This window comes from Oncorhynchus gorbuscha, linkage group LG16 (genome assembly GCF_021184085.1).
Source record: "Oncorhynchus gorbuscha isolate QuinsamMale2020 ecotype Even-year linkage group LG16, OgorEven_v1.0, whole genome shotgun sequence".
Lineage (NCBI taxonomy): Eukaryota > Metazoa > Chordata > Actinopteri > Salmoniformes > Salmonidae > Oncorhynchus > Oncorhynchus gorbuscha.
This window is the reverse complement of record NC_060188.1, coordinates 48,057,863-48,129,951: the sequence shown is the minus strand read 5'-3', so window position 1 is coordinate 48,129,951 and position 72,089 is coordinate 48,057,863. Positions and strand designations below refer to the sequence as shown.

Sequence of the window (72,089 nt, the reverse complement as noted above, 5' to 3'; positions counted from 1 at the left end):
TCTTATTTTCAATGACAGCCTATGAACAGTAGGTGTGCACGATTTGACATTGCATTCTGTTGTACTTACCGGCTCCGCATACTAGGTTTTCCAGTCCAAGAGACTGCCTGTTCAGGGGCAGAATGACATACCTTGTCAGCTAGGGGGTTTGAACTTGCAACCTTCCGGTTACTAGTCCAACGCTCTAACCACTAGGCTACACCACAGCCTGACCCAACTCTTTGAACTAACACACAGACTGACGCTTAGTGGTGGAGTCGACTCCAAAATAATAGATTCCTCGACTCCTTGCTCGTCGACTCCCCGTGTCAACTCCCATTTCTGGGTGTCAAGATTCGATTCCGTTAGGAATCATCTCCTCGACTCCTAAGATTCAGTATCTTTGCAACGGAGGAAACTTTTCCAAATGTTGCAGCTTTCACAGCAGACAAAAAGAGCCAGTGAGGGAGAGGGAGAGAACCCTTTGAATTGAATGTAGAGATGGGAGGGCCACAACCGGGCATAGCTACTCTTCATAGTGCCAATGAATTGAAATTGAACATGTGCAATAAAAATTATTTCCTATAGCTAATTTAATGACTTTAAACCCGGCTGGTTGTTGATGTCCTAGGTCAGGGCTCTCCAACCCTGTTCCTGTAGGATTTCGCTCCAACCCTAGTTGTAACTAACCTGATTCAGTTTATCAAACATCTAATTATTTAATCAGATGCGCTAGATTAGAGTTGGAGTGAAAACCTGCAGGAGTGTAGCTCTCCACAAAACAGGATTGGAGAGCCCTGTTCTAGGCAATGGATTGCAAAGCAGAATCCCCGCTAAACTTTTTGGAAATGGCAAGTTCACGTTCTCATCCATAATCACAGTCAACTGCAAATACGGTTCAGCGGCTCAAATCAGCATGATGTGGTGCATGTTACTAGGAAGGACGTCTACCATGGATGGATCGCTAAAATAATGATTATGATCACACTTCATCAATTTAAATAATATGGGGAGACCTATACATTGTGTAGCCTATTATCATCTAGACATGGCGTTGAAATATCTTCACGCTTGCAGTTTTGAAAAAACGAATCACGTGTGAATCGTCCTGTGGAATAACGCACATGCTTGGAAAATAATGACAAAACCTAGTAATACCTGTCCCAATAGGGCTATAACATGGCAAAGAATAGGCTTATCAGTGTAGAGTGTGCCACGTCATCCCATAGGATCGTTCAAGGCTGCACACAGCAGAAATATCACTGAGCAAGAGTCGAATCCCTTCGACGACCATCTTGGATTGTGCGGAAATCACTTTTGTAGTTAGAAACAAAATAGATAAGCATTCCTGAAACATTCTTTTGTTATCTGAGAAATTAAGATAATTGATTGCACCCAAATAGGCCATTTTAATGTATAAGATTCATATAATCTTTAATAAATATAGTTAACTTACATCGGCATTTAACACCATAGTACCCTCCAAGCTCGTCATCAAGTTCGAGAACCTGGGTCTCGACCCCGCCCTGTGCAACTGGGTACTGGACTTCCTGACGGGCCGCCCCCAGGTGGTGAGGGTAGGCAACAACATCTCCAACCCGCTGATCCTCAACACTGGGGCCCCACAAGGGTGCGTTCTGAGCCCTCTCCTGTACTCCCTGTTCACCCACGACTGCGTGGCCACGCACGCCTCCAACTCAATCATCAAGTTTGCGGACGACACAACAGTGGTAGGCTTGATTACCAACAACGACGAGACGGCCTACAGGGAGGAGGTGAGGGCCCTCGGAGTGTGGTGTCAGGAAAATAACCTCACACTCAACGTCAACAAAACTAAGGAGATGATTGTGGACTTCATGAAACAGCAGAGTGAACACCCCCCTATCCACATCGATGGACCAGTAGTGGAGAGGGTAGTAAGTTTTAAGTTCCTCGGCGTACACATCACAGACAAACTGAATTGGTCCACCCACACAGACAGCATCGTGAAGAAGGCGCAGCAGCGCCTCTTCAACCTCAGGAGGCTGAAGAAATTTGGCTTGTCACCAAAAGCACTCACAAACTTCTACAGATGCACAATCAAGAGCATCCTGGCGGGCTGTATCACCGCCTGGTACGGCAACTGCTCCACCCACAAACGTAAGGCTCTCCAGAGGGTAGTGAGGTCTGCACAACGCATCACCGGGGGCAAACTACCTGCCCTCCAGGACACCTACACCATCCGATGTTACAGGAAGGCCATAAAGATCATCAAGGACAACAACCACCCGAGCCACTGCCTGTTCACCCCGCTATCATCCAGAAGGCGAGGTCAGTACAGGTGCATCAAAGCTGGGACCGAGAGACTGAAAAACAGCTTCTATCTCAAGGCCGTCAGACTGTTAAACAGCCATCACTAACATTGAGTGGCTGCTGCCAACACACTGACTCAACTCCAGCCACTTTCATAATGGGAATTGATGGGAAATGATGTAAAATATATCACTAGCCACTTTAAACAATGCTACCTAATATAATGTTTACATACCCTACATTATTCATCTCATATGTATACGTATATACTGTACTCTATATCATCTACTGCATCTTTATGTAATACATGTATCACTAGCCACTTTAACTATGCCACTTTGTTTACATACTCATCTCATATATATATACTGTACTCGATACCAACTACTGCATCTTGCCTATACTGCTCTGTACCATCACTCATTCATATATCTTTATGTACATATTCTTTTTCCCCTTACACTTGTGTGTATAAGACAGTAGTTTTGGAATTGTTAGTTAGATTACTTGTTGGTTATTACTGCATTGTCGGAACTAGAAGCACAAGCATTTCGCTACACTCGCATTAACATCTGCTAACCATGTGTATGTGACAAATAAAATTTGATTTGATTTGGACCATAATTCTTCTAAACAAGGAGTAAGACATTAAGAATCCAATATAAATGGTCAAAGGCCACCCATGGACCCTCCACGCCAATCCCACCCCAACAACCAGTACACAGTATTAGTTCTTTGTCTAACAAGTAGTTTGGAGCTGCGTCTTGGAGTATTGCTTCTTTTAAAAAAAATGCATTTTACCTTTATTTAACCAGGTAGGCTAGTTGAGAACAAGTTCTCGTTTGCAACTGCGACCTGGCCAAGATAACGCATAGCAAGTCAACATATACAACAACAGAGTTACACATGGAATAAACAAAACATAGTCAATAATACAGTAGGAAAAAAAATCTAGATACAGTAGAGGTCGACCGATTATGATTTTTCAATGTGTAATGAACTTCGTCTGCTGTTAGAAGAGAGGCAGACCGAAATGCAGCGTGTAGGTTACTCATGACCTTTAATAAAGATAAAGCGGTACATGAAATAACGGAAGAAGAAAACAACAAACGAATGAAACTAATACAGCCTATCTGGTGACTAACACTAAGACAGGTACAATCACCCACGAAATGCAACGCGCACTCAGGCTGCCTAAATACGGTTCCCAATCCGAGACAACGAGAATCAGCTGACTCCAATTAGGAATCGCCTCAGGCAGCGAAGCCTAACTAGACACACCCCTACTAATACACACTCCTAATTAATACAAACCCCAATACGAAATACAACATATAAACCCATGTCACACCCTGGCCTACCCAAACATATAACAAAAACACAAGATACAATGACCAAGGCGTGACAGAACCCCCCCTAAGGTGCGGACTCCGGGACGCACCTCAAGAGCATAGGGAGGGTCCGGGTGGGCGTCTGTCCATGGTGGCGGTTCTGGCTCGGGACGTGGACCCCACTCCATAAATGTCCTAGTTCCTCCCCTTCGCGTCCTAGGATAATCCACCTTCTCCGCCGACCATGGCCTAATAGTCCTCACCCTGATCCCCACATAACTGAGGGGCAGCTCGGGACAGAGGGGCAGCTCGGGACAGAGGGGCAGCTCGGGACAGAGGGGCAACTCGGGACAGAGGGGCAACTCAGGATAGAGGGGCAACTCAGGATAGAGGGGCAACTCAGGACAGCGGGGCAGCTCAGGATAGAGGGGCAGCTCAGGATAGAGGGGCAACTCAGGATAGAGGGGCAACTCAGGATAGAGGGGCAACTCAGGATAGAGGGGCAACTCAGGACAGCGGGGCAGCCCGGGACCGAAGCAGCCCGGTACTGAGGGGAAGCCCGGTACTGAGGGGAAGCCCGGTACTGAGGGGAAGCCCGGTACTGAGGGGAAGCCCGGTACTGAGAGGAAGCTCGGTACTGAAAGGGAGCCCAGTACAGAGAGGGAGCCTAGTACTGAGAGGAAGCTCAGTACTGAGAGGAAGCTCAGGCAGGTAGTAGGCTCCGGTAAATCCTGGCTGGTTGGTGGACCTGGATGATTAAGGTTGTCTGGCCGATCTAGAAGATTTTGGTAGACTGGCACTTCTGGCGGATCCTGGCAGACTGGCACTTCTGGCGGATCCTGGCAGACTGGCACTTCTGGCGGATCCTGGCAGACTGGTGACGCTGGGCCGACTGGCGGCGCTGGGCAGACAGGAGACTCCGGCAGCGCAGGAGAGGAGAAAGGCTCTGGCTGCGCTGAACAGGCGAGGCGCACTGGACGCGCTGGGCCGACTGGGAGCACTGGTGGCGCTGGACAGACAGGAGACTCCGGCAGCGCAGGAGAGGAGAACAGCTCTGGTTGCGCTAAACAAGCGGGAGACTCCGATAGCGCAGGAGAAGAGAACAGCTCTGGTTGCGCTAAACAAGCGGGAGACTCCGGCAGCGCAGGAGGGGAGAAAAGCACTGGCTGTGCTGAACAGGCGATGCGCACTGGACGCGCTGGGCCGACTGGGAGCACTGGTGGCGCTGGACAGACAGGAGACTCCGGCAGCGCAGGAGAGGAGAACAGCTCTGGTTGCGCTAAACAAGCGGGAGACTCCGATAGCGCAGGAGAAGAGAACAGCTCTGGTTGCGCTAAACAAGCGGGAGACTCCGGCAGCGCAGGAGGGGAGAAAAGCACTGGCTGTGCTGAACAGGCGAGGCGCACTGGAGGCCTGGTGCGTGGTGCTGGAACTGGTGGTACTGGCGCGAGGACACGCACAGGAAGCCTGGTGCGGGGAGCTGCTACCGGAGGACTGGTGTGTAGAGGTGGCTCTGGATAGACCGGACCGTGCAGGCGCACTGGAGCTCTAGGGCACCAAGCCTGCCCAAGCTTCCCTGGCTCGATGCCCACTCTAGCCCGGCCAATAGGAAGAGCTGGTATGTGCCTCACCGGGCTATGCTCCCGCACTGAAAACACCGTGCGCTCCATAGCATAACACGGTGCCTGCCCGGTCTCTCTAGCCCAACGGTGAGCACATGGAGTATGCGCAGGTCTCCGACCTGGCATAACTATTCTCCCTTCTAGCTCCCCCCCAATAATTTTTTTGGGCTGTTTTTCCGGTTTCCTTGCCAACCGTGTTCCCTCGTATCGTCGGCTCCTATCTCCCGCTGCCTCTGCTCTCCTTAGTGCCTCCACCTGTTCCCATGGGAGGCGATCTCTTCCGGCCAATATCTCCTCCCAAGTGTAACAACCTTTACCATCCAATACGTCTTCCCATGTCCATTCTCCAAATAATTCATCCTCCCTTTGCTGCTGCTCCAGCTCTCGCTGCCTGTTTAAACCAGCGCCTCTCCGTTTTTCCGGTGTGTCTTTTTCGTTGATTCGATTCGCCTGTAGCCCTCTTCGCATTGCTGTAGGGAATCCCAGGCGGGCTCCTGCACACGCCCTGGGTCGGCCGCCCACCTGTCGATTTCTTCCCACGTAGTATAATCCATATTGTCCTCCTTCAGATCCTGCCAGTTCACACGCTGCTTGAACTTCGTCTGCTGTTAGAAGAGAGGCAGACCGAAATGCAGCGTGTAGGTTACTCATGACCTTTAATAAAGATAAAGCGGTACATGAAATAACGGAAGAAGAAAACAACAAACGAATGAAACTAATACAGCCTATCTGGTGACTAACACTAAGACAGGTACAATCACCCACGAAATACAACGCGCACTCAGGCTGCCTAAATACGGTTCCCAATCCGAGACAACGAGAATCAGCTGACTCCAATTAGGAATCGCCTCAGGCAGCCAAGCCTAACTAGACACCCCTACTAATACACACTCCTAATTAATACAAACCCCAATACGAAATACAACATATAAACCCATGTCACACCCTGGCCTACCCAAACATATAACAAAAACACAAGATACAATGACCAAGGCGTGACACAATGCCGATCCTGATTATTGGAAGATTTTTAAAAAGCAGATACCGATTAATCGTCCGATTAAAAAAAAATGTATTTGTAATAATGACAATTACAACAATACTGAATGAACACTTATTTTACCATATAATATAATACATCAATAAAATCAATTTAGCCTCAAATAAATAACGAAACATATTCAATTTGGTTTAAATAATGCAAAAACAGTGTTGGAGAAGAAAGTAAAAATGCAATGTGCCATGTAAAAAAGCTGACGTTTAAGTTCCTTGCTCAGAACATGAGAACATATGAAAGCTGGTGATTCCTTTTAACATGATTCTTCAATATTCCCAGGTAAGAAGATTTAGGTTGTAGTTATTATAGGAATTATAGGACTATTTCTCTCTATACCATTTGTATTTAATATACCTTTGACTATTGGATGTTCTTATAGGCACTTTAGTATTGCCAGTGTAACAGTATAGCTTCCGTCCCTCTCCTTCTCCCTACCTGGGCTCGAACCAGGAATACATCGACAACAGCCACCCTCGAAGCATCGTTACCCATCGCTCCACAAAAGCCGCGGACCTTGCAGAGCAAGGGGAACAACCACTCCAAGTCTGAGCGAGTGACGTCACCGATTTAAACGCTATTAGCGCGCACCCCGCTAACTAGCTAGCAATTTCACATCAGTTACACGAGCCTAATCTCAGGAGTTGATAGGCTTCAAGTCATAAACAGTGCAATGCTTGAAGCATTGTGAAAAGCTGCTGGCAAACGCACAAAAGTGCTGTTTGAATGAATGCTTACAGCCTGCTGCTGCCTACCATCGCTCAGTCAGACTGCTCTATCAAATATCAAATCATAGACTTAATTATAACATAATAACACACAGAAATACGAGCCTTTGGTCATTAATATGGTCGAATCCAGAAACTATCATTTCGAAAACAAAACATTTATTCTTTCAGTGAAATACGGAACCGTTCCGTATTTTATCTAACGGGTGGCATCCCTAAGTCTCAATATTTCTGTTACATTGTACAGCCTTCAATGTTATGTCATAATTATATACAATTTTGGCAAATTAATTACAGTATTTGTTAGGAATAAATGGACTTCACACAGTTCTCAACGAGCCAGGCGGCCCAAACTGCTGCATATACCCTGACTGCTTGCACGGAACGCAAGAGAAGTGACACAATTTCCCTAATTATAAGAAATTCATGTCAGCAGACAATATTAACTAAATATGCAGGCTTCAAAATATATACTTGTGTATTGATTTTAAAGAAAGGCATTGATGTTTATGGTTACATTCAATAGTCCGGTGGCCATTTGATTAATTGTTCAGCAGTCTAATGGCTTGGGGGTAGAAGCAGTTAAGGAGCCTTTTGACTTGGCACTCCGGTACCCCTTGCCGTGCGGTAGCAGAGAAAACAGTCCGACTTGGATGACTGGAGTCTGACAATTTTAATGCCTTTCCTCTGACACCGCCTATTACATAGGTCCTGGATGGCAGGAAGCTTGGTCCCAGTGATGCCGTATGCACTACCCTCTGTCATGACGTAGGATCATAGCCCCACTATGTCTCGCTCTCTCCCATTACAGGTTTATGATGGACGTAAATACCGGAACTCCTTTCCCCACTTTGCCAAAATGAAAGTTGAGAATTCCTTTGTTACCACAGAGAACGACTTTGCAGTACGGTAACCTCAAAAGGCTGAATAATGCAACAACATTTATGTATTCCAAACAGTTGAAATTGACCATGGGTATTTAAAGAACAATCCTGTCAAATGTGTTAATAATTTGTGACGCAACTAAAGATGGTAGGACAACATAACTGTTTCTCTTAATGTATATATTTCCCAGTTGTCAGGGTCACAACTCTAGGGGAACGTATATGATTAAATATGAAACTATTTGTGAGAAGATGAAATGTGATGTTAGTCTTCTAAATGAGAAAATATTTTTTAATGTAAAGTTTATCCAGTTAGTGGCCACGCCCCAGTGAACACAGACATTATACCCAAATGTCATGAAACACTCCTTTCCACAGAGTTAATAAAATTACTCATGACAAAATGTACATTTAGTCAAGAGAATGCAGGGACAAGGTCTCCACATTGGAATGGCTACCACTCCACAGACCAAGCAGACTAAGGCATGAGCCGGATGTTGCAAAATGGTTGAAACTACAACTCCAACAAAAGGACAAGACCAGAGAACGTGGATATCATCCCCACACTGAAATGGTTAAGAAATCTGCAAACTAAAGACCAATTACTCAGTCTGCAGCTGTTGAATTACTTTAGTCTGTTCTATGATCGAATGAGTTTACCAATGGTACTCTGAAAGACCCATTCACTATCGAGCGACCAAATTATTACTCTGAAAGACCCATTCACTATCGAACAACCAAATTATTACTCTGAAAGACCCATTCACTATCGAACAAACAAATTATTACTCTGAAAGACCCATTCACTATCGAACAACCAAATTATTACTCTGAAAGACCCATTCACTATCGAACAACCAAATTATTACTCTGAAAGACCCATTCACTATCGAACAAACAAATTATTACTCTGAAAGACCCATTCACTATCGAACAACCAAATTATTACTCTGAAAGACCCATTCACTATCGAACAACCAAATTATTACTCTGAAAGACCCATTCACTATCGAACAAACAAATTATTACTCTGAAAGACCCATTCACTATCGAACAACCAAATTATTACTCTGAAAGACCCATTCACTATCGAACAACCAAATTATTACTCTGAAAGACCCATTCACTATCGAACAACCAAATTATTACTCTGAAAGACCCATTCACTATCGAACAAACAAATTATTACTCTGAAAGACCCATTCACTATCGAACAAGCAAATTATTACTCTGAAAGACCCATTCACTATCGAACAACCAAATTATTACTCTGAAAGACCCATTTCACTATCGAACAACCAAATTATTACTCTGAAAGACCCATTCACTATCGAACAACCAAATTATTACTCTGAAAGACCCATTCACTATCGAACAACCAAATTATTACTCTGAAAGACCCATTCACTATTGAACAACCAAATTATTACACCTGACGCATTCATTATAACAAGCTACAACTAGGAAAGACTGATCTCTGGTCCAGAGACTTTCTGTCGACAATCTATCCAGCAGATGGACCAGGGACCACAGAGAGACAACAAAGGCATACACTCGGAAATATGTCACTTGCAATTTATATTCGAATGAGTGGCTGTGCATGTTCAAAGAATTAGCATTTCCACGAGTGTAGTCAACTGTATGTCCGTGGGTCCACTCTGAGTTTCCCGCCTTTGAGCTGTCCCCACCTTTTCTTTGTCTACCAAGCCCTCATATCGGTTTCGTCAACTAGGGACTTTTTTGTGTCATGTTAGTAACCTACTGTGTGTGTTTTATGTAATTCTATGATTTATTAGTTAGTTCGTGAATAAATAATTAAGCCAATTTGTATATCGCTGATTCATGATTTATATTAGGGTTTGTGCATAAATCCAAGGGTTTGCGACGTTCAGGAATGAGACTGATGAGGTAATACATTAATAGAAGACTGTAATCGATAAGATATGAACATATCTGAAGAGTTAATTCGGGAAAGAGACTCTTTAAACTCTATATATTCCTGTGGTGCCCCGACTTCCTAGTTAATTAACATTTACATTATTAGTTTAATCACATAAGGAATAAGAGAAAATGTATTTGATAATATAAGTCTTCATATTTAATGATAGACACATTACAACACTGTAGCACAATATCTGTAGCGCCTTAAGATCATACCAGGCGGCGATGCAACCGGTCAGGATGCTCGTGATGGTGCAGCTGTAGAACTTTGATTGAACCCATGCCAAATCTTTTCAGTCTCCTGACAGGGAAAAGGTTTTGTCGTGCCCTCTTCACGACTGTCTTGGTGTGTTTGGACCATGATAGCTCGTTGGTGATGTGGACACCAAGGAACTTGAACATCTCGACCCGCTCCACTACAGCCCTGTTGAGGTTAATGGGGGCCAGTACAGCCCGCTTTTTCCTGTGGTCCACGATCAGCTCCTTTGTCTTGCTCACATTGAGAGAGGTTGTTGTCCTGGCACCACATAGTTGAACCTGACTGTGAGAACGAACAGAGCCAGTCCCAAAATGCTCTTTTCCCCTCCCCCTTGGCCCTGACCCTTCAATGTTTGCAGATATTAAAGGTGGAAGCAATATGGTGTTTCACCACTACACTGCGCATACCCTCCAAACATGCAAATATCAAGGAATATTTATTTCTCTATATCAAGGGGAAGCCACTAAGTGGCATTTTAAGAAGATTCAACTAGATAAGTATAAACCCAGTAGCCATCAATAGGGTCAAACTGACAGAGAGAGATGAGGCACATGATAACAAGGGCTTCTTCCTGGCCCAAATAGAGCTGCCTTATGGGCTCCACCTGCTCCCACAACTGTACAGGACATAGAAATAGCCTCTCCCATAGCATGGGTAATAAGAATCTGCTCTATCAAACACCGATACTCACCCGATGAATGGTAGTTTGACTGAAGATCCATGCGCGACGCAAGTAAATTATCCATTGATGGCAATTGGAGACCTTCGCCAAAATGTGGAGATCTGAATGTCTCTAAAAAAATGAAGCAATTTATTGCTGGAGGACGACGACTCATAATACAGGAACAGAGAGAATGTAATGCCGTCAAACATATGGAAAGTATGCGTTTGATACCATTCCACTCAAACCACAAGTCCGTCTTCCCCAATTAAAGCGTCACCAACCTCCTGTGTTTCAGTCCCACTAAGGTGCCTCATTGTGTTGCGTGTGATTGCCCTCTGTTGGTCTTGGAGAGAACATTATCCTTTAATTTGCTTGGAATGTGGCAGCCTGGTCTCATACCAATTTGTGTGGTTTTTGTTGTTACTCTAGTAGATATCCGACTATAGAAGTTGGCTATAAAGCACAAACAGATCTGGTACCAGGCTAGGAACGTGGGAGGAAAGGAACATCAGTTTATTGAGATGAACCTTAAGTGGCATTCTCTCCATCTGCACTGATATGAAAAGACAGGCCAGGTAGAAACTATACAACAAATGGTGCCTGCCGGAAACTCTTTCACTTGTCCAGTTCTTTCTGATCAGTTAGACTAGAGATTAGAGTGTCGATGCACCCAGAGAGTGAAACAGAGACCAGGGGTGCATTCAATTAGGTCAGGGGTGGGAAAACTACAGCTCGGATCTAGCCGGCAAGCCCATTTAATACATGGGAGATTGGAGTGGGGGGGGTTTATTATTTTGGGACTTCAGGCCACACTTGAACCTCTAGAATTTCTACATACTTTCTATATAGTTTTAATGGACCTATATATTTTCAATTCAAATAACTGCCCTTTTTTTCTGGCCTGCAAATAGGTTTTGGCCCCCCCCAAAAAAATCGGTCACCAAAGAATATGTGCAGCCCTCCGTTTAATTTTATCATCCCGACGTGGGCTTCAAGCCAAAATAATTTCCCACCTCTGAGTTAGGTTTAACATTAGCTAATTGCTTGAAGGTTTGTACTGAATGGCATGTTTTCCCAAAACTGTGCACCGCGTTCATCAACAGCTTTTGAAGAATGTTTGCTCCCATTGGGTGGGTGTAGCCTGATCAAAATGGGTGTGAACATGTGCTTCATGAGCACACCACACACAATCACCCTCTGGGCCACCATTATCACACTGTTCTTCAGAATAGTTGTTCAGTACAGTGCCTTTTCCATAAAATTAAACGCTGAACGTTCTGTCGTACTGAACGCACCTCTGGGTGGTGTTCATTAGGACAACGTTCTGTCGTACTGAACGCACCTGTGGGTGGTGTTCATTGTGACAACGTTCTGTCGTACTGAACGCACCTCTGGGTGGTGTTCATTGGGACAACGTTCTGTCGTACTGAACGCACCTCTGGGTGGTGTTCATTGGGACAACGTTCTGTCGTACTGAACGCACCTCTGGGTGGTGTCCATTGGGACAACGTTCTGTCGTACTGAACGCACCTCTGGGTGGTGTTCATTGGGACAACGTTCTGTCGTACTGAACGCACCTCTGGGTGGTGTTCATTAGGACAACGTTCTGTCGTACTGAACGCACCTCTGGGTGGTGTTCATTGGGACAACGTTCTGTCGTACTGAACGCACCTCTGGGTGGTGTCCATTGTGACAACGTTCTGTCGTACTGAACGCACCTCTGGGTGGTGTCCATTGGGACAACGTTCTGTCGTACTGAACGCACCTCTGGGTGGTGTCCATTGGGACAACGTTCTGTCGTACTGAACGCACCTCTGGGTGGTGTTCATTGGGACAACGTTCTGTCGTACTGAACGCACCTCTGGGTGGTGTTCATTGGGACAACGTTCTGTCGTACTGAACGCACCTCTGGGTGGTGTTCATTGGGACACACCATAGCAAAACGGGAAACAAAAGTTATTCTTAGACAACTTCAGATTGAAACAGGGAGGTACTCTCTGTTTTCCGTGATTCCCTCTGAGAATTCTCTTTGATTTCGTGCCTACTGCAGTGTTCTCAGAAAATTGAGGCAGAGGCATGTACAGCAATTAACACAGATTCTGGTTTAAAAGGATTCATCAAATCAGTTTTATTTGTCTTTATGGGGTGTCTTTTACAAGTTGCAACAAAATAATTCCTCTCAATCAATGTTTAGGTTAGTTAAAGAGCCCATTCGTTTCTCAGATAAGAAATTCCTCAAAAAAGGGCACACAACAAAAAAAACTTCATATATATATATGTATATATCAAAATCAGATATATAAATATATATGAAAAAAATCAGATAATGTTATCAAAAATAACAGGAGGCAGGGAGTGTTGAAGGTAGTGAATAAGCTGCATTTAGTAAATTACACAGCCAAAAGGTGACATGAGGTGACAGACACTATTGTGAGGATGGAAGTCTGATTCGGGACAGAAAACGTTAACAGTACACCGTGTACTGTCATAGAGTCTAAATCCACAAAAAAACAAAGCACAGCAAACAAATTCAGAACTTGAGTATATAAAAACTTTAACCAAACCGTGATGATGGAAGAGAGAAGCACGTTGGAAGACCCCCCCAAAGGAGTTGACAAACACCCTTTGTCCTAAAAAAAAATACAAGGCCTCCCGAGTGGCGCAGCATCGCAGTGCTTGAGGCGTCACTACAGACTCGGATTTGATCCCAGGCTGTGTCACAACCGTCCGTAACTGGGAGTCCCATTTTGCGATGCCCTATTAGCCCAGCGTCGTCCGAATTAGGGGAGGGTTTAGCCACGGGGGGCTTTACTTGGCTCATCGCGCTCTAGGGACTCCTTGTGGCGGGCCGGGCGCCTACAGGCTGACTTTGGTTGTCAGTTGAACTGTTTCCTACGACACATTGGTGCAGCTAGCTTCCGGGTTAAGCGGGTGCATGTTAAAAAGAGCGGTTTGGCGGGTCATGTTTCAGAGGATCTCTCCCTCACCCTCTCCCTCACCCGTTGGAGAGTTGCAGCGATGAGACAAGATCGTAATTGGATATCACGAAATTGGGGAGAAAAACGGGGTAAAAAAATAGTATGGGGGATTTTTTAAAAGAAGACGTGTACAGTAGTATTGTACAAAGAGGACAGCGGAAATGCAACGGATAAAATGCATATTTAAAATAAAATGTTTTATCAGCCCAGTTATAGAATTCAATTTTAACTTGAATCCAGTGGCCAGCCAGTCAGTGGGCCATACCCTCGACACCTACCAGGTCCCTGTGAGTCCCTTGATAGAGACCGGCCCTGTGTGGATATGTGTGAAATCAAAGCAGCAAAACTACTGAAAAAGTAAGCCTAGGGGGCACTGCCCCCGGGCCCCAGCTAAATGTTCCACCTCTGCACAGCCATTAATCCTGATCACACTGATAATGCACAACTCAAGCTTCACTGTGCCGAGGCTCCTACATAGACTAGATATGGATGGATGCTGACCTGGGATAAGGGTTGTGTTAGTGGGAAGGGGAGACACTGCCCCATGCAGTCTAGGGGGGGGGGGTGACTAAAGTGCCTGACAGTCTTTGGTCTACCAACCCTGCAGGTTGCAATACCACAAGCCATGTCAAAATGCATTTGGAAGAAAGCAAAGAAGAAAACAATGGCACAAGCAGGAGAAAACCGCATGCCATTCCTTGGTATTTTCATATTTCAGAATCCATTGTTTTCATCGTAACTCGTTTCACAATTTTTAAAACAAATCTAAGTTATACAGTTATATGCTAACATCTTCATCAAACCCTGAGCAAAGAGAGGAGCCTCCAAGAAGGCCGAACATAAGACTTCATTAATTATAACAAAACAAATCTGTCCGGATTAAGAATGAAAATAAAGATGATTAACAGGATATGTGTTTTGCATGCAGACCCTTTAACCCCTATGCATGATTCAAAGGCTCTGGATTGGATGTCAGGGTAGGGGGCGGGGGATTGCACTTTAGCGACAAGTCAAGATGCCCTGAGTGTCAAAGTGTACGAGACTACTAGCTCTCTATAATCCGCCTCATACCTCACGACGACGTCGACTGTGACCTTGCAACAAACTAAGGGACATTTCAAAGGTATACCATGGAAATCCCTTAAGCCATCAATGTCACCCTCACCTTTTCAGGCCAAACCCCATGTCATGGTCTTACATATCAAATCAATAAAAAAACACTTCAAGATGGGGGAAAATGTCTCTGAAATGTCGATGTCAACCATATAAGGTTCCCAAAAGTGGCTGTCCTGTATTGTGAGGTGATTGGTTGCAGCGGTGCTGCATCTTGTGGACATTTGTGGCATTGACTTGTGAGGGCAGGCAGATTCTGCTCTGGTCCAATAATAATACATTTTACTTGGGGTACACATTTCAAGATAGTCAAGGACATCTTGCATTAAAAGTAGGCCTACATAAAATCAAGTGCAGTACATAAAATAGGGCTCTGGTCGAATGTAGTGGGAGGGAAGAGGGTGCCAGTTGGAAGGGAAGAGGGTGCCAGTTGGGAGGGAAGAGGGTGCCAGTTGGGAGGGAAGAGGGTGTGAACAGATGGAGAGTCTGTCCTTTAGGCGTGTCACTGTGAGCAGCACATCCAGAGAGCCTTTTTAAAGCCATGATGGCTTGATTGGCCTTGTTAGGAAATGGCCTGTAACCTAATTAACCCTGCGTTCCCTGGACTCTTGAGCTGCTGAGTGGAGAGACTGGACACCTGATGCCAGCAACAGCTCATCTAGATCAGTGGTTCCCAAACTCTGGGGCGGCATAATTTTTTTAAGGAACACAGTCCAGCTCTAAAAACTTACTCTAGAGAGCTGTAATAGTAGAATGCTTGAGGTGCAATTTTGAAATTGGGCAGTGCATCATCAGGTCCTCTTGTCATGTTAGTCATTGCATACCGTAACGAGCAATTTACAGCTAACATTTTTTTTAGCTCATAGATATTGTTGTAATTTTTTTGTCACTCAATATCACATGAACACACATTAGACATGGCAAAATGTATAGAACTGCAAAAACATTTGTATTAAAACTGCAGAATTTTAGGCTGTAGTGGGTCTTTGCACCCCATGACAAAAAAAGAAAATTAAAATAAATAACCATTTAAAAAAAATATATATATTTTTTTTTGGGGGGGGAGGGGCAGAATTGCAGGAAATAGGTCTTAAACCTGCATTTGCTCCACCAACAAGAGAGGTGTGAACAGTTTGTCATGAACAGTGCTTGTGCCCATAGAAATAGACGTGGCGCATACGCGGGATGTTCCCCAATGCTGGTAAACGTAAAGTAAGGGTATGAGGAGTGAGTGAGAAAGATGGAGAAAGGAAGGTGAGAGAGAGAAACAGGGAGGACAAGAGAGTGAGAGCGCACAATTAGAAGGCCTGGGATGTTTCTGTATGGAGATCTGTGGTCGCATCAGTCAGACACAGACAAAAGACACGAGTCGGGGCATATTGATAAAGTTGGACTCTTTGCCTCTGTCTCGGGGTCCGGGCCAAACCAGACAAACAAGCCCATCGTTTAAAAGCAGCAGTACTCAGCTTCCCTTCCTCCCTTCCCCAGCCTTCTGCCTGCTCTGCTCCAGCGCCACCCCGGAAGCACAGTGGCCTGGTTTGGTCCTTTCCCTGACAGGAGTGTTTCTCAGCACAAAATGGCTGAGTCCCCACAATGCAGGGGTCTACGGAGTACAGCAATGTCACCACAATGCAACCGTCCGCTAGAAAGGAGAGGAGATTCCCTACAATGCCGCAGTTTCCTAAAGAGAGCAGAGTCCCCACAATGCATCAGTCACCAACAGAGAGCAGTCCCCACAATGCAGTAGTCTCCTACAGAGGACAGCAGAATCCCCAAAATGCAACCTAACATGCAGACAGAACTTCAGCGGACAGGGCCACGTTGACAAAACTGATGCAAAGGTGCATCCTGGGGCCCAATACTTATTAAAATGACCTCTAAGACCTGATAACGTTGATTAAATACATGATGATTTGCTTGTAGGTTTGAAGCAAAGTTGTTTTGGTCCTCACACAAACACTTCCCTCCATTCTCAAATGTATCCAATTGCCAAGGGCAGCCTTAAGTCTGGTCGGTGTTAAAACTGGAAGAATGTGTCGAGTTTCAGCAGAAAGTGTGTGTGTACGTGATATTAATGTACCTCTCACGGCTTCAAACTTTTCAAAGTGCTAACAGAATCTATAGAAGCTTCTCATTATCAAGGTTGTATTTCATGAAAAAAAATGTGCATATGGTAATGCATTCTCTAAAAACAAACATATTTAGTTATTATTATCCTGTATTTACAGCTATGCGATTGGTGCTCCATGCTAGCAGCACTGATGCCAACAAGCGTCAGTTCCTCCTTGCCACTATAAAACACATGCCGTGGATGGGCACTCTGGCTTAAATAACCAGCACTTCAATTTACTAGTAAATTAGTAATAGTTATCTACAAGTTAACGGTGTTTAATTTATACAGAACTATTGCCTTCATATTTGAAGGCTACGGACAAGTAGGTTAAAAGACAACATAAAACTCTGGGAAAGTATTCAAGGTATTATTGGTTTGTGGACAATATAATAAGATGTATCACATTTAGAAATCTGGACACTGGCCAGTTACTTTATGAAATATGACCTATAATTAATTACAATGACTGGAATTGTTTCTTCTCCCAAAATGTTTAATTATGTTAAAAAGCATATTTTCTGTTTTGGAATGGTGTGGGCGTACCCAAACAGCCGAATGGTGTGGGCGTCAACCAGTCAAAAAATATTAATGCGAGTAGGCTGCTGGGATGACATCATCCTCTATGTGGAAATAGCTAGCATTTTTTAAACTGTCTGTAGAGCTGGGCGATATGGACAAAAACCCATATCATGATAATGTACAACAACAAAAAAAATCACAAAAAATGCTCCAATGATAATTCTGCGCTAAATTATAGAAATAAAAATTGCGAGGTGCTAGAGCTGGGCGACATGGACAAAAAGTAGTATTGCAATAAATGTAACAATATTGCTCGATAACAAATACAATGATACATTTTTTAAATTTTTAAATGGACAGTTACTTTACATTAGCGGCAGGGCTCTCGATAATTTATTTTTCAGTGCCAAGTGACACTTGGCAGCCAGACACAAAAAGTAAGCCATTTCATCTAACATATCCAGGAAATGCATGAGATATCTTGATTTGTAACCTATTAAAATATGATCCAATATTAGCAGGTGTATTTTTGACAACATCTTTGTGCAGATTGGCCTAAAGGCTATATTATTCACCACCTGAGGAAGTGGGAACTCAAAACAGCTAGATTGCTAACTCTAAATAGGATATTGTTGCTATATAGAATAAATAATTAGCCTACATGGCTGTCAGTAAATGTAGGCGAATGTCCTACAGAACCTTTCCACCGCTAGGCCTAGACTACACGATGTAGGCATATTAACTGCCAATGGCGGGCTCTGATCATCTCCGCTGCATGAAAACCATACTAACTACAGCAACTATTCTGGTTGTAAAGTGTTTCCATGAACTCAATTGAGGTGATAAATACATGATATACTCACAGAAAGCTGTGTCTCCTCTCTAACTAGAACAAAAGTAGTTGCTTTGAAAACGGTGTATCCCCCCCCCACATTTTGAGCAACGGCCATATGCTTGTGCTTCTCAGAATGCATCTCTCCTCCGCCGTGTGCAGTGGGTGTCAGCAGCCAACAGCGAAACAGGGACAAGCAGGAATCAACATAATGCATAGGCTATTACTGTTGACCAAATAATGATTTTAGGACAAACTACAGAATCATTATATAGCAAAATCACAGAAAATTCCTGATGTATGCAAAATGCTTCGGTAAGGGGAAGGTAATGTCGGTAATTTTCTGCTTATCGTCCCAGCTCTAGATACAATTTTGAGGTGTTTTTTCCCCTACAATTTATGCTTTGGCCACAAATACAAATATAGGATGAGTCAACATTTGGGTACGAGTTAACAGAATTATGAACTTTTAAAAGTGATATTTTCACTGGAAAGTTACTTAAAAAAAAACTATGGTTGTTTCCTGCTTGCTGACCTGTTCTAAGGAGCCAACCAAATCGGGGAAAACTCATAATTAATCCCCAGAAAAGGCAATCATGAGTAAAAGTAGAATACATGAAATGAGTGTATCGCCACCATCAAGCCTTTCTTATTCTATTCGACAATCTTCTGTTTGAAAATAGAGTATAATTTTGGAGCAGGGCCGCATGCAGCTGTGTAATCATCCTGCTCCAGCATCATGCTAGGAACATTACTGTTTTTTAAAATCTAAACATCAGGTTAATCTCTACTACATGGGGTTTTAAATTGTCCTCGCCATTTTCAACCCCGTCTGTTTTATTGCACCAACTGGCACCTACTGGGCTGGTCCCTGGAGAACACAATATGACCTTAAAAGGGATGCCCAGTGATATACAAGCCCCTCCCATGTGGCCCCCAGACCTCCTGTTGCCAGAGGGCAGCATTGACCTAACAGAATTACCCCACCACTCCCACCCCGCAAACTTGACGTCGAGTGACCGTAAAGTCTTGTCTCCATCCATTAAAAGCAGCTTCAGCTGTTGCAATGGAGTCGAACCCGGGACCAAACGAGCCCATTCCTTCTAATGCTGCTACAGCGCTCCCAGAGAAGTCTTGTGTATGTAAACATACGGACAAAGCTTTTGCTAAGCCACCCCCTTTAGGTAGGGAGGACACAGCACATAATATAGAGAGAGGCTCCTAGCTTGTGATGCCCCACCCTGTGTGACACTGAGGGGCGTGGGTTTAGAGAATTCATGTAAACAGACGCAGCAGGGCAGCACACAGAACCCTGTTGGGCCGTAAACAACAAAGGAGGAAGACGGGCGCGCTGCAGGCACACCGATTGGCCAGCGGCGGCAGCCATGGGGAACTGTGAATGAGGAAACGGGACAATGGGGAGGCGCTGAGGTGGATAAAGGAGGGTGGAGTTCCACAATCCAATCACATTAAATGGGTTTTTGTGTAGCTATGCTGGTGCAAAGAGCTTGGTGCAAACATTTCTTTCTCATTTTCTCCTTCAAATGTAGATGAGGTGACACCCCGTCCCTCTTAGTTTGTAAACACCCCATCCCATTCCACCCCTCCACCCACAACCCAGCCTTGTCACCATTACTATCTCCATGCCAAGTCCCCTTTCCCGCTCCTCCTCCTCTCCCGCCGGCGGTCTTTTAAAGATGAGGACTGGGTGGGTGGACAAACACTTCATAAAATGTGAATCTTCAGGACTTGACATAAAACCCATTGACAAAACAAAGTAAATCAACAAATGTATACACATTCATCTACACTAACTGATCTTCCAATCAGCAGAGCAAGTAATAGATGAAGTGGAGGGGCCGGGGGAGTGTATCAGGACCCCCACCCCCCCTCCGAAAAAAGCCAGGACCTCCATTCTCGGTCTTCTTCATATCTTTTAGGGAAACTCCAGTGTAGCACTACAAATATAACCCCTGTCCAATCACTCTAAACCAAGCACACAAAATTTTTTGAGTAGAGCTTGGACTGGGCATGGAGCGATCAGTAGTATCGAAGCAAAAGGGAAACATGGGGGTGGGGGCTCAGGGGGAGGAGGAGCAGTAGCAGTACTAGTGGAATCATAGTAGTAACGGTAGTAGTTTTGTGGAGACTGTGGTATGTAGCCGAAGTGCTTCTGCAGTAGAAGTAGTAAGTAGTAGTCGATGGTGGTTCATTTTTGTGTGACTCGAGCGCATATAGAGTAGAGAGAACCGAGAAAGAACAGAGAGAGCGCGATGGTGACGGAGTGAGCTCTCCAGCTCTAATGGTTTCCCTTGGGTTGGTTGTCCGTGAGGGAGGGGGGGGCTAGGTGGGGGCAGGGGGGGAGGAGTGACACTGGCGCTGGTAGAGCCGCCAGCCCTTGCGGCAGAGCAGCACGAACCAGTAGACCTGCGGCGCCAGGATACACAGGCTGCCCAGGTTGACCGACAGTGTCAGGTGGAACGGCACGCCGTAGACAGGGATGCCGTAGTGGCGGCCGTAGACCCAGTACATGTAGGGAAAGAGGGCGATTCGACACAGGAAGAAGCTGAGCAACACCATGCCCCCATTGGCCTTATGGATCCAGCAGTCCTGCAGACCCAGCTGTGAGAAACGATAGGGAGAGGAGGATGGAGGGAGAGATGTGTTGGGAGAATATTGAAAGGAGACAAAGAGAGAGAAAAAAGGTCATTATATGGTCAAACAGTCTTGAAATTCTAAGTGAGCAAAACTGGGCTGGAATCCCTGGACCTGTTCGAATACTTTGAAAATACATTCTTCCTTCCATGATGTAATCACTGATCTGAAGACTGGACTGGTGAAAGCTATGAAGTGGTACCCATGCATCATGGTAGATCTGTTGATAGATACACTATTACAGGAAGCATTCTAACAGTGCCCATGGTGGTCTTGTGTGTTTTGACAGTGGCTCTGCAGTACCCATCCAGTCCACCAGAGGACACTAAGCAAGAGCGCAGAGAGTGGCCCTACTGAATGAAGTCAGAAGTCAGCAGAAAGTGAGCTGAAGACCAAGCAGGCTCACTGCTCTTTGCTCTTTTAGTGAAACATAAACCAGGAATGTTTATTTAGTGAGTATCTGTATGGATACGAGTACATACAGGTACCTGCCAAAATAAAGGAAACATCAACATAAAGCATCTTAATAGGGCGTGGCCACCATGAGCCGCCAAAGCTGCCAGATCAGCTTCAACACACCGTGGCATAGATTCTACAAGTGTCTGGAACTTTATTGGAGGGATGCAACACCATTCTTCCACAAGAAAATCCTTAATTTGGTGTTTTGTTGATGGAACACGCAGGTCTCAGGCACTGCCGGATCTCAATTGGGTGGAGATCCGATGACAGACACACAGACAGAGGCCGAGACACAGACAGAGGCCGACAGACAGACAGAGGCCGACAGACAGACAGGCCGACAGACAGACAGAGGCCGACAGACAGACAGAGGCCGACAGACAGACAGGCCGACAGACAGACAGAGGCCGACAGACAGACAGGCCGACAGAGGCCGACAGACAGACAGGCCGACAGAGTCCGACAGACAGACAGGCCGACAGAGTCCGACAGACAGACAGAGTCCGACAGACAGACAGGCCGACAGAGGCCGACAGACAGGCCGACAGACAGGCCGACAGACAGGCCGACAGACAGAGGCCGACAGAGGCCGACAGACAGACAGGCCGACAGAGGCCGGCAGACAGACAGGCCGACAGAGGCCGGCAGACAGACAGGCCGACAGAGGCCGGCAGACAGACAGGCCGACAGACAGGCCGACAGACAGGCCGACAGACAGACAGGCCGACAGACAGAGGCCGACAGACAGACAGAGGCCGACAGACAGACAGAGGCCGACAGACAGACAGAGGCCGACAGACAGACAGAGGCCGACAGACAGACAGAGGCCGACAGACAGACAGAGGCCGACAGACAGACAGAGGCCGACAGACAGACAGAGGCCGACAGACAGACAGACAGAGGCCGACAAAGGCCGACAGACAGACAGGCCGACAGAGGCCGACAGACAGACAGGCCAACAGACAGACAGGCCGACAGAGGCCGGCAGACAGACAGGCCGACAGACAGGCCGACAGAGGCCGACAGACAGACAGAGGCCGACAGACAGACAGAGGCCGACAGACAGAGGCCGACAGACAGACAGACAGAGGCCGACAGACAGACAGACAGACAGAGGCCGACAGACAGACAGAGGCCGACAGACAGACAGAGGCCGACAGACAGACAGAGGCCGACAGACAGACAGACAGAGGCCGACAGACAGACAGACAGAGGCCGACAGACAGACAGACGCCGACAGACAGACAGACAGAGGCCGACAGACAGAGGCCGACAGACAGACAGACAGAGGCCGACAGACAGACAGAGGCCGACAGAGGCCGACAGACAGACAGACAGAGGCCGACAGACAGACAGAGGCCGACAGACAGACAGGCCGACAGACAGACAGGCCGACAGACAGACAGAGGCCGACAGACAGACAGAGGCCGACAGACAGACAGGCCGACAGACCGACAGGCCGACAGGCCGACAGAGGCCGACAGACAGACAGGCCGACAGAGGCCGACAGACAGACAGGCCGACAGAGGCCGACAGACAGACAGGCCGACAGAGGCCGACAGACAGACAGACAGAGGCCGACAGGCCGACAGACAGACAGAGGCCGACAGACAGACAGGCCGACAGACAGACAGGCCGACAGACAGACAGGCCGACAGACAGACAGGCCGACAGACCGACAGAGGCCGACAGACCGACAGGCCGACAGAGGCCGACAGACAGACAGGCCGACAGACAGACAGGCCGACAGACAGACAGACAGGCCGACAGACAGACAGACAGGCCGACAGACAGACAGGACCGACAGACAGGCCGACAGAGGCCGACAGACAGACAGACAGACAGGCCGACAGACAGACAGGCCGACAGACAGACAGGCCGACAGACCCAGAGGCCGACAGACAGACAGGCCGACAGGCCGACAGACAGACAGACAGACAGGCCGACAGACCGACAGACAGAGGCCGACAGACAGACAGAGGCCGACAGAGGCCGACAGACAGGCCGACAGAGGCCGGCCGACAGACCGACAGACCGACAGGCCGACAGACCGACAGACAGGCCGACAGAGGCCGACAGACAGACAGACAGAGGCCGACAGACAGACAGAGGCCGACAGACAGACAGACAGAGGCCGACAGACAGACAGACCGACAGAGGCCGACAGACAGACAGGCCGACAGAGGCCGACAGACAGACAGAGGCCGACAGACAGACAGGCCGACAGACAGACAGAGGCCGACAGACAGACAGGCCGACAGACAGACAGACAGGCCGACAGAGGCCGACAGACCGACAGAGGCCGACAGACCGACAGGCCGACAGAGGCCGACAGACAGACAGGCCGACAGACAGACAGACAGGCCGACAGACAGACAGGCCGACAGACAGACAGGCCGACAGACAGACAGGCCGACAGACAGACAGGCCGACAGAGGCCGACAGACAGACAGACAGACAGGCCGACAGACAGACAGAGGCCGACAGACAGAGGCCGACAGACAGACAGACAGACAGAGGCCGACAGACAGACAGACAGAGGCCGACGGACAGACGGGCCGACAGACAGACGGGCCGACACAGACGGGCCGACACAGACGGGCCGACACAGACGGGCCGACACAGACGGGCCGACACAGACGGGCCGACACAGACGGGCCGACAGACAGACGGGCCGACAGACAGACGGGCCGACAGACAGGCCGACAGACAGACAGACAGACAGAGGCCGACAGACAGACAGACGGGCCGACAGACAGACGGGCCGACAGACAGACAGACAGACAGAGGCCGACAGACAGACAGACAGAGGCCGACAGACAGACAGAGGCCGACAGACAGACAGAGGCCGACAGACAGAGGCCGACAGACCGACAGGCCGACAGAGGCCGACAGACAGACAGGCCGACAGAGGCCGACAGACAGACAGGCCGACAGAGGCCGACAGACAGACAGACAGGCCGACAGACAGACAGAGGCCGACAGACAGACAGGCCGACAGACAGACAGAGGCCGACAGACAGACAGGCCGACAGACAGACAGGCCGACAGACAGACAGGCCGACAGAGGCCGACAGACAGACAGACAGACAGGCCGACAGACAGACAGAGGCCGACAGACAGAGGCCGACAGACAGACAGACAGACAGAGGCCGACAGACAGACAGACAGAGGCCGACAGACAGACGGGCCGACAGACAGACGGGCCGACAGACAGACGGGCCGACACAGACGGGCCGACACAGACGGGCCGACACAGACGGGCCGACAGACAGACGGGCCGACAGACAGACGGGCCGACAGACAGACGGGCCGACAGACAGACGGGCCGACAGACAGACAGACAGAGGCCGACAGACAGACAGACAGACAGAGGCCGACAGACAGACAGACCGACAGAGGCCGACAGACAGACAGGCCGACAGAGGCCGACAGACAGACAGACAGGCCGACAGACAGACAGAGGCCGACAGACAGACAGGCCGACAGACAGACAGAGGCCGACAGACAGACAGGCCGACAGACAGACAGGCCGACAGACAGAGGCCGACAGACAGACAGACAGACGGGCCGACAGACAGACGGGCCGACAGACAGACGGGCCGACACAGACGGGCCGACACAGACGGGCCGACACAGACGGGCCGACAGACAGACGGGCCGACAGACAGACGGGCCGACAGACAGACGGGCCGACAGACAGACGGGCCGACAGACAGACGGACAGAGGCCGACAGACAGACAGACAGAGGCCGACAGACAGACAGACAGAGGCCGACAGACAGACAGACAGAGGCCGACAGACAGACAGACGGGCCGACAGACAGACGGGCCGACAGACAGACGGGCCGACAGACAGACGGGCCGACAGACAGACAGACAGGCCGACAGAGGCCGACAGACAGACAGAGGCCGACAGACAGACAGAGGCCGACAGACAGACAGAGGCCGACAGACAGACAGGCCGACAGAGGACGACAGACAGACAGGCCGACAGACAGACAGGCCGACAGACAGACAGACAGAGACAGACAGAGGCCGACAGACCGACAGAGGCCGACAGAGACAGACAGAGGCCGACAGACCGACAGAGGCCGACAGACAGACGGGCCGACAGACAGACAGAGGCCGACAGACAGACAGAGGCCGACAGAGGCCGACAGAGGCCGACAGACAGACAGACAGACAGAGGCCGACAGAGGCCGACAGACAGAGGCCGACAGACAGACAGAGGCCGACAGACAGACAGAGGCCGACAGACAGACAGAGGCCGACAGACAGACAGAGGCCGACAGACAGACAGAGGCCGACAGACAGACAGACAGAGGCCGACAGACAGACAGAGGCCGACAGACAGACAGAGGCCGACAGACAGACAGAGGCCGACAGACAGACAGAGGCCGACAGACAGACGGGCCGACAGACAGACGGGCCGACAGACAGACGGGCCGACAGACAGACAGAGGCCGACAGACAGACAGACAGACAGAGGCCGACAGACAGACAGAGGCCGACAGACAGACAGGCCGACAGAGGCCGACAGACAGACAGACAGAGGCCGACAGACAGACAGGCCGACAGAGGCCGACAGACAGACAGAGGCCGACAGACAGACAGGCCGACAGAGGCCGACAGACAGACAGGCCGACAGACAGACAGAGGCCGACAGAGGCCGACAGACAGACAGGCCGACAGACAGACAGAGGCCGACAGAGGCCGACAGACAGACAGAGGCCGACAGAGGCCGACAGAGGCCGACAGACAGACAGACAGACAGAGGCCGACAGACAGACAGAGGCCGACAGACAGACAGAGGCCGACAGACAGACAGAGGCCGACAGACAGACAGAGGCCGACAGACAGACAGAGGCCGACAGACAGACAGAGGCCGACAGACAGACAGGACAGAGGCCGACAGACAGACAGGACAGAGGCCGACAGACAGACAGGACAGAGGCCGACAGACAGACAGGACAGAGGCCGACAGACAGACAGGACAGAGGCCGACAGACAGACAGGACAGAGGCCGACAGACAGACAGGACAGAGGCCGACAGACAGACAGGCCGACAGAGGCCGACAGACAGACAGACAGGCCGACAGAGGCCGACAGACAGACAGACAGGCCGACACCGAGACAGACACCGAGACAGACACCGAGACAGACACCGAGACAGACACCGAGACAGACACCGAGACAGACACCGAGACAGACACCGAGACAGACACCGAGACAGACACCGAGACAGACACCGAGACAGACACCGAGACAGACACCGAGACAGACACCGAGACAGACACCGAGACAGACACCGAGACAGACACCGAGACAGACACCGAGACAGACACCGAGACAGACACCGAGACAGACACCGAGACAGACACACCCTTTGAACCCTCTATGCTCCTTTTAGACCTCTCTTACAAAGTCACTTCGATCACTTCTAGCCATGATAGCCAAGATAATGAGCAACTGGGCATTTTTATACATGACCCAAAGCATAAACAATTGCCTCCATGGATATGGTCCGATTCTGGCAAAGCTACTTTGAAGCAAGGTAAGACATGTCTCATAATATGTAGTAAAAGGTTCAAGTTTCAAACTATTAAGTAGCTTTATGTTTTCAAAATGCATACTGCCTCCAGCTCATTGCACAGTGGTGCGTGACGCACTGATGAAGCTCGCCATCCGATTTTCCACTCCAAGCCTCTGTATCTGTACGTGTGTGATAAACAAGATTCATAACAAATATACTGTACACGCGCCAATTTCATTTCGCAACATCATGCAAATTTACCTACAGACCGATTGGCCGGTGTAGATTTGTTTTATTAGCCTGTAATAGCCAGCTTTTGGCCAACGAAAACCTTGGTGTGTATACATGGTTGTTATAAGTGGTGATTAGGATGTTCTAATGTGTGTGTGCGTGAATCTCTCTCACCTGGATGAGGATCTTCCCTAAGGAGACGAAGGGCGTGCTGAGCTCTGTGAGGAACAGGCAGCCGATGAAGTAATCGCCCTGGTCCCTCCTGAAGAACTGAAAGGCACAGGGAGGAGAAGGCACACAGTTACAAAAATCTGAAACAAGACCATGCACACACAGAAATACACACACACACCCACCCAAAACGGTCCTCGGTACTATAGGACTCGTAGGCAAATTGACTTTCCCTAGGGCTGCACATACAAAAACACAAGTCAGGACACAGCTCAATAACACCAACAAGGCTACAAACCAACTTGGCCAACAGAGGTCAAACCAGGGCCAGGGTCATGTTCATCAGGCAACAAACAGAAGAAAATGGACTGAAACTGGGAGGAACTACCTGGACGTTTCCAACAAGAAACACTCACAATTCGTAGCAAAAGAAGAAGCTAGAATATGCATATAATTTGTCTGCTGAGAGAGCTGTCCTAACAAACACTTGTTTTGCTTTCGCTGTAAAGATTTTTTTTAAATCTGACACACCAGGTGAATTAACAACAAGCTACGCTGTGTTTTGGTATATTGCACTTGTGATTTCATGAAAATTTAATATTTTTAGTAATTTAATTTGAATTTGGCGCTCTGCAATTCAGTGGATGTTGAAAATTATCCCGCTAAAGGGATCGGTGCGCCAAGAAGTTTAAGGTAAGGGAATAGATCACAATGAGTAAATTAGTAAATGTATGGAGGAGCATTGATGGAAGCTGCAGACAGGGAGGATGCCAAACAGAGGGCTCTGTGTGTGTTATGTGATGATGAATAAACCAGTAGTGTGTGGGGCCGAGACACCAGTTCTGCCATCTGCCCAATGGAAGAATGACCTGCAGCACAAACTGCTGCCATGTAACACTACACCTACCTACCCCCTGTACCTGCCTGCTGGACCCAGAGTGTGTGTGTGTGTGTGTGTGTGTGTGTGTGTGTGTGTGTGTGCGTGTGTGCGTGTGTGCGTGTGTGCGTGTGTGCGTGTGTGCGTGTGTGCGTGTGTGCGTGTGTGCGTGTGTGCGTGTGTGCGTGTGTGCGTGTGTGCGTGTGTGCGTGTGTGCGTGTGTGCGTGTGTGCGTGTGTGCGTGTGTGCGTGTGTGTGGGAGGGAAACAAAGCAGGGAGCAAGGGAGGAGGAGTAGGAGAAGGGGAGGAGAAGAGGATCACAGCAGCTGGAGCCTGAATAATGGAGGTGTAGGGTAAGGTGATCTCATATCACCATTGAAAGCCACTGAAAACTAAGATGCCAGGTTTCCAATGCACTTGACCTTCTCTCTACATGAAATGGACACAATTTCTTATTTTACCTTTATTTAACTAGGCATGGCAGTTATGAACAAATTATTATTTTCAATGACAGCCTAGGAACAGTGGGTTAACTGCCTTGCTCAGGGGCAAGAACGACCTATTTTTACCTTGTCAGCTCAGGGATTCGATCTTGCAACCGTTCGGTTACAGGCCCAACACTAACCACTAGGCTACCTGCCACTAATACGACGTGTGTGTGTGTGAGAGAGAGAGAGAGAGAAAGAGAGAGAGATGGAGTAAGCTAGCGAGATCTCAGGGTTTTCTTTAGCGGGCAATTGCCGGCTTTAGGCCCCCAAAAATAAAATGAAAAGCCTATAAATTAAACTGTTGCCGGAAAAACAAATCCCATTGCAAACTAATGCTTTTTAGTAATTGATGGAAATACCAGTTGATGTAAATGCATTTGACCTTTAGGCTTATCGGTATATAGGTTAATTTGCATAATTTAGTGGAATTACTTTAGACTGTATTTGCGTTAGCCATCATGTATCTTAAAATATAAATAAATATATCTTATTATAAATATAAATGTAATGTATCTTATTAATTAACTAACAAATATCACACGCACATTCAGGCAACAGGCTATCAGCTAGGCCTATTGCTACGCAAGCTGCCCAAATTGCGGGATAATGATCCTCGATTCTTTCTGGTGAAGAAGTATTTTGAATAATGCATTTATTTCTGTATAGACAGGAGTAATTATATACTTCCCTATTGGACCCACCACTATGCCATTTATCTCCTGTTCTATTGGTTGTCACATCAACTTTCTGTCATTGTCCAGAAGCCAAAGGTACAATTCTAGTCATATTAGCAACCCATCCTAGTTGTGGCATCTTTAGATTACCCCTCTTTCAATGTTCCTAACAGAGATTTTCATCTCTATCACATATGGAACCGCTATCGGGTGCGCTGTTTAGAATGGTGTTTAACCGCGAATTGTATTTTGGGAAATGTTTGAAAATTATGTTGTTTTATTGGCTGCTTCATTGAGTTGAATATTCTGTTAAGGTGCATTACCATTATGTAATTTTGATGTCTGTCATGCTGAGCACTATGGGTGGACGCCTTAATGGGTTATGCACCCAATGCATATGGGTCCGGTTAATTTCTCAAATGGCCAGTAAATTAACATTTTTCCGGTAACATTACCATAATTGTCCAGCGCCATATTTTCCGTGGGTATGTGTGTTCTCTCTCGATTATTGTCATGATACACTCATCTGTCGTTATGTGGATATTAGCTAGTGTTCTTGACTGAAAATGTAGTCGACGGGGGAGACAATATAATGAAAACTAAAAGGAGAAGCAAATATCAGCTAGCCAGGCTACACACAGGTCTCTTTCACACGCTCTCTGACTCATTTAATTTTCAAAGCACTTTCCAAATAGAGTTAGTGCCATCTCTCTCTCAGTGCCATCCTCCTTCCCCTCTATCCACCCTTCCATCCCTCTCACTGTCAGGCAGCGGAATGGTCAGCAGGGAATCTCACCCCCCTCCTCTCCGTTCTCTTGCACGAGAGTGATGGGCAGCATAATGGTCAGCAGGGAATCTCACCCCCCTCCTCTCCGTTCTCTTGCACGAGAGTGATGGGTAGCATAATGGTCAGCAGGGAATCTCACCCCCCTCCTCTCTGTTCTCTTTCACGAGAGTGATGGGCAGCATAATGGTCAGAAGGGAATCTCACCCCCCTCCTCTCTGTTCTCTTTCACGAGAGTGATGGGCAGCATAATGATCAGAAGGGTCATATCACTATCACTCTCCCCTCTCCCTAATCAGTGACAGGCAGCAGAATGGTCAGCAGGGACTCCAAAAAAGTTTTCCAGGTCAATAAGTACTGTGCCATTTCGGCACAAACCAAGGTAGTGTGTGTGTGTGTTACTGACCAGGGTGACGGGCAGCAGGATGGTGAGCAGCGCGATGTGGTGGAGCACCAGCAGGAACTCACGGCGGACAAACGAGTTGACCGTGGTCAACGAGTGCTCCTTATACTCCTCGTGACCCTTGACCCGGAAGCGGTAGTAGTGGCTGAGGTACATGGCGTAGATATCGTATGTCATGTAGGGCACGCCGTACCAGATGACAAAGTAGGTGGCCAGCCAGTACCTGAGGGAAAGGGAGGGTTCATTATTTCACACGCAATGAAAACAAGAGTTTCTTACTTGACGAGTTCAGTGAGTAGCTAAGTTGGCAAGGTCATGGGTTCAATTCATTCCTACAGGGATGACACACATATACAGCGCATTCATTGTACTGTAAATCACTTGGAATAGTGTCAAGTGTTTGTGGCATACATTTTATAACATTACCTCTAGCTAAATGTAGGAATTAAAAAATGTGGAGGGTGAAACGCATGACACACACACTCCCCTCCCCTATTTATTTGTCCAATTAGCCCAGTTGATTAAGGCACATTAGTTGTCACACGTGTGTTGTAATGTTACAGGCTGGCAGGCAAGTGGTAACTCATGCACGCTGGCTCTAAACTGCGCTGTGGGAGTATTAAGCCCTGGTGGGGGGGAATTAGCAGAGCACTGATGCTGGGCTAGGTCAGAAGGTAGCCAGGGCATTGTACGGACTACAGCTGGGCCAGGGTTGGAGGCCACCCTGAGTCAGTGTAGTCTGACCTAACCCAGCATCAGTGCTCTGCATCAGACCATTAGCATTAGTGTAAATATAATGCCAAGTAGCACTGGCTGAACCAAGATAGAGATACAGGGATAAGGATGCTAAACGATGCTAGGTTATGCTATGCTAGGCACTGGCTGAGACAGGACAAGGACGCTAATCGAAAACGATGCTGTTAAAAGTCAACTGCCGCTGAGAACCAACTTCTCCTGGTTTAAAACTGCCTGTGTGACATCGATGAGTCAGAAGTGTAAATAGGGCCTTCCGAGTGGTGCAGTGGTCTAAGGCACTGAATCGCAGGGATAGCTGGGTCACTAGAAATTCTGGGTTAGAGTCCAGGCTCTGTCGCAGCTGCCCGCGACCGGTAGACCCAGCGTCATCTGGGTTAGGGGAGGGTTTGGCCCAGCGTCATTTGGGTTAGGGGAGGGTTTGGTCGGCAGGAATGTCCTTGTCCCATCGCGCACTAGCAACTCCCGTGGCGGGCCGGGCGCAGTGCACGCTGACACGGTCGCCAGGTGTACGTCGTTTCCTCCATACATAGGATAATTTTGTAAGGGAGTTCGTCATGAGTTACTGGATGGTTGGGTATGAATTACATACGAATAAAGATGGTACAAACTTCCAATGCATTTCAACCATATGGAAAGATGGCCAGGAATGGATTACATCCAACACGGCTGCCTGTCAAACCACTGGTGTTGTTGAGTATGTTAGCTAAGTAGAGAGCTGGTACTAGCGAGCTAATAGCTACTTTTGGTTATACAACATGTGATAGTGCTAGCGAGCCAGGCTAGCTATGATACTCGAAAGGAGAATGATACTGAAGCCAGCGAAATACATCAAGTGTAATGTAGTATGTCAGAGGAAGATGTGCATTGCTCACGTTAGCTAGCTACCTTCCTAACAACAGCTAACTGTAGCTCATTGGCATTTAGCCTCAATACAGGGCAGGCACTTGGATACTAGCTTACTAGCTAGCTAATCACAGGATGTAGACAGCTTGCTTTCAAAAACATTTAAACTGGCTAGCTAATGTTAGCCAACTCAATTCAGCTCTGACAAAGATATTAGGTAGCTAGCATTCGGGGGCTTCGTCTGTTCACCCAAAACAATATACGTGTTCTCATAAAGGTTTGTGTATTTTCTTGTGCAAAAATAAATGAAGGATAGTACTTGTCTACTACAAATATAGCTATGGCTCTGCCAGGAAATAGCAAACTGTCAGCAAGCATTCAGCAACGTACACAGCTGGTTGCATAGTCATGGTGTCACCGGCCTGAATCTATTCTGTAGTTAGTCCCTCTATTAGCATATATTACTTACAAACTAGAGACAGTAATTTCTCACTATATGTTCATCGAGTGACAATATTTTATTTTATTTCATTCCACTCACAGGCTACATACAAAACATGGTGAATTGTTTACATTTTTTATTCAGCAATGTTGTGAGAACACCTCCCCCTTCCATATCAGGAGTTGTTACAGAAGGCTGAGGCAGTGGCCACGCACAAGTTCTGCTTCAGAGTAATGGGGAGACACTTGAATCAGGTTGGTCAGTTATGACTAGTTTCAGGAAACTAGGCTTATGTCGCATGCCACTACTTCACAGGAGCTGCATTTGAAAGTAAACATGCATTTTATTAGCACAATTGAACATTTTTTTTTTTAAATGCCTTCTAGAACATGTGCCTTAATAACAAACTTGTATTCCATCCATAAATACGAATACAATTGTTAAATTACAAGCCTAGTTGGTTTAGCCATGAAAAAAGACAACCTTCCCACTAGCCATGATTGGCTGAGATAATGTTCCACTGTGCAAATGGACTACTCCTTGGACCGAGTGAGTAATGCCATGCTGGCACGTGTCTCTTGTGAATTCGTTGTAAATCAGGATCTCTGATTGGCTATGTTCAACTGTGTATTTATAGTTTGCTTCCATGACTGTATGGGTCAGATATAGGAGCTGAAGTCGACCAGTATCTGTGACGAGAGGGTCCTGGAACTGATCTATGCTGCAATGCCCATTAGGTGTAGGAAAACTCCTCAGAAGGGCCAAAAGTTGTTCACTGTGTGTGTATTTATTTCTTATGTCAGTATTTCATTTTAAATGTATTTCTTTTGTATTTTTTTTACATATATTTTAAACTCTACATTGTTGGAAAAGGACCCGTACATAAGCATTTCACAGTTTAGATTTGTTTACACTGCAGGCTTAACACAAAAACCAGTTTGGTTTTTCAAATCCATTTTGGACTACATACTGTCCAAATAGCAAGTTACAAGTGTCCAAATTGGATGTGTGTGTGATCAAACAGCAGCCATTTGCTGACATGGCTACGCTAGTTGTCATAGTAATGCCGGATGTGCACGCAGTGGTGTGACTGATTCGTGGTGGTGCTCGTGGTTCACTCAGAAGTTATATAGCAAGATAAGGTGACAATGACTGCTGTAGAAATTTACCAGTTGCTTTGCATGTTCAAAATCATAGTATAAGAACAAAGACTCATAAGGATAAGCTGATCCAACTTTCAAATGAATTCATCCTTTTGGATCAGCCACAGCAGTCAACTTGCTAGCTAGATAGCGGTTTAACACGTTCCCTAATTTGTTTGTAAACAATTAACAAGCTAGTTAACTACTACATGTTCTTGTCAAACACTTGAGGGCAAATGATTCTGATTTAACCGTTCAGACAAGTCACATGGCCAGGGATGATATGTATTCAACTTCAAACCAACTATCAATGTAGTTTAAAATGTCACATTCAATGTGCTCATTGGCTGTCCAGACTGCAGGAAAAAATAACCAATTTGAATATGCAAATAAATAGGATTAGAGTCACTCCAAACTGACAATGTAAACAAGGCTTTAGTTTACACCTGTTGATTATGAAGCATGCAACACATGACATTTGATAAGGTGATTACTAATAAGACAGTACATCACAAGTGTTTAGTAATATGACCCTTCAACAAATGTCACTCATCAACTCTTCCTCGTTTTTCTACAGACGGCCTGAAGAGACCCTGTGTATTCTTCAAACATGTCAGGGAGCCAACTTTTGGCTACCCAGGCTATTTGCATTAAACTCCTTTTTTGTTTTTTGACTCAAATGCACACTCACTACCCACACACGCATGCATTCAGAAAGTATTAAGACAGACACACACGCATTCAGAAAGTATTAAGACACACACACACACACACACACACCTCTGTTCATCATCTATCCTGATTTGCTAGTCACTTTTATCCCTACTTTTATCCCTATGTACAGTTGAAGTCGGAAGTGTACATACTCCAAATACATTTAAACTCAGTGTTTCACAATTCCTGACATTTAATCCAAGTAAAAATTCCCCGTTTTAGGTCATTTAGGATCACCACTTTATTATAGGTATGTGAAATGTCAGAATAATAGTGGAGAGAATGATTTATTTCAGCTTATATTTCTTATCACATTCCCAGTGGGTCAGAAGTTTACATACACTCAATTAGTATTTGGCAGCATTGCCTTTAAATTGTTTAACTTGAGTCAAAAGTTTCAGGTAGCCTTCCACAAGCTTCCCACAATAAGTTGGGTGAATTTTGGCCCATTCCTCCTGACAGAGCAGGTGTAACTGAGTCAGGTTGTTAGGCCTCCTTGCCCAAACATTTTCTATAGTATTGAGGTCAGGGCTGTGTGATGGCCACTCCAATACCTAGACGTAAGCCATTTTGCCACAACTTTGGAAGTATGCTTGGGGTCATTGTCCATTTGGAAGACACGTTTGCGACAAAGCTTTAACTTCCTGACTGATGTTCTGAGATGTTGCTTCAATATATCCACATCATTTTCCTCCCTCATGATGCCATCTATTTTGTGAAGTGCACCAGTCCCTCCTGCAGCAAAGCACCCCCACAACATGATGCTGCCACCCCCATGCTTTCAGGGTGTCGATATAGGACTCGTTTTACTGTGGATATGGATACTTTTGTACCCGTTTCCTCCAGCATCTTCACAAGGCCATTTGCTGTTATTCTGGGATTGATTCGCACAAAAGTATGTTCATCTCTAGGAGACAGAACGCGTCTCCTTCCTGAGCGGTACGACCGCTGCGTGGTCCCATGGTGTTTATATTTGCGTAATATTGTTTGTACAGATGAACGCGGTAACTTCAGGCATTTGGAAATTGCTCCCAAGGATGAACCAGACTTGTGGATGTCTAAAAAATAAATTCTGAGGTGTTCCCGGATTTCTTTTGATTTTCCCATGATATCAAGCAGAGGCACTGAGTTTGAAGGTAGGCCTTGAAATACATCCATATGTACACCTCCAATTGACTGATGATGTCAATTAGCCTACCAGAAGCTTCTAAAGCCATGACGTCATTTTCCAAGTTGTTTAAAGGCACAGTCAACTTAGCGTATGTAAACTTCTGATCCACTGGAATTGTGATAGATTATTTCACTTAAAATTCAATGTGTCTGTAAACAATTGTTGGAAAAATTACGTGTCATGCACAAAGTAGACGTCCTAACTGACTTGCCAAAACTATAGTTTGTTACAAGAAATGTGTGGAGTAGTTGAAAAACGAATTTTAATGACTCCAACATGTATGTAAACTTCCGACTTCAACTGTACAGTGCCCTCAAATTATTCATACCCCATTCTAAAATGGATTTCATGTTGTTTTCCATCAATTGACACATAATACCACATCTACCAATAGATGTCCTCCTTTGCGAGGTATTCTCTGCTCGACTTAGGGACCTTACAGACAATTGTATGTGTGGGTAAAGAGATGAGATTGTCATTCAAAAATCATGTTAAAACACCATTATTGCACAGAGTGAGTCCATGCAATTTGCGATTTGTTACGCAATTTCTACTCCTGAACTTAATTTGCCATAAAGGGATTGAATACTTGTTGACTCAAGAAATTTAATATTTTTTATTTGTCAATATTTTTAAAAACATAAATCCACTTCACCAATATGGGGTATTTATTGTGTGTAGGCCAGTGACAAAATCTCTATTCAATCAATTTTAAATTCAGGCTAACACAATTGTAGGAAAAGTCAAGGGATGTGAATACATTCTAAAGGCACTGTACCTCACACATACTATACTGACACTCCAACACACACACATACACACACACGCATATTGACGCCACACACGTCTATTATCTATCTTGACTGCCTGGTCACTTTTACCCCTACTTACATGTACATATTACCTCAACTACCTCATACCCCTGCACATCGTCTCTGTACTGGTACTCCTTGTATATAGCCTTGTTATTGTTATTTTATTGTGTTATCATTTATTTAGCAAATGTTTCTTACTTAACTCTGCATTGTTGGAAAAGGGCTTGTAAGTAAGCATTTCACTGTAAAGTCTAGTCTACACCTTGTGTATTCGGCACCTGTGACAAATAAAATTTGATATTTTGATTAATTTATGTATTCATTCGGGTTCACAGTGTGGACCGAACAGAGGTCACCGTACCGAACGGTTTGGTACGAATGTGTACAGTTACAACTAATATTTGCACATTGTTATATTAGCATAACACTGCTTCCACATTATTATGTGAAGTATGGTTTATTCTACATAGAACTGTTACACTTTAAAGTTACCAAAACACTTAGTTTAGAATATCTACATAAGTTCAGCCATTGCACTAGTCTCAAATGACTCTTTAGGCTACTGACCGATGCAAAGCTTCCTCCTGAGTGGCATGAGAAGAGTGCCATCCTCCTGCATCTCACATCTGCTTGTAGTTATTGAACTCTGCCTGCTGGAACCAAGGGTTGAGGCAAACTCTGTCATATCCAGGATGGAGTGTCATGCACTTCACCTCCCTGCCGTGTAACTGCACCCTTCTATAACCTGTAATACATTACATAGATGGAAGGGACTTCATCACCCACTGGAGACTTGAAGACAGAACCACACCCAGAGAGCTGTGCATGTCAGTGTGTGCTTAGACAGCCAAGTCCTTAGATTCGGCCAAATAGACTAATAGAATGCCATTCTAGTTCTGGTTAGACAGCTGAAGTTGTGCTCTACACACAACAGATTTTTATTTGCTTGGTAAGTGTAGGCATACTGGTCTATATTGACATCAATATGATAGTTGCAGCATAAAAATGTGTCTTTGTAACAAACACACAGATACATTTTTAGTTGATAAATGGATCTACACTACAAGCTGGGCGATGTTTGTGCAATGTCCACATGTAACCTACACCTGTAGAGATACTAGTTCTGGGATTTGTCCCCCGGGAAAGATCTAACAGCAGACATAAGGAGAGATGAGACAAAACTAGCCAATTATAGAACATTGTGATGTAGGACAGCTGAGCTGACTCTAGACTGGGCATTCAACTCACAGTTGACACGGTTTCAATGGTAACATGTATTTACATGACATGATGAAACGTTAAAACTAAGTTGCAAGCTAATTTTATAGCAAGGTGTTGTAGAACAAGTATCTTATGAAACACATTCCAGACACTGGCTCCTGCCATAAATGATTTGACAGAAATATCAGCTAGATAAGATAGCGTGGTGATATCTGTAGCTGGCTATGCTAGCTAGCTGCTGTAAGCTTGGCTAAACACAAGGTCAATGCAGGCTTTTGCTGACACGTCATTCTCTAGATGGTCAGCTGAATACACGACCTGGTAATCCATCTGGCTCTGGGGACTTGTGAATGTTAACCTATTTAAAAAGGTCTTACTCCCATTGGCTACGGAGACATGATCACACAGTCATCTAGAACAGCTGGTGCTCTCACGCATGGTTCAGTGTTGATTGCCTCAAAGCGAGCATAGAAAGCATTTAGCTCGTCTGGTAGGCTTGTGTCACATGGCAGCTCGCTGCTGAGTTTCCCTTTGTAATCCGTGATAGTTTGCAAGCCCTGCAACATCCAACGAGCGTCAGAGCCGGTGAAGTAGGATTCGATCTTACTCCAGTATTGACGCTTTACCTCTGATGGCGTCGGAAGTCATAGGCAGATTTCTTATTGGAGTCCCGCTCCTTGAATGCGGCAGCTCTAGCCTTTAGCTCATTGCGGATACTTCCTGTAATCCATGGCTTATGGTTGGGATATGTACGTACGACGTCATTGATGTACTTTTTAATGAAGCCCGGTACCTAATGTGGTAAACTCTTCAATGACATCAGATGGAACATATTCCAGTCTGTGCTAGCAACACAGTCCTGTAGTATAGCACCATCTTTTTAATTGACCACTGGTACTTTCTGTTTAGGTTTTAGCTTGTAATCAGGAGGATAGATTTATGGTCAGATTTGCCAAATGGAGAACTTTGTATGAGCCTGTGTGTGTGGATTAAAGTTTTGAGTTTTGCCTCTAGTTGCACATGGCATGCTGGTAGAAATGAGGTTATTCATTAGTTATTCTAACTCGGGTGAGCAGAACCTTGATACTTCCCTAATATTATAGATTGCGCACCAGCTGTTAACAGACACATACCACCCTAGGTAGAGCCTGAGTGAGTTCACTCAACCACTGATAGCGGGCGGCAATTAAGCCCACTATAAGCTCTGTGGAAAACCGAGGTGATTTGTTCAGACCACAACTTACCATTGTAATTAGGTATGAAGAAACGGCAAGATGATAAGTGAGGGAGGTCATGGTGTGTTCATTAGGCACGTATCCAATAAGAAGCTCTTGCTTTTGTGGTCCTGATACTGCTTGCATGAAGCATTGCCGTGTAGCGTAAAAAAACAACTATGCAGACAGAAAGAAAACATGACTTCTTCGGCCGCACTGATTGGAGCACCCGAGTCGAGGAACTTGTCCCAGTCTGTTACTAGCTGACCTACCTGTCAGTCATGACGTCACCGCTGCATGCCAACACGACGATGACTCCTGCCGTGGTGGCCATGATGGCGTGGATGGAGGACACCAGCCTGAGAAGGATAAGAAATGTTTCAAAATAGAAAGTTACATTTTAGGAGAAGCTTTAGATTCACTGCAATTAACAGCTTGTTCATCAAATCAAATGTTATTGGTCAAATATACAGGGTTAGCAGATGTTAATGCGAGTGTAGCGAAATTATTATGCTTCTTGTTCCGACAGTGCAGTAAAATCTAACAAGAAATCTCAAATTCACAACAACTACATTATACACACAAATGTAAAGGGATGAATATGTACATATAGATATATGGATGAGTGATGGCCGTACGGCATAGGCAAGATGGTATAGAATACAGTATATACATATGAGATGAGTAATGTATGTAGACATTACTAAAGTGGCGTTATTTAAAGTGACTAGCGATACCTTTATTAAATCAGTTTATTAAAAGAGGCTAGAGATTTGAGTCAGTATGTTGGCAGCAGCCACTCAATGTTAGTAGTTATGGCTGTTTAACAGTCTAATGACCTTCAGACTGAAAAAGAGCTTCTGTCTCTCGGTCCCAGCTTTGATGCAACTGTAATGACCTCGCCTTCTGGATGATAGCAGGGTGAACAGGCAGTGCCTCGGGTGGTTGTTGTCCTTGATGACCTTTTGGCCTTCCTGCTGTAGTTGTCCTGGAGGGCAGGTAGTTTGCCCCATGTGACGCATTGTGCAGACAGCACTACCCTAAAGAGAGCCTTGCGGTTGAAGGCTGTGCAGTTGCCGTACCAGGCTGCTACCCTATAGAGAGCCTAGCGGTTGAAGGCTGTGCAGTTGCCGTACCAGGCTGCCACCCTAAAGAGAGCCTTGCGGTTGAAGGCTATGCAGTTGCCGTACCAGGCTGCTACCCTAAAGAGAGCCTTGCGGTTGAAGGCTGTGCAGTTGCCGTACCAGGCTGTGATACAGCCCGACAGTATGTCCTTAATTGTGCATCTGTAAAAGTTGAGTTTTAGGTGACAGCCTCCTGAGGATGAAGAGGCAATGTTGCGCTCCGTTCACCACACTGTCTGAGTGGGTGGACCATTTCAGTTAGTCGGTCATCTACTGTCCCGTCAATGTGAATGGGGGGGGGGATGCTCCCTCTGCCATTGCCGGAAGTCCACGATCATCTTCTTTATTTTGTTGATGTTGAGCGAGAGGTTATTTTCCTGACACCACACTCCGAGGGTCCTCTGAGCTCCTAGGATAGGGCAGTATGCAGGCAATTGCATCATCTGTGGACCTATTGGGGCAGTAAGCAAATTGGAGTGGGTCTAGGGTATCAGGTAGGGTCGAGGTGATATGATCCTTGACTAGTCTCAAAGCACTTCATGATGATAGAGGTGAGTGCTACGGGGCGATAGTCATTTAGTTCAGTTACCTTAGCTTTAATGGGAACAAGGACAATGGTGGCCATCTTGAAGCATGTTGGGACAGAAGACTGGGACAGGGATTGATTGAATATATCTGCAAACACACCAGCCAGCCGGTCTGCGCATGCTCTGAGGATGCGGCTAGGCTAGGGATGCCATCTGGGCCGGCAGCCTTGCGAGGGTTAACACGTTTAAATGTTTTACTCACGTTGGCCACGGAGGAGGAGAGCCCACAGGCTTTGGTAGAAGGGCCGTGTCAGTTGCACTTTATTGTCCTCAACGCGAGTAAGTTCCTTCATTTGTCTGGGAGCAAGATGTCAGTGACGGGGCTGGTTTTCCTTTTTGTAATCTGTGATTGACTATAGACCTTGCCACATACGTCTCGTGTTTGAGCCGCTGAATTGCGACTCTACTTTGTCTCTATACTGATGCTTTGCCTGTTTGATTTCCTTCCGGAGGGAATAACTACACTGTTTGTATTCGGTCATGTTTCCAGTCGCCTTGCCACTATTAAAAGCAGGGGTTAGGGTTTTCAGTTTAGCGCGAATGCTTGCAATCGATGCTTGCAATCAATCCACAGTTTCTGGTTAGGGAAGGTTTCAAAAGTCAGTGGGAAGGAACAACATCTCCGATGCACATGATATTAAACCCAATCATCGAGTCAGCGTATACGTCAATGTTATTGTCTGAGGCTACCCGGAACATCTCCCAGTCTACTTGATTGAAGGAATCTTAAAGCGTGGAATCTGATTGGTCAGACCGCATTGGATAGACCTGAGTACGGGTGTTTCCTGTTTTAGGTTCTGCCTATAGGATGGGGGCAACAAAACAGAGTCATGGTCAGATCTGCTGAAGGGAAGGCGGGGGAAGGCTTTGTATGCATCGCGGAAGTTCGAGTAGCAATGGTCCAGAATGCTACCCACTTGTGTCAAGCATTTGATATGCTGATAGAATTTAGGAAGCCTTGTTCTCAGATTAGTGTTGGTAAAATCCTGAGCTACAATAAAAGCAGCCTCAGGACACAGTTGAAGTCGGAAGTTTACATACACTTAGGTTGGAGTCATCAAAACTCGTTTTTCAACCACTCCAAATTTTTCTTGTTAACAAACTATAGTTTTGGCTTGTCGGTTAAGACCTACTTTGTGCATGACAAGCAAGTTTTCCAACAATTGTTTACAGACAGATTATTTCACTGTATCACAATTCCAGTGGGTCAAAAGTTTACATACACTAAGTTGACTGTGCCGTTACACAGCTTGGAAAATTCCAGAAAATTATGTCATGGCTTTAGAAGCTTCTAATAGGATAATTGACATCATTTGAGTCAATTGGAGGTGTACCTGTGGATGTATTTCAAGGTCTACCTTCAAACTCAGTGCCTCTTTGCTTGACATGGGAAAACCAAAAGAAAATCAGCCAAAACCTCAGTTTCTTTTTTTAGACCTCCACAAGTCTGATTAATTTTTGAGAGCAATTTCCAAGTACCACGTTCATCAGTACAAACAATAATATGCAAGTATAAACATCACGGGACCACACAGTCGTCATATCGCTCAGGAAGGAGACGCGTTCTGTCTCCTAGAGATGAACATACTTTCGTGCGAAAGGTGCAAATCAATCCCAGAACAATAGCAAATTAACTTGTGAAGATGCTGGAGGAAACAGGTACAAAAAGTATCTAAATACACAGTAAAACGAGTCCTATATCAACATAACCTGAAAGGCCGCTCAGCAAGGAAGAAGCCACTGCTCCAAAACTGCCATAAACAAGCCAGACTACGGTTTGCAAATGCACATGGGGACAAATATCGTACTTTTTGGAGAAATGCCCACTGGTCTGAGGAAACAAGAATTGAAGTGTTTGGCCATAATTATCATCGTTATGTTTGGAGAAAAAAGGAGAGGCTTGCAAGCCGAAGACCACCATCCCAACCGTGAAGCACGGGGGTGGCAGCATCATGTTGTGGGGGTGCTTTGCTGCAGGAGGGACTGGAGCACTTAACAAAATAGATGGCATCAGGAGGCAGGAAAATGTTGTGGATATATTGAAGCAACATATCAAGGCATCAGTCAGGAAGTTAAAGCTTGGTCGCAAATGGGTCTTCCAAATGGACAATTACCCCAAGCATACTTCCAAGGTTGTGGCAAAATGGCTTAAGGACAACAAAGTCAAGGTATTGGAGTGGCCATCACAAAGCCCTGACCTCAATCCTATAGAAAATACGTGGGCAGAACTGAAAAAGCATGTGCAAGCAAGGAGGACTACAAACCTGACTCAGTTACACCAGCTCTGTCAGGAGGAATGGGCCAAAATTCACCCAACTTATTGTGGGAAGCTTGTGGAAGGCTACTTGAAACATTTGACCCAAGTTAAACAATTTAAAAGCAATGCTACCAAATACTAATTGAGTGTATGTAAACTTCTGACCCACTGGGAATGTGATGAAAGAAATAAAAGCTGAAATAAATCTATTATTCTGACATTTGACATTCTTAAAATAAAGTGGTGACCCTAACTGACCTAAGGGAGAATTTTTATTAAGATTAAATGTCAGGTAATGTGAAAAACTCATCCAGAACGCCGCAGCCCGTCTAGTGTTCAACCTTCCCAAGTTCTCTCACGTCACCCCGCTCCTCCGCTCTCTCCACTGGCTTCCAGTTGAAGCTCGCATCCGCTACAAGACCATGGTGCTTGCCTACGGAGCTGTGAGGGGAACGGCACCTCAGTACCTCCAGGCTCTGATCAGGCCCTACACCCAAATAAGGGCACTGCGTTCATCCACCTCTGGCCTGCTCGCCTCCCTACCACTGAGGAAGTACAGTTCCCGCTCAGCTCAGTCAAAACTGTTCGCTGCTCTGGCTCCCCAATGGTGGAACAAACTCCCTCACGACGCCAGGACAGCGGAGTCAATCACCACCTTCCGGAGACACCTGAAACCCCACCTCTTTAAGGAATACCTAGGATAGGATAAAGTAATCCTTCTCACCCCCCTCCCCCCCCTTAAAATATTTAGATGCACTATTGTAAAGTGGTTGTTCCACTGGATGTCATAAGGTGAATGCACCAATTTGTAAGTCGCTCTGGATAAGAGCGTCTGCTAAATGACTTAAATGTAAATGTAAAAAAGTTTAAATGTACTTGGTAAACATCCGACTTCAACTGTATATGGTTTCCAGTTTACAAAAGAGTCCAGTGAAGTTCTTTCAAGACTGTTGAGGTATCTGCTTGGGGGGGGGGGGGGGGGGGGGGGGGGATATACATGGCTGTGACTATAATCGAAAATAATTCTCTTGGGAGAAAATACGGTCGGCATTTGATTGTAAGGAATTCTAGATCAGTTGAACAAAAGAACTTGAGGTCCTGTTTGTTATGATTACACCATGAGTCGTTAATCGTAAGGCATACACCCCCGCCCTTCTTCTTACCAGAGAGATGTTTGTTTGTCAGCGCGATGCATGAAGAACCGGGTGGCTGTACAGACTCTGACAACATATCCCGAGTGAGCCATGTTTCCATGAAACAGAGAATGTTAAAATCTGATGTCTCTCTGGAAGGCAACTCGTGCCCTAATTTCGTCCACCTTGTCGTCTAAAGATTGGACATTGGTAAGTAATATGCTCGGAAGCGGTGACTGGTGTGCTCGCCTTCTAAGTCTGACCAGTAGGCCGCTCCATCTGCCTCTCTTGCGCCGACCGCGTTGTTTTGGGTCGGCTTCTGGGATCAGATCCCATGTCCAGGGTGGAGGTCCGAACAAAGGATCCGTTTCGGGAAAGTTGTATTCCTGGTCATGTTGGTAAGCTGACGTATCTTTTATATCCAATAGTTCTTCCTGGCTGTATGTAATAACACTTGAGATTTTCTGGGCTAACAGTGTAAGAAATAATATATTTAAAAAACTCATTACTGCATAGTTTCCTTGAAGTGAGGCTACCATCTCTGTCGGTGCCATCTTGTCATCTCATGAATACAAGTTGAAGTAGAAATATGTTAATAAACAGAAACAGTATTTACAGTACTTACAGGCAATAGTCAAATGAAAAGCTGTCAACTTTGCCAATGTATGTTAGATTCCGATGAGAGACAAGCAAATAATAGGGAGAACAGCATCCTCATACCCTCAGTTTTCTAAAGTAGGAATGTCACTACACAAGTTGCAAATGGACAGAGTAATTTTTCTTCAGGGAAATTAAGGATGTAAGCATTTTACCCAGGGTAGCCTACTCCACATCCTGCCTCAAGCAATTGTGGTAGGCTAACAGATAAGCACCCATTTCATCAGTTTGCTGTTCCATTTGGTATTTCCTTTGGTCTTGGTCTGCAAACTTCTATTAACTATATTTCTGAGAGGTGTGATTCACATATAAGAGAATGGAATACTCAGTTTCACTTCTCCCTTTCATTCGGGGGCCTGCCTTTTATTGAAAACATTTGCACCCAATATCTGTAATGTGGGATGTTATGCAAATGGTCAGCGATTGGATCATCTTCACAGAAGTTGCAATAATACCCAAATCTGTGTTTTTCCACACAGGAAAGGAATATAAAATGTTTAAGAACAGATTTATTTTTATTTTTTATAGTCAGGATTTTGAAAACACATATTTCTGAAAGCTATGGGACCTCTGCTTTAACCAGGGTTGGAGTTAAAAATAATAATAATAATAAGAGTAAGTCAATTCAGATAGGGACAGGGGGATACCTAGTCAGTTTTCAGTTGAATGCATTCAACTGAAATGTGTCTTCAGTTGGAATTCAGGAAGTGAACTGAAATTCCAATTAATCATAAGAGGCATTTACTTTTCAATGACTTCTGAATAAACTGAAAAGGAGAAGCTATATATTTCAAACATTTTTTCCAATTTTTGAATCATACATTCAAATGAATTGCTGAATTGGGTGACCTTAATTCGAATAGACCCCAACCCTGTCTCTCCATTGACAGAGCTAAACCAGCACATCGTTTCTTAGAGGAGAACGATTGGACCAGTTACTTTCTAGACTGTCCAACTGCCCCCCTATTGGAGCAGCTCTAGACTTAATCCTTATAGTGAAGGAAATAAAATGCTAGTAAAATATAGCGACATTCAGTTTGGACTCAAGGCCAATTCAATGGGAACATAACGGGCGGGTGTGACTGACAGGCACTGCAGAGAATTGATATGGATTGCCCATCACAAATCTAACCACCATTCATTCTGCACAAATTCAAGGATTAAAACACCAAATAATTATATTTCATATGGGCTGCGACCAAAATTGCACCACTATGGGCCCTGGTAAAAAAGTAGTACACTAAAGGGAATAGGGTGCTATTTCAGACACAACCAAGGAGTTCGCCTTTAAAATGTGGATGAAGGGCTTGTTCAACCAGGCACTCAACTTCCGGCTTAGTTTGACAGATCTTGGCATCTCTGGCAATATGCTTGAAATCACATTCCTTCACCCTTAACCACAGCCACTCGCTATTCACGCCTTTTATGAATCGCTCAATTTCCAAATGATTAAAGGTGATTGTATTTAGCAGTACAGTAGTCTCACTCCAGGCTAGGTCAAAAGAGGGAGAAGGCACACAGAGCCATTTCCTGTTGAGACCTGCTGCTCCGGAGGCTCGCACCCTTCTCCACAGACCTTCGTTTCATATTGCAGCTTTAATAGGCCTATCATTTCTTTCCTATGGACAATAAAGTATCTATCCATCTATCTAGTATTTATTAGTGTTGTCACAATACCAGAATTTGGACTTCGATACCATCACGATACTCGATACCACGGCAAAAAAATAAGGCACATTAGCCTAAGTCACAGAATGGCACTTGACCCAGCCAGAAACTCAGCTACTGCTCTGTTTAATCATTGGCCATCTTTTGAGCTCAATATCATTCGATTTTTTTTTAATTACATCAACATTTTTCAAAGACAGCAATGTATTCATTAAAAATCTATTTGACTTTGGTAAAAGCAATCAAACTACATAAATGGTGATCCTTTATTGACCGCCCAAATTCAGTGTTCAGATAACGGTTTCAAAACAGCCCATTCCTGAATCTCTCTGCAATTATCAGTGGTTTGGGAGAATGTCCTTTTAAGGTAGCCACAATTTCATCATATGATTTATCACCAGGTTTTTCAGGCGTTACTAGGCTGCGCAGTAGATTGAATGTTTTTCCTCCCATAACAGTAAAAAATGTTGGCACAACGACTTCTGCTATAATTTAATTTGCCAACACAAAGTACTCAAAACATTCTGTGTAAGAACTCCATTGTTCCACAGATTCATAAAATGTTCCTATATTTCCAACCAAGGCAGACATTTTTGGTTTATTTTTCTTTCTCACACTTTTCAGACAGTCCATTACTCCTAGATCCTTTTTTCTTATTTTAACTCATGATGACTTCACTTTTTTTCCGCAGCGAAACTCTTCCTATCCATTGAGGATCTCGTTGCTGTGACATCAAAAGCTAGCTAGCATCACTTGACTGGCTAGCTCCATGTTTTGTTTGCGTATTTCTACAGCGGGGAAAAACTCAGACTTTGACAAAGATAATGAGCCCAAACGTGAGAACGTTTCTTCCTCGTCGCCAGTTTTGTTGTATGGCACACTGTATAACTTATAGAACTAATATATGGACAGGACATGAGACGGGAGTAGAAATTAACGTGGGCATTGTTTAATGTGTTTAACAGTTAGAACATTCCATGCATTTCAACGTAGGTAAGCAAGGGGGGTTTACAGGTGCCCTAAAGGGACAAAACTAGAATATCAATACACAACAAAGGGATATATCTGTTCCTGGTTCATTTTTGTTGGTATGCTTATTTACGCTGGTGAGGAAAGCACTTAAAGAATAACTAGGCATCCTCTACTTTACTGGAAGATGATTTAACAAAAGAGCATTTGTGAAAAAAGCACAATCGTTGCACGACTGTACCTAACCATAAACACCAATGCCTTTCTTAAAATCAATACACAGAAGTATATATTTTTAAACCTGCTTATTTAGCTAAATGAAATCCAGGTTAGCAGGCAATATTAACCAGGTGAAATTGTGTCACTTCTCTTCCGTTCATTGCACGCAGAGTCAGGGTATAATGCAACAGTTTGGCCGCCTGGCTCGCTGCGAACTAATTTGCCAGAATTTTATGTAATTATGACATAACATTGAAGGTTGTGCAATGTAACAGGAATATTTAGACTTAGGGATGCCACCCGTTAGATAAAATACCGAACGGTTCTGTATTTCACTGAAATAATAAACGTTTTGTTTTCAAAATGATCGTGTCCGGATTCGACCATATTAATGACCAAAGGCTAGTATTTCTGTGTGTTATGCTATAATTAAGTCTGATTTGATAGAGCAGTCTGACTGAGCGATGGTAGACAGCAGCAGGCCCGTAATCATTCATTCAAACAGCACTTACGTGCGTTTTGACAGCAGCTCTTCGCAAGCACAGCGTTGTTTATGACTTCAAGCCTATCAACTCCCGAGATTAGGCTGGTGTAACCCATGTGAAATGGCTTGCTAATTAGCGGGGTAAGCGCTAATAGCGTTTCAAACGTCACTCGCTCTGAGACTTGGAGTGGTTGTTCCCCTTGATCTGCAAGGGTAACGCTGCTTCGAGGCTGGCTGTTGTCGATGTGTTCCTGGGTCGAGCCCAGGTAGGAGTGAGGAGAGGGACGGGAGGTATGCTGTTACACTGGCAATACTAAAGTGCCTATAAGAACATCCAATAGTCAAAGGCATATGAAATACAAATGGTAAAGAGAGAAATAGTCCTATAATTCCTATAATAACTACAAGCTAAAGCTTATTACCTGAAAATATTAAAGACTCATGTTAAAAGGAACCACCAGCTTTCATATGTTCTCATGTTCTGAGCAAGGAACTTAATCCTTAGCTTTTTTACATGGCACATATTGCACTTTTACAACACTTTCTTTTTGCATTATTTATACCAAATTTAACATGTTTCATCATTTGAGGCTAAATGTATTTTATTGATGTATTATATTATGGTAAAATAAGTGTTCATTCAGTATTGTTGTAATTATCATTATTACAAATAAATAAATAAATTTAAAAAAATAGGCCGATTAATCGGTATCGGCGTTGAAAAATCATAATCGGTCGACCTCTAGCTTGTAAGCATGCATTTCACGGTAAGGTTGTATTTGGCGCATGTGACAAATAAAATGTAATTTGATTAGGCATACATTTTTGTTAACTGTAATTTTGTTAGTTATGCTCCAACTTTCCCTCCATCTTGTGCTAACATCAGTTCTTTATAAGTATTGGTTCCAATAGTTGAAGAGAACTGTCATTCTAACAGCAGAAATGGGGCAGCTGAAGCAACCAAGATAAATGCCTTCTGGTGCAACGATGTGACCATGGCTCTCTCAATCACTGTGGAGGGAACAATCCCCGAATCAACTCAGTGATTTCTAAACAAATGTGAAAATGGCCCAAGAGAGTGTGGTTCAGTTGGCTGGAGGAGCATGGTGCTTGGAATTGCAGAGCTGTGGGTTTGAATTAGTTGTTGTATTAGCCACATATCAAATATAATTTTATTTGTTACATGATTCGTAAACACGTGTAGACTAACAGTGAAATACTTAGACCCTTCTCAACAGTGCAGAGAGAAAGAAAATAGAGAAATGGAAAGTAAGACAAAAAGTAATAATAGATACATATTAGGGCTGTGCATTGACAGGGACCTCAAGAGACGAAATTATCACGATACCATAGAATCCCAATACGTATATGTATTGTTATTCAATACTGTGATTTTATTGCGATTTGATCTTCCAAACATATTGCTTACTACGCTGAACAAAAATATAAAGTGCAACATGTAAAGTGTTGGTCCTCATGATTCATGAGTTTATTTTTTATTTTTAATCCCTGAAAATTTCCATACAATACGCTTATTTCTCTCTATTTTTTCACAAATTTGTTTACATCCATATTGGTGAGCATTTATCCTTTTCCAAGATAATCCATCCACCTGAAAGGTGTGGCATATCAAGAAGCTAATTAAACAGTATGATCATTACACAGGTGCACCTTGTGCTGGGGACAATAAAAGTCAACTTTAAATATGCTGTTTTGTCACAACACAATGACACAGATGTCTCAAGTGTTGAGGAAGCATGCAATTGGCATGCTGACTGCAGGAATGTCCACCAGATAATGTAATGTTAATTTCTCTACCATAAGCTGCCTCCAACGTTTTAAATAATTTGGCAGTATGTCCAACCGGCCTCACAACCGCAGACCACATGTTTCCATGCCAGCCGAGGACTTCCACAACAAACTACTTCACCTGTGGGATCGTCTTGACACGGGGTGTTGTAACTCAGTCAAATATTTTGTTGCATGTTTGCGTTTATATTTTTGTTCAGTATGTGTCTGCTGTAGATAGAGAAGAGTGTAACAAGGTTGGTTGTTTCCACTTGCCACTAAACAAATGTATTTCAACGTTTATGTATTTATATTGGTTAATTGAGATTTCATATCAATAAGGTGTATGCCATTGGTCTTGCTGCAGACAGGAGGGTAATACAGTTGTCCTCCACAGCTAAATGTTCTTGTCTATTTTTAGGTATTTATACCTATTGTATATTATACTATTTTTGTAATTGTTTTCTTTGATTAAAAAAGCCCAGTCAAGTGAATAAACACCAATCAACTGGGACTGCTGGCTGAGCATTCCTTTCTTTAAAAAAACAATGCAAGGGAGTTAAGAAGTACGATCACATCTGTTACAAGAGCATAAGAAAATTAGTTTTGATCAGTCATGGAAATAAAAGCGTTGAAAACATGTTGGCTCACTATTTAAAAAAGGAAGCTGGAGAACCAGCTAGATTATGAAAAATGCAAGAGATTTGGTACAGCTACAGCTGACTAGCACTAGCTAACGCTACCAAGCAAAAACTGATTATTTTTACAAATCAATACGGAGTCAAAGTATCAATAGAATATCATCCAAAATAACAGTGTGACATGCAACTATCGATTTCTTCCCCCATCAGGCGGCAGGGTAGCCTAGTGGTGTTGGACTAGTAACCGAAAGGTTGCAAGTTCGAATCCCCGGGCTGACAAGGTACAAATCTGTCGTTCTGCCCCTGAACAGGCAGTTAACCCACTGTTCCTAGGCAGCCATTGAAAATAAGAATTTGTTCTTAACTGACTTGCCTAGTAAAATAAAGGTTAAAAAAATAAATGACCACATATAGTTTAATGAATACGTCTTAACTGTATGTTTCATTGGATACAAGTGTTCACAAAAGAACCATGTTATTAGAACTATATTATTCCTGCATTGGCCAATAGCCACATATTGTGGAGCACGAGCTCCAAGTGTGTAATAATGTTTAGATTTTATAAATAGTTGTGCAAAAGGACCTATAATGGAGTGAGCAGGTTGCATCTATGGTAACTAAGTGCAGCAAAACACTTTTTTCCCCATACTCTACCTTAAAAGATTCAATGCGCCACAAGACCTGATGAACATTAACACCGGCTACATATGCCCCACCCTGGAATATGCTGCAGCTCATGGACCCAGGCCTAGTCTGATGACCCGGAGCATATTCAGAAGAGAGCATGCATGCCGCATCATCCTAGGAGGATACTCCAGTTATACTGAGGCACTACTGACCCTGTCCCTACCCAGGCTTCTTGAAAAGGAGGACACAGCTCTGCAGACTTCGCTGTCAGCCTCCTCAACTCTCCATTCAGAGACTATCTACCCCTGACCGAAACAAAGCAGCAGGTAGGAACTCCCGCAGCCAAAATCAACTGACAATCCAAAAGTCAACAATACAGAAGGTCACCTATCCCATACCTCTGTTCATTAATTAGTCACTAAGATCGCTGAACCTCTATTAATAATTGTATAATTTCTATACATTTTTGTATTTTGTCAACCTCTTAAATCAACCATATTTTGTATGCGCAATGATTTCAGTTTGTATTGACTGCTATGAGTGTATCATTCTTTTTACTTTACTGAACACACTCACATGACCAAATGTATGTGGACACCCCTACACCATTGCTGACAGGTGTATAAAAATCTAGCACACAGCCCTGCAATTTCCAAAGACAAACATTGGCAGTAGAATGGCCTTACTAAGCCCAGTGACTTTCAACATGGCACCGTCACAGGAAGCCATCTTTCCAACAAGTCCGTTCGTCAAATTCCTGCCCTGCTAGAGCTACCTGGTCAGGTGTAAGTGCTGTCATTGTGAAGTGAAAATGACTGAGCAACAACGGCTCAGCCGCGAAGTGGTAGGCCACACAAGCTCACAGAAATGGGACCACAGTGATGAAGCGTGAAGTAATCATCTGTCCTCGGTTACAACACTAGCTAACAAGATCCCAACGGCCTCGAAGCAACAAGCCCATGATTTTGGAATGAGATGTTCGACGAGCATGTGTCCACATACTTTTGGTCAGTATCTATCCATCTTTAACTGTATGTTTCATTGGATAAGCATGTTGACAAAATGACCATATTATAATTCATATGAAGCCTATATTATTATGTTAAGCATGGCTACGAACAGAGTGGCTACATAGGTGATCTTATGTTCTTCCCATGATGGAAAGACCTGGGCTTATCCTGCCTGAACACACCAATAGGAGGAGGCCTTCACATCAGTCCCACACACATGGTGCACTGCAGGTGGAGATACGGTCATTTCCATGTAAAGGGACCCATGAGCACCAACATGTGAAAATGGGTTTCAAATGAAAGCTAAGAGTCTATATAGAAAGTCTACATCTCCATTAACTTATTTGTTTTAAACATTTTTGTTGCATTACAAAGTGGGATTGAACAATTTAATTGTATTTTTTTGTCATCGATCTACACAAAATACTCCCTAATGTACATAATCTAACTTTTGACAAATTAATACTAATTTAATAACTCAAATAGTAGTTGCATAAGTATTCACCCATTTTGCTTAGTCAAGGCTAAATTTGTTCTGAAATAAACTTTTGTCATAACAAATCACATAACTGGGTGAAATAATAGGACTTTTTTTTGTTGTCCCCCATACATACAACAACTGTAAGGTCCCCCAGCCAAGTACTGAATTTAAAGCACATATTCAACTACAAAAGGCCAGGGAGCTTTTCGAAAGCCTCAAAGAGGGGCAGTGATCAGTAGATGGGTAACAATAACAAATCAGACACGGACTATATCTTTAAGCATGGTCAAGTTAATAATTACATTGTGGATTATGTATTAAGCCACCCAGACACATCAAAGATGCTGTAGTCCTTCTGAACTGAGCTACAGGACAGGAACGAAACTGCTTATGGATGTCACCATGAGGTCATTGGTGATATAAAAATGTCTAGAGTTCAATGGCTGTGATGTGAGAAAGCTGAGGATGGATCAACAACATTGTAAAAAAGCAAATGGTTTGGCATACATTTTAAGTGAAATCAGTCTCACCACAATGAAATTGTCCACAAAACACCACTTTACCCACGTGACACAAACCCAGACGAATGCTGTTCACAACAGTCTTGAGGGGAGTTGGGGCAAATGAGAATAAAACTGTTTATTGTTCATTACAAATGTCAATACCATTCTTCTACTTAACAATATAGAGGGGATATATACTACATGACCTTCTGGGAAAGCTTTCCACTAGATGTTGGAACATTGCTGCAGGGACTTGCTTCCATTCAGCCATGAGCCTTAGTGAGGTCGGGCACTGAGGTTGGGCGATTAGACCTTGCTCGCAGTGTTTGCGGTGTTCCAATTCATCGCAAAGGTGTTCGATTGGGTTGAGGTCAAGGCTCTGTGCAGGCCAGTCAAGTTCAAGTCTAGCAGGGCAGAAATTTGACGAACTGACTTGTTGGCCACGTTGAAAGTCACTAGGCTCTTCAGTAAGGCTATCATACTGATAATGATTGTAATGACTGTGTGCTCAAATTTATACACCTGTCAGCAACAGGTGTGTCTGAAATAGACAAATACAATCATTTGAAGGGGTGTCCACATACACTATATATATGAAAGTATGTGGAACGAGAAATGGTCTGGTCTAATCTTGTTATAGAATCTGTATTTTTTTAAATGCCACTGCCTAATATACCGCCAGAAGGAGCAGCACACTGCAGCTTTTCCAGATGCTCACTGACCCACTGGCACTTTAACGGGCAGGTAAAACAAATACAACACATACAGTAGCAGGCCAAGAGATCGTAAAACAAACGTATATGAATGAACTATTAATTACGTTGCCGATGGGCATTCATGATAACATTAGTTGTCTTTTTGTAACCTAGTCTACGTTATTGCAGCCAGAAAAAGCCCGATAGCTTCTCCCGCTATCGGAATATGTGACATAATCAAACTGGTGAGGCATTCAAGGCTGACTTCACGGGGTTACTGAGCTAGCTATTTAGCTATGTATCCCCGAGGCATCAACACATGCGTTTAAGAAATGCATTTTCCGTTAGATGAGCATTAGCGAATTAATAGGAGCGTGATTAAGGCCAAGCGATCGGCTCAGTATACTGTAGTTCAGCATTTTACATTGCATAACTCAGCCACCACAGCGATCGAGTTTGAAGGGGAATTATCAACTAGCTAGAGAGTGACATGGTACAAATGAGCATCGAACTCACCCCTGCGCATGTGATTGTGTAATTTTGACCAAGACGCAGCAATATTGCCATGGTATTACTATGTTGTAATTCACAGGGCTAGCCACCACCGTTATGATAACGCAGCCTACAATAACATTATCGGGTACGACAATGGCCATGACGACATATGAAATGTACAAAAGCATAATTTATAATCTAATATCTTTCAGCACTGTTTGAAATAGCAACTGTGGCTAATTCGGTTAAAACCCACGGCAAGCTCGAGACTCAGCAATTTGTTGTATCAGCTTGCATGGCCGTACTAGCTAGCATAGCCTCCTAGGGCCAGCTACTGCTGGACCAGCTATGTCCAGGATTAAACGTTTACCATCTGGAAAAATAAAAATAATAATAATTACCTCTCGCTGACCAGTACAACGTCTGCATCGGTCCACTGTTTGAAAATGGACGGGAGTACCCTCCGAAAGACGAAGAAGAGTCCGGGAAAAACTACGACGCCGCAAGCCAGCACTTGCAACATCCTTGCGCTTCTCCCACTATCTATCGACCTATCTATTATTATAATATGGGTCGAGGGCTGCAAGATGTATTTTACACACCGCGTTTTACACCGGCGACTGGGATTCGCCGTGTTTGCTAGACAGCATTAGTGCTCACACCACAAGATCCAGTCACCGGTGACCGCTGCGTTTTTTCCCTTGCCTCAGCAACACCACACTGTACACACAACCTAGCTAGCGAAGGTACCCGGTGATTGATTGGTCTTCACTCCTGGCGCAAAGCCGGTAACGTTAGACAGCACGCTAACTACATGCCGCGGAATACAATTTAATATCGAGGTTTGGGAATATTCTACCAGAAAAAAAACAGGGGAAAAAATAATACATATGTGAATTAAACCGAGGCAAGGTTTGACCTACGCGTCGGTTTCTCCGAGTTGGGGTACCTTGCTTTGCGAACTATCAACGACTCGACAAGCGCTCGCTTATCAAAGATGTGGATAACTTAACCAAGACAGACCACAGCCTGTCGTTTCAAATGAGTCATAGTGGGCAGAACAAGCAAGGAGGTGGGCAGACTCAAGCACGAGCTAGCAAGATCCTATTGGCGCGTTTTAGCTGTATTTGCATATTTCCGATAGGGAATGCCTTCTCCATGCGCGTGTGCAATAAATCAATTCCTTTTGCACTTCTAAACAACGCAATTTTTAAAAAACTTCAGCAAAAGGTAAAGTCTAGAAAACTTAGTCTACTGTTTGTAACAAATTATAGTTTTGGGATCAGAAAACTGTATTGAGATCAATTACAAAATGTGCTATGTCAGCCAAAATCCATCTTGTTCCATCTTGTCCCACTACTGGCCACTGGACTTCCTCTCACTAATATGTTTGGTAGTGTGTGGAAACGCCAAGCTGCTGCTTCACATTTACACATCCGCTGAAATATATGTCTAATTGTTCCATCTGTGCTCTTATTCATGACGGTGCAGACACCCTACAAGCAATGTGGACAAGGCGCATTCCGCAAGACAGCGCCATCTAGGCAGTAGCGGACCTGTGCTGCCCATATAGGCATAGTTCACCCTGATCATTTTTAATTTACTGTAATTCTGTTTTAGAAGACCACTCTTACTGTACACATAATTAGGCTATGCACTGTTGCAAAATTATACATTTTTGCAAAAACACGCTATTTAAAGAGGACAAGTACAAGAGGACATGTTGTACATTAGAGTGTCTAGTTTGAGAAACAGACACCTCACAAGTCCTCAACTGGCAGCTTCATTAAATAGTACCCGCAATACACCAGCCTCAACGTCAACAGTGAAGAGGCGACTCCGGGATACTGGCCTTCTTTTGACCACGTTAATCTTTTATTTTTATAGGCCAGTCTGAGATATGGCTTTTTCTTTGGAACTCTGCCTAGAAATCCAGTATCCCGGAGTCACCTCTTCACCGTTGATGTTGAGACTGGTGTTTTGTGAGTACTATTTAATGAAGCTGCCAGTTGAGGACTTGTGAGGCATCTGTTTCTCAAACTTGGCACTCTAATGTACTTGTCCTCTTGCTCAGTGGTGCACCAGGGCATCCCACTCCTCTTTCTATTCTGGTTTGAGACAGTTTGCACTGTTCTGTGAAGGGAGCAGTACACAGTGTTGTACGAGATCAGTTTCTTGGCAATTTCTCGCATGGAATAGCCTTCATTTCTCAGAACAATAATAGACTGACAAGTTTCGGAAGTAAGACCTTTGTTTCTGTTCATTTTGAGCCTGTAATCGAACCCACAAATGCTGATGCTTCATATATTCAACTAGTCTAAAGAAGGCCAGTTTTATTGCTTCTTTAATCAGACCAACATTTTTCAGCTGTGTTAGCATAATTGCAAAATAGTTTTCTTATGATCAACTAGCCTTTTAAAATGATACAGCTAACAAAACGTACCATTGGAACATAGGAGTGATGGTTGCTGAAAATGGGCCTCTGTACTAGAGGTCGACCGATTATGATTTTTCAACGCCGATAGCGATTATTAGAGGACCAAAAAAAGCCAATACCGATTAATTCGGACATTTTTGTTGTTGTTGTTTTGTTTTTTTGTTTGTTTTTTGTTTTTTGTAATAATGACAATTTCAACAATACTGAATGAACACTTATTTTAACTTAATATAATACATCAAAATCTATTTGGCCTCAAATAAATAATGAAACATGTTCAATTTGGTTTAAATAATGCAAAAACGAAGTGTTGGAGAAGAAAGTAAAAGTTCAATATGTGCCATGTAAGTAAGCTAACGTTTAAGTTCCTTGCTCAAAACATGAGAACATATGAAAGCTGGTGGTTCCTTTTAACATGAGTCATCAATATTCCCAGGTAAGAAGTTTTAGGTTGCAGTTATTATAGGAATTATAGGACTATTTCTCTCTATACCATTTGCATTTTATATACCTTTGACTATTGGATGTTCTTATAGACACTTTAGTATTGCCAGTGGAACAGTATAGCTTCCGTCCCTCTCATCGCCCCTACCTGGGCTCGAACAAGGTACACATCGACAACTGCCACCCTCGAAGCAGCGTTACCCATGCAGATCAAGGGGAACAACTACTCCAAGTCTCCCGTTAACTAGCTTGCCATTTCACATCGGTTACACCAGCCTAATCTCTGGAGTTGATAGGTTTGAAGTCATAAACAGCTCAATGCTTGAAGCATTGCGAAGAGCTGCTGGCATAACGCACAAAAGTGCTGTTTGAATGAATGCGTACGAGCCTCAGTCAGACTGGTCTATCAAATCATAGACTTAATTATAACATAATGACACACAGAAATATGAGCCTTAGGTCATTAATATGGTCGAATCCGTAAACTATCATCTCAAACACAAAACGTTTATTCTTTCAGTGAAATGCAGAACCGTTCCGTATTTTATCTAACGGGTGGCATCCATAAGTCTAAATATTTCTGTTACATTGCACAACCTTCAATGTTATGTCATAATTACATAAAATTCTGGCAAATTAGTTCGCAGCGAGCCAGGCGGCCCAAACTGTTGCATATACCCTGACTCTGCATGCAATGAACACAAGAGAAGTGACAATTCCACCTGGTTAATATTGCCTGCTAACCTGGATTTCTTTTAGCTAAATATGCAGGTTTAAAAATATATACTTCTGTGTATTGATTTTAAGAAAGGCACTGATGTTAATGGTTAGGTACAGTCGTGCAATGATTGTGCTTTTTTTCCGCAAATGTGTTTTTGTTAAATCATCCCCCATTTGGCGAAGTTGGCTGTCTTTGTTAGGAAGAAATAGTCTTCACACAGTTCGCAACGAGCCAGGTCGGCCCAAACTGCTGCATATACCCTGACTCTGTTGCAAGAGAAGGGACACCATTTCCCTAGTTAAAATAAATTAATGTTAGCAGGCAATATTAGCTAAATATTCAGGTTTAAAAATATATACTTGTGTATTGATTTTAAGAAAGGCATTGATGTTTACGGTTAGGTACACATTGGAGCAACGCCAGTCCTTTTTCACGAATGCGCACAGCATAGATTATATACGCAGGACACGCTAGATAAACTAGTAATATTATCAACCATGTGTAGTCAATTAGTGATTATGATTGAGTGATTTATTGTTTTTTACAAGATAAGTTTAATGCTAGCCAGCAACTTACCTTGGCTTCTTACTGCATTCGCATAACAGGCAGGCTCCTCGTGGAGTGCAATGTAAAGCAGGTGGTTAGAGTGTTGGGCTAGTTACCTGTAAGTTTGCAAGATTGAATCCCCGAGCTGACAAGGTAAAAATCTGTCGTTCTGCCCCTGAACAAGGAGGTTTACCCACCGTTCCCAGGCAGTCATTGAAAATAAGAATGTGTTCTTAACTTGACAAGTTAAATTTAAGGTGTAAAAAAAAAAGAAAAAAAAAAAAAAAGCCAAATCGGTGTCCAGAAATACAGATTTCCGATTGTTATAAAAACTTGAAATCGGCCCTAATTAATCGGCCATTCCGATAAATCGGTCGACCTCTACTCTGTACGCCTGTGTAGATATTCCATTAAAAATCAACCGTTTCCAGCTACAATAGTCATTTACAACATTAACAATGTCTACACTGTATTTCTGATCAATTTGATGTTCTTTTAATGGACAAAACATGTGCTTTTCTTTCAAAAACAAGGACATTTCTAAGTGACCGCAAACTTTTAAACCGTAGTCTATATCACAAAAGGGAATTGGAGAATACAAGTATTCACATGCTTCCTTCTTTTTATATCTTAACAGAATATTTATTCATGTAATGTGCACAATATTTCTAATCACATTTGAGACTGTACAAAATATGATATATGTATCAGAAGAGCTTTGTCAATATTAATATTTGCTCCAAATCCTATGTATAGCAGCCTCACGAGGCTGAAGAAATTTGGCTTGTCACCCAAAACCCTGTCAAACTTTTACAGATGCACAATCGAGAGCATCCTATTGGGCTATATCACAGCCTGGTACGGCAACTGCACCGCCCTCAACCGCAAGGCTCTCCAGAGGGTGGTGCGGTCTGCAGAACGCTCACCGGGGGCAAACTACCTGCCCTCAATGACACTTATAGCACTGATGTCACAGGAAAGCCAAAAAGATAATCAAGCCACATCAGTAGCATCTAAAGCCATGACATAATTTTCTGGAATTTTCCAAGCTGTTTAAAGGCTGTCAACTTAGCGTACGTAAACTTCTGACCCACTGGAATTGTGATACAGTGAACTACAAGTGAAATAATTTGTCTGTAAACAATTGTTGGAAAAATATTACTTGTGTCATGCACAAAGTAGATGTCCTAACCGACTTGCCAAAACTATAGTTTGTTAACAAGAAATTTGTGGAGTGTTTGAAAAACGAGTTTTAATGACTCCAACATAAGTCTCTGTAAACTTCCGACCTCAACTTTATATCACATATACTGTATTTTATACCATCTATTGCACCTTGCCTTTGCCGCTCGGCCATTGCTCAGCCATATACTTAAATGTACATATGCTCTTTCACCCCTTTAGATTTGTGTGTATTAGGTAGTTGTTGGAGAATTGTTAGATTACTTGTTAGAAATTACTGCACTGTCAGAATTAGAAGCACAAGCATTTCCCTACACTCCCATTAACATCTGCTAACCGTGTGTAAGTGACCAATAAAATTTGATTTGATTTTAATGCGTGCGATGGAGGGCAGTAGTGAGTGGAGATTTGCATGCCCAGGGGGTAGGGACAGGGCAGGGTTGCGTTAGTTGCGTTCCGGCTGTGGCGCTCACTGAGTGGGGAAGGGCCCGTGGTGTGACCCACAGGTCACCCAGTGCTGCTGAGTCCACACAGGATCCCCTTTGTTCTCCAGTCTGCAGTGCTTGGGATGTCACAGCCCCTAATCCTGCCTCTGCCCCACTCGCTCCCCAGGCCAGCATTGTTCACTTACTCCAACTGAGTTCACACGCACGTACACACACACTCGTGGTGTGATAATAACAACATACATATCCTGACGATGCATTTATTGTAGCTGTGGATTTTAACAAAGCTAATCTGAAAACAAGGCTCCCTAAATTTTATCAGCATACTGAATGTGCGACACGGCTGGCAGCATTCTGGATCATTGCTACTGTAACTTCCGTGATGAATATAAAGCCCTCCCCCGCCCTCCTTTTGGCAAATCTGACCACGATGCCATTTTGTTGCTCCCAGCCTATGGACAGAAACTAAAACAGGAAACGCCCGTGCTCAGGTTTGTTCAACGCTGGTCCGTCCAATCTGATTCCACGCTTCAAGATTGCTTCGATCACATGGACTGTGATATGTACCGGGTAGCCTCAGACAACAACACTAATGTATACACTGATTCGGTGAGTGAGTTTATTAGTAAGTGCATTAGTGATGTTCTACCCACTGTGACTATTAAAACCTTCCCCAACCAGAAACCGTGGATTGATGCAGCATTCGCGCAAAACAAAGCGCTAACCACTGCTTTCAAATCATGGCAAGCGACCAGAAACATGACTGAATAGAAAACAATGTAGCTATTGCCTCTGCAAGGCAACCAAACAAGCTAAGCGTCAGTATAGAGACAAAGGAGAGTTCAACGGCTCAGACAAGAGACATATGTGGCAGGGTCTACAGTCAATCACAGAATACAAAAAGAAAACAAGTCCCGTCACGGACACCGACGTCTTGCTCACAGACAAACTAAACAACTTCTTTGCTCGCTTTGAGGACAATACAGTGCCACTGACACTGCCTGCTACCAAAACCTGCGGGCTCTCCTTCACTGTAGCCAACATCAGTAAAACATTTAAACGATGGGCCAGCAAGGCTGCTGGCCCAGACGACATCCCTGGCCGCATCCTCAGAGCATGCGCAGACCAGCTGGCTGGTGTGTTTACGGACATATTCAATCAATCCCTATCCCAGTCTGCTGTTCCCACATGCTTAAAGAGGGCCACCATTGTTCCTGTTCCCAAGAAAGTTAAGGTAACTGAGCTAAACAACTATCGCCTTGTAGCACTCACTTCTGTCATCGTGAAGTGCTTTGAGAGACTAGTCAAGGATCATATCACCTCCACCCTACCTGACACCCTAGACTCACTCCAATTTGCTTACCGCCCCAATAGGTCCACAGATGACACAATCGAAGTCACACTGCCCTAACCCATCTGGACAAGAGGAATAGCTATGCAAGAATGCTGTTCATCAATTACAGCTCAGCATTTAACACCATAGTACCTTCCAAACTCATCATTAAGCTGTGCAACTGAGTCCTGCACTTTCTGACAGGCCGCACTCAGGTGATGAGGGTAGGAAACAACATCTCCACCCCGCTGATCCTCAACACTGGGTCCCCTCAAGGGTGCGTTCTCAGCCCTCTCCTGTACTCCCTGTTCACCCATGACTGCGTGACCATGCACGCCTCCAACTCAATCATCAAGTTTGCAGACGACACTATAGTGGTAGGCTTGATTACCAACAACAACGAGACGGCCTACAGTGAGGAGGTGAGGGCCCTCAGAGTGTGGTGTCAGGAAATTAACCTCACACTCAACGTCAACAAAACAAAGGAGAGGATTGTGGACTTCAGGAAACAGCAGAGGAAGCACCCCCCTATCCACATCAACGGGACAGTAGTGGAGAAGGTGGAAAGTTCTTAGTTCCTCGGTGTACACATCACGGACAAACTGAAATGGTCCACACACACAGACAGCGTGGTGAAGAAGGCGCAACAGCTCTTCATCCTCAGGAGGCTGAAGAACTTTGGCTTGTCACCGAAAACACTCAAACTTTTACAGATGCACAATCGAGAGCGTGCTGTAGGGCTGTATCACCGCCTGGTACGGCAACTGCTGTAAGGCTCTCCAGAGGGTAGTGAGGTCTGCACACCGCCTGCCCTCCAGGACACCTACGCCACCCGATGTCACAGGAAGGCCATAAAGATCAAAGGACAACAACCACCCGAGTCACTGCCTGTTCACCCTGCTATCATCCAGAAGGCGAGGTCATTACAGGTGCGTCAAAGCTGGAGAGAATGAAAAATAGCTTCTATCTCAAGGTCATCAGACTGTTAAACCGCCATCATTAATATTGATCTCGCCATCACGGTTGACAACTCCATTGTGTCCTCCTCCCAGAGCGCTAAGAACCTTGGCGTGATCCTGGACAACACCCTGTCGTTCTCAACTAACATCAAGGCGGTGGCCCGTTCCTGTAGGTTCATGCTCTACAACATCCGCAGAGTACGACCCTGCCTCACACAGGAAGCGACGCAGGTCCTAATCCAGGCACTTGTCATCTCCCGTCTGGATTACTGCAACTCGCTGTTGGCTGGGCTCCCTGCCTGTGCCATTAAACCCCTACAACTCATCCAGAACGCCGCAGCCCATCTGGTGTTCAACCTTCCCAAGTTCTCTCACGTCACCCCGCTCCTCCGCTCTCTCCACTGGCTTCCAGTTGAAGCTCGCATCCGCTACAAGACCATGGTGCTTGCCTACGGAGCTGTGAGGGGAACGGCACCTCAGTACCTCCAGGCTCTGATCAGGCCCTACACCCAAACAAGGGCACTGCGTTCATCCACCTCTGGCCTGCTCGCCTCCCTACCACTGAGGAAGTACAGTTCCCGCTCAGCCCAGTCAAAACTGTTCGCTGCTCTGGCCCCCAATGGTGGAACAAACTCCCTCACGACGCCAGGACAGCGGAGTCAATCACCACCTTCCGGAGACACCTGAAACCCCACCTCTTTAAGGAATACCTAGGATAGGATAAGTAATCCTTCTCACCCCCCTTTAAGATTTAGATGCACTATTGTAAAGTGACTGTTCTACTGGATGTCATAAGGTGAATGCACCAATTTGTAAGTCGCTCTGGATAAGAGCGTCTGCTAAATGACTTAAATGTAATGTAAATGTAAATTGAGTGGCTGCTGCCAACATACTGACTCAAATCTCTAGCCACATTAATAATTTAAAAAATGGATGTAATAAATATATCACTAGTCACTTTAAATAATACCACTTTATATAATGTTTACATACCCTACATTACTCATCTCATATGTATATGCTGTGCTCTATACCATCTACTGCATCTTACCAATGCCGCACGGCCATCGCTCGTCCATATATTTTTATGTACATATTCTTATTCATTCCTTTACACTTGTGTGAATAAGGTAGTTGTTGTGAAATTGTTAGATTACTTGTTAGATGTAACTGCACGGTCAGAACTAGAAGCACAAGCATTTCTCTACACTTGCATTAGCATCTGCTAACCATGTGTATGTGACCAATAAATATGATTTGGACACACAATCCAAGCATACACACACACAGGCATATACACACAGATGAGGGCTATCTCTCTCTCCAATTTCATTTAATTACATTTCAAGGGGCCTTATTGGCATGGGAAACATATGTTATATTTAAAGTAAAAAAGGGTAAATAAATAAACATAAATAGGGGTTGTATTTAAAATTGTGTTTTTTCTTTACTGGTTGCCCTATTCTTGTGGCAACAGGTCACAAATCTTGCTGCTGTGATTGCACACTGTGGTATTTCACCCAATAGATATGAGAGTTTATCAAAATTGTATTTGTTTTCAAGTTCTTTGTGGGTCTGTGTAATCTGAGGGAAATAATTATGTGTCTCTAATATTGCCATACATTTGGCAGGAGGTTAGGAAGTGCACCTCATTTTGTGGGCACATAGTCTTTCTCTTGAGAGCCAGGTCTGCCCATGGCAGCCTTTCTCAATAGCAAGATTTTGCTCACTGAGTCTGTACATAGTCAAAGCTTTACTTAATTTTGGGTCAGTCACAGTGATCAGGTATTCTGCCAGTGTTTCTCTCTGTTTAGGGCCAAATAGCATTCTAGTTCACTCAGTTTTTTGTTAATTCTTTCCATGTAGTCCTTGAACTCAGGTGGCAGCTGCACGTTGATATTTCCTTGGGGATCCATATCCATATTAGGGTGGCAGGGTAGCCTAGTGGTTAGAGTGTTGGACTAGTTACCGAAAGGTAACAAGTTCAAACCCCCGTGCTGACAAGGTACCAATCTGTCGTTCTGCCCCTGAACAGGCAGTTAACCCACTATTCCTAGGCAGTCATTGAAAATAAGAATTTGTTCTTAACTGACTTGCCTAGTTAAATAAAGGTAAAATAAAAATTAAAAATAAAATCCGTGCTGAACTATGCAGAAAGTAGAGGAAGATGGCTCAAGCGATGATAATCTGTATCACTGTCGATTGCTGGATCCTGAACAGATGGGCCATATCCTTCTGCTTCAGACCCAGCGACAGATGAGTAATAAACAAGAAGAACTAGTCGATTGATGGCAGGGTCTGAACATAAAGAAAACAGTTTTAGTACAAAAAAATCCTTACATAGCACAAAAAGTAAATCATGTTGAACAGTTACAGTAAGATCAAATAATATTCTCTATTAAGTACTGCATTTAATGAAGTTGTCCCTTACTGGTTTTCTTCAAGTAATACTTGTTTCAGATGGATTGGTGCTTGTGACTCTTATAAACTTGCCAGAAGGCAATCAGGTGGGTGTAGTTTGCAAATCTAAAGACAGACCCAGAGTATTTGAATACCAAAAAACCTCATCACTATTTTTGCCCATTTTCTCTAAGCATTAAGTAGCACTAGACATGACCTAGCTGCTATTGTAGCCTGTTTTTCTTATTAGTGCAATTCGTACTGGATTTCACAGCAGCTATCATCACAGCAGTGAATTTGTTTTAAATTGTCCTTATTTAACCTGTGAAGTGGACTAAGAACCAAATCTTATTTGCAGCAATGACCTGGGGGTTAACTGAAAACTAATGTAAAGACAATATACATTCAATATGCATGCCTACTTATGCTAAGATATGCTAGCCAAGTTTTAAATAACAATGAACATGTTCTTAAAGGTAACGTGGACTTTGGAATAATAATAATTAATAATAACCAATAGTAATGCAGGATAATAAATCATTAATGTACCTTGTGTAAAAACGTATATCCTCGTCAGAACCAGCAAATCGCTGTAGACCAAAGCCGTGTTGTGCCGTCAGTTTCTCCAGCTTGGCTCGAAGCTCCTCAGTTTCTCTTATGTGCTCATGGTTTGCAATTAGGGCCATGTTCGGGGACTGCACAGTAATCATATGTCTGGACCAGATCAAGAGACGGCACAGTCCACAGGCAGCGCACCTTGTTCTTCATCCCCCTCAGTCGGGGCAGGAGGTTTCAGTCTTCTTTCCCAAACACCAGGTCTCTTTTGAATGTGCCAGTTCCACTCGAAGACTATAGGAACAAGAACTCTTTTTAGGTATTGTCGCCCCACAATTTTTCCCTCAACAAAGTCACTCTTGACGAAATGTGTACTACACAACTTTGCGCGTTTGGTGACAGTAAAGTAGTCACGACGTTCTGCCACCAACCACCGCTTCCTGAGCTCTACATCGACCTTGAAGCTCACCATTACATTTTGAAGAACCTGAACACAGAGGCACTGAACAATGTTCATTAGCACGTCCTTCGCGGGGCTGTAATTTGAACGTAGGCATTGCAAACTATTTCAGTCAGAAATGCATCGACGACTGTTAGCTAGCTAATATGCTAATGGTAAAAACAATAGCGTAAATCGCTCCGGAAGTCAGCAACCCGGTAGGAAGTCAAATAGAATGTGGGAGGCGCTATAATGCATAGAGCCTATTAGGATCTGGCTAAAAATACTTCAATCAGTTAAAGAACCCATTGCCTTTCATGGCTGTGAGGTCTGGGGTCCGCTCACCAACCAAAAATTCACAAAATGGGACAAACACCAAATTCAAATAAAATCAAAGTGTATTTGTCAAAGATTATTTGTCATGTGTGCAGAATACAACAGGTGTAGACCTTACAGTAAAATGCCCTAACCAACAGTGCGATATTTAAGTTTAAATAAAAAGGTATTAGGTGAACAATTGATAAGTAAAGAAATAAAAACAACAGTAAAAAGACAGTGAAAAATAACAGTAGTGAGGCTATATACAGGGCTAATTGAGGTAGGTGGTGGGTGGCAGGACACAATGCAGATAGTCCATGTAGCCAGAGTGAGGTGTTTTCTTCCTACAAGTCACACTGTACCTTTGAAGCTGTCACTTATGTGTCATCGTTGTATGCTGGATCTGTGAGTGACAAGGAGATATTCAAGTAGTCTGGAATTATTTCCTTACTCACCCCTGACATCGGCGTTATGGTGGAAAAGGGCTTTCTAGTAGATTATATTGCTCCATGCAAGGTCTACCAGCCAGCCTTTCTGTCAAGACACACACAGATACCAGCGCATGAGGTTATGGAGACCCAATCCATTGCCAGGCTGAGAGTGCATGTTGAATGAATGATCCCCAGAGTAAAGGAGCATAAGCTGTTTGACACAGTCACCCCCCTGACCATCTCAGGCAGCATCAACCAATTATTTGCAGTGGCGTGCCTGTTGGTCAACTATCTTGGGTCAGAGCATAGGCCAAGCCAGTGTAAATGTACATGTGTTTATTTGCTAGCAGCAAAATAATAATTTGTTTATCTATGACATGTATCAATAATTTGTATTGTAGTGAATATCTGTTTGTGTGGAGCTTGTATTGGCTTTCATTAGGCAGAGTTTAGGGGTGGGGGAAAGAAATAATTTAAACACAGAATAGCCAGAATGCAAGATTGAATCAAATATTAGAGGTGTAATTGATTAACTGAACTGTTGAACATTTGCTGAAATACATTTACATATATTCTACTGTAGTTTTCTTCACAAGAACATCAAAACTTATTTTTCATGATACCACTAAACTTGGCACACATTCAGGTGCGAGATAGACACTTCTGAAAGTGGTGGTAAAAAGAAAAGTGATCAACCTTCTCTCATAGTTTTTGAAACCTGTAGATCTTTATATATCCTTTCAACTAGGATGTCCTCATGTGCATAGATGACAGTCACACCAGCTACAACCTGTGACAAGGATTTGACCTTGCACCTGCCAGTAGTAAGCATGAGATCTCTTCAACTTCCGCTCTCCATTCTATATCTTCAAGTAAGGGCAGTCAACTTAACTTGGTACATTTGGGCACTTGACCTCTAAGAGTCCAAAGTGCGGTCTCACACTGGGATCAAATATGATGCCGTCTGGAGAGGATCCTAACCACAGAGCATCTGGGTGCACTACGAAGCCACGCGGAAATAGGTTAACATTCTTCGGGGTGCAGTACTCCTGTACGGCCCCTGGATCCATGGCTAGCCCCCTCTTCAGCTAGGCGGTCAGCTGAAGTCTCTCCCCGGACATGGCAAACCTCTCGAAAATGAGAGGATGTTATTCTCATTTTCCTGAGCTGATGCCATTCTGGGCTGCTGCTCTGCTTCCTTGTAGCAACCTCGACTTTGTGTGACATCTCGTAGGTTGTCTCTAATGCCTTGGCGTGGAACTGCTCCTGATGGCTAAGGACGTAAGCACACTGGGAAGACTGAAGCCTGTAGCCATCTAATGGAAGTATTGGTGGAGCAGGGGCATCGTCAATCTTCACAATTTCACTGGTCTTTGGCTGTGGAAGAATAGGACAGCACACTGCCAGCTTGCGCTGGCCCAAAGGCGAACTCAACCAGGGGCACGTCAGCTGACAATTCCATTGTTGTCACAAGAGGGGCAGTAAGAGGAGTAAAGTTGGCATACGTTTCTGAGATGCAGAGAAAGTCCATGTCAGGCATGTATCCATTGAGTGCTTTGTAGAGAGAACTTCTGAAAAACATTATAAAACCTTAACATCCGGTTGGAGAGGTTACTATGACAAAGACTGATGTAACTTCTCCAGAAACCACAAGCCCGAAGGTTAAAATTAAATGGATTAAAATATGCAGATTCATAGATTATTATATATTTCCCCCCAGTCTTTGTTCCAAACATCTGTCATTACATCGTAAAGACGCCACTGTTTAGGCTTATCATCTGGATACAAAAAAATCACAAGAAAATTAGAAATAGAAGTAAGGTATTGTTTGCTTGCTAGGCACAGGTAATGGTTTGATGCTTAAACCCGTTTTTGTATGAGGTCAGTGGTGGTACACCATAGCAACACTTTATATAACTGAAAATGAAAATGAGCATTTCTTATTGGACTAGTCCCTCCATATTTTAATCAATGTTCTGACATTTAGTGCAGAATGAACACTATAAAATATATTTTAAAATACATATTTAAACATATACACTGTGTACAAAACACAAGTCTATCCATGGAAGACTGACCAGTTGAATCAAATCAAATCAAAATCTAATTGTAATTGTCACATGTGCCGAATACAACAGGTGTAGGTAGACCTTTCTGTGAAATGCTTACTTTCAAGCCCTTAACCAACAATGTATTTCAAGAAATACAGTTAAGAAAATATTTACTAAAGAAACTAAAATGAAGAAAAAAAATCTAAAAGTAACACAAGGAAATTACATAAAAATAGGATGCTTATATATAGGGGGTACCGGTACCGAGTCAACGTGCGGAGGTGTCATGTTTTGTCTTATATTGTCTTGTCATTTTGCTTTTCCTTCTGTTCGTTTTCCCCCTGCTGGTCTTTTTAGGTTCGTTCCCTTTTTTCTCTCTCCCTCTCTCTCTCTCTTCTCTCTATCGTTCCGTTCCTGCTCCCAGCTGTTCCTATTCCCCTAATCAATCATTTAGTCTTCCCACACCTGTTACCTGTTCTCCAGCGCCTTTTAGAGAATTGTCTCTACGTGAAGGCTGAGAAGTGCTCTTTTCATGTCTCCTCCGTTACTTTTCTCGGTTCCGTTATTTCCGCTGAAGGCATTCAGATGGATTCCGCTAAGGTCCAAGCTGTCAGTGAGTGGCCCGTTCCAAGGTCACGTGTCGAGTTGCAGCGCTTTCTAGGTTTCGCTAATTTCTATCGGCGTTTCATTCGTAATTTCGGTCAAGTTGCTGCCCCTCTCACAGCTCTTACTTCTGTCAAGACGTGTTTTAAGTGGTCCGGTTCCGCCCAGGGAGCTTTTGATCTTCTAAAAGAACGTTTTGCGTCTGCTCCTATCCTCGTTACTCCTGACGTCACTAGACAATTCATTGTCGAGGTTGACGCTTCAGAGGTAGGCGTGGGAGCCATTCTATCCCAGCGCTTCCAGTCTGACGATAAGGTTCATCCTTGCGCTTATTTTTCTCATCGCCTGTCGCCATCTGAACGCAACTATGATGTGGGTAACCGCGAACTGCTCGCCATCCGCTTAGCCCTAGGCGAATGGCGACAGTGGTTGGAGGGGGCGACCGTTCCTTTTGTCGTTTGGACAGACCATAAGAACCTTGAGTACATCCGTTCTGCCAAACGACTTAATGCTCGTCAAGCTCGTTGGGCGTTATTTTTCGCTCGTTTCGAGTTTGTGATTTCTTACCGTCCGGGTAGCAAGAACACCAAGCCTGATGCCTTATCCCGTCTTTTTAGTTCTTCTGTGGCTTCTACTGATCCCGAGGGGATTCTTCCTTATGGGCGTGTTGTCGGGTTGACAGTCTGGGGAATTGAAAGACAGGTTAAGCAAGCACTCACGCACACTGCGTCGCCGCGCGCTTGTCCTAGTAACCTTCTTTTCGTTCCTGTTTCCACTCGTCTGGCTGTTCTTCAGTGGGCTCACTCTGCCAAGTTAGCTGGTCATCCCGGTGTCCGTCAGTCTCTCTTCCGGGTTTCATCCCCAGTCTAACGGTCAAGCAGAGAGGGCCAATCAGACGATTGGTCGCATACTACGCAGCCTTTCTTTCAGAAACCCTGCGTCTTGGGCAGAACAGCTCCCCTGGGCAGAATACGCTCACAACTCGCTTCCTTCGTCTGCTACCGGGTTATCTCCGTTTCAGAGTAGTCTGGGTTACCAGCCTCCTCTGTTCTCATCCCAGCTTGCCGAGTCCAGCGTTCCCTCCGCTCAAGCGTTTGTCCAACGTTGTGAGCGCACCTGGAGGAGGGTGAGGTCTGCACTTTGCCGTTACAGGGCACAGACTGTGAGAGCCGCCAATAAACGTAGGATTAAGAGTCCAAGGTATTGTTGCGGCCAGAGAGTGTGGCTTTCCACTCGCAACCTTCCTCTTACGACAGCTTCTCGTAAGTTGACTCCGCGGTTCATTGGTCCGTTCCGTGTCTCCCAGGTCGTCAATCCTGTCGCTGTGCGACTGCTTCTTCCGCGACATCTTCGTCGCGTCCATCCTGTCTTCCATGTCTCCTGTGTCAAGCCCTTTCTTCGCACCCCCGTTCGTCTTCCCTCCCCCCTCCCGTCCTTGTCGAGAGCGCACCTATTTACAAGGTACGTAGGATCATGGACATGCGTTCTCGGGGACGGGGTCACCAATACTTAGTGGATTGGGAGGGTTACGGTCCTGAGGAGAGGAGTTGGGTTCCGTCTCGGGACGTGCTGGACCGTTCACTGATTGATGATTTCCTCCGTTGCCGCCAGGATTCCTCCTCGAGTGCGCCAGGAGGCGCTCGGTGAGTGGGGGTACTGTCATGTTTTGTCTTATATTGTCTTGTCATTTTGCTTTTCCTTCTGTTCGTTTTCCCCCTGCTGGTCTTTTTAGGTTCGTTCCTTTTTTCTCTCCCTCTCTCTCTCTCTTCTCTCTATCGTTCCGTTCCTGCTCCCAGCTGTTCCTATTCCCCTAATCAATCATTTAGTCTTCCCACACCTGTTCCCTATCTTTTCCCCTGATTAGAGTCCCTATTTCTCCCCTTGTTTTCCGTTTCTGTCCTGTCGGATCCTTGTATACTGTTCACCGTGCTGTGTCTTTGTATCGCCCTGTCGTGTCGTGTTTCCCTCAGATGCTGCGTGGTGAGCAGGTGTCTGAGTCTGCTACGGTCAAGTGCCTTCCCGAGGCAACCTGCAGTTCATTATCGAGTCTCCAGTCAGTTCTCGTGATTACGAGTGAAATTGTTTCTTATGCTTTATTTACCGCTCCGATTTGTCTAGGAGTATTGCTATTTCCTTAAACTGGATTAAAGACTCTGTTTTCGCCAAGTCGCTTTTGGGTCCTCATTCACCTGCATAACAGGAGGTACAGGTTGTGGGTAGAAGCTATTAAGGAGCCCTTTGGTCCTAGACTTGGCACCCCGGTACCGCTTGCCGTGCGGTAGCAGAGAGTCTTTGACAATGACTTGGGTGACGAGTCTTTGACAATGTTTTGGGCCTTCCTCTGACACCGCCTAGTATATAGGTCCTGGATGTCAGGAAGCTTGGTCCCAGTGATGTACTGGTCAGATACCAAGCAGTTGCCATACCAGGTGGTGACGCAACCGGTCAGGATGCTCTCAATGGTGCAGCTGTATAACTTTTTGAGGATCTTGGGACCCATGCCAAATCTTTTAAGTCTCCTGGGGGGGAATAGGTTTTGTCATGTCCACTTCAGAACTGTCTCGGTGTGTTAGTACTATGATAGTTCGTTGGTGATGTCGACCCGCTCCACTACAGCCCGTCAATGTTAATGGGGCCTACCACTGTTGTGTCATCAGCAAACTTAATGATGGCGTTGGAGTCGTGCTTTGCCATGCGGTCGTGGGTGAACAGGGCGTACAGGATGGGACTAAGCACACACCCCTGAGGGGCCCCAGTGTTGAGGATCAGCTTGGCAGATTTGTTGTTGCCTACCCTTACCACCTGGGGGCGGCCTGTCAGGAAGCCCAGAATCCAGATGCAGAGGGAGGTGTTTAGTCCCAGGGTCCTTAGCTTAGTGATGAGCTTCGTGGCTACTACGGTGTTGAACGCTGAGCTGAAGTAAATGAACGGTATTTTCAAAATAGGTGTTCCTTTTGTCCAAGTGGGAAAGGGCAGTGTGG

General features: G+C 44.7%; 1 protein-coding gene across 1 annotated transcript; it reads right to left on the bottom strand.

Moving 5' to 3' along the window:
• Nucleotides 1–12,857: 12,857 nt before the first annotated feature.
• On the bottom strand, nucleotides 12,858–55,373 carry LOC124000167 (ceramide synthase-like). The gene is made up of 5 exons (XM_046306357.1): nucleotides 54,645–55,373; nucleotides 39,178–39,264; nucleotides 30,591–30,810; nucleotides 27,365–27,460; nucleotides 12,858–20,931 (listed from the first exon to the last, which is right to left on the bottom strand). Exons 1-5 carry the CDS (start codon nucleotides 54,764–54,766, stop codon nucleotides 20,653–20,655), a joined length of 804 nt encoding a protein of 267 aa, XP_046162313.1. The 5' UTR covers nucleotides 54,767–55,373; the 3' UTR covers nucleotides 12,858–20,652.
• Nucleotides 55,374–72,089: the final 16,716 nt, after the last annotated feature.

Excerpts from the sequence above, each read along its gene's own strand:
- LOC124000167 (XM_046306357.1), bottom strand. The coding sequence starts at position 54,766 with ATGTTGCAAGTGCTGGCTTGCGGCGTCGTAGTTTTTCCCGGACTCTTC. Across the intron at positions 27,461-30,590 it reads TCCTGCTGCCCGTCACCCTG|TTCTTCAGGAGGGACCAGGG; the intron begins GTCAGTAACACA and ends TGTGCCTTTCAG. Across the intron at positions 20,932-27,364 it reads TAGGGAAGATCCTCATCCAG|CTGGGTCTGCAGGACTGCTG; the intron begins GTGAGAGAGATT and ends CGTTTCTCACAG.